This window comes from Carassius auratus, chromosome 3 (genome assembly GCF_003368295.1).
Source record: "Carassius auratus strain Wakin chromosome 3, ASM336829v1, whole genome shotgun sequence".
Lineage (NCBI taxonomy): Eukaryota > Metazoa > Chordata > Actinopteri > Cypriniformes > Cyprinidae > Carassius > Carassius auratus.
The window spans coordinates 15,575,217-15,642,888 of record NC_039245.1 but is presented as its reverse complement, the minus strand read 5'-3'; the positions used below and the strand labels follow the sequence as shown (position 1 = coordinate 15,642,888).

General features: G+C 39.6%; 3 protein-coding genes across 7 annotated transcripts in view; 1 reads left to right on the top strand and 2 right to left on the bottom strand.

Moving 5' to 3' along the window:
• Window positions 1-4,376: 4,376 nt before the first annotated feature.
• LOC113055347 (zinc finger protein Gfi-1b-like) lies at window positions 4,377-13,196 on the top strand. Of its 2 annotated transcripts, XM_026221596.1 has the most exons (7): window positions 4,377-4,532; window positions 5,355-5,480; window positions 6,155-6,417; window positions 8,321-8,463; window positions 9,995-10,132; window positions 10,386-10,551; window positions 11,807-13,196. In XM_026221596.1, exons 3-7 carry the CDS (start codon window positions 6,198-6,200, stop codon window positions 12,007-12,009), a joined length of 870 nt encoding a protein of 289 aa, XP_026077381.1. In that variant the 5' UTR covers window positions 4,377-4,532; window positions 5,355-5,480; window positions 6,155-6,197; the 3' UTR covers window positions 12,010-13,196. The 2 variants fall into 2 exon arrangements, with proteins under 2 accessions (XP_026077381.1, XP_026077391.1); XM_026221606.1 differs by lacking the exon at window positions 5,355-5,480 and having other exon boundaries at window positions 4,383-4,532.
• Window positions 13,197-16,206: 3,010 nt separating this feature from the next.
• LOC113054812 (serine/threonine-protein kinase N1-like) lies at window positions 16,207-51,238 on the bottom strand. Of its 2 annotated transcripts, none has more exons than XM_026220619.1 (22): window positions 50,601-51,238; window positions 36,439-36,736; window positions 36,186-36,331; window positions 35,904-36,024; window positions 27,529-27,674; window positions 27,217-27,430; window positions 26,949-27,134; window positions 26,241-26,350; window positions 26,026-26,169; window positions 24,665-24,740; window positions 24,258-24,381; window positions 22,843-22,924; window positions 22,467-22,561; window positions 22,261-22,333; window positions 21,365-21,456; window positions 21,096-21,272; window positions 20,671-20,733; window positions 20,489-20,565; window positions 18,355-18,497; window positions 18,036-18,143; window positions 17,879-17,959; window positions 16,207-17,316 (listed from the first exon to the last, which is right to left on the bottom strand). In XM_026220619.1, exons 1-22 carry the CDS (start codon window positions 50,628-50,630, stop codon window positions 17,113-17,115), a joined length of 2,790 nt encoding a protein of 929 aa, XP_026076404.1. In that variant the 5' UTR covers window positions 50,631-51,238; the 3' UTR covers window positions 16,207-17,112. The 2 variants fall into 2 exon arrangements, with proteins under 2 accessions (XP_026076404.1, XP_026076408.1); XM_026220623.1 differs by lacking the exon at window positions 50,601-51,238 and adding an exon at window positions 40,421-40,453.
• Window positions 51,239-63,308: 12,070 nt separating this feature from the next.
• Window positions 63,309-67,672, bottom strand: part of LOC113055077 (mucin-5AC-like) — a 16,738-nt gene continuing 12,374 nt past the window's right edge. For all 3 annotated transcript variants that reach the window (XM_026221057.1, XM_026221043.1, XM_026221051.1), the window contains 2 exons: window positions 64,328-64,524; window positions 63,309-64,138 (listed from right to left, as the gene is read on the bottom strand). In XM_026221057.1, coding sequence (XP_026076842.1) covers window positions 63,549-64,138; window positions 64,328-64,524 — 787 coding nt within the window. In that variant the 3' untranslated portion in view covers window positions 63,309-63,548. The remainder of the gene's footprint in view (window positions 64,139-64,327; window positions 64,525-67,672) is intronic.

The window sequence follows — 67,672 nt, the reverse complement described above, 5'->3', positions numbered from 1 at the left end:
ACAGCATGTTGTTAGCTTTCTCGTTATTTCTTTACAGCGGCTAATGAACCGAGAAGTCTGAATGGCTTACCACCACATTGAAAAAATAAGGTGGATACGGTGCTCCTAACATGTATTTGGACAATGAAATCCTACATGAACTGTCTTGCATCAGATCAAATGTATGTATTTGAACGTCTTAAATGATCCAGGTCTTTTCCTAATCATGTCTGAAGTCCCAATGTGTTTGAATCAGGTGATTTTAGTGGATGTGTGAATTCAGTACTCTTTGCGTGTCCTATCAGAGGACCCACAGGTGGAGAATCGACATCAACCATTAACCACAAACACACACAATACCCATTTTCTTCATCTTCAATATCTATTGTTTTAGCATTTCAAACCAACAAACGTCTGTCTTTGAAATGTTTAACTTTTTTTGTAAAGTGTGCTTGTGCTTACTTTTTCACAGTCAATGATACTTGCGATAAAACGTGCTGTTTTAAAGTGTGACTTTTTCAGGCTGCTATCATCTGTTCATCTGTTTTTAAAAGATGGACATCATAAAATAAATAAGATTTGCGAGAGAAAAACAAAAAAACAAGGTGGGTCGTGAGAAATTGACATGTTTATTTGTCACTCTTCCTCTTTGTTTTCTCACTTCAACCACAAACAAGTGGTAACGTAGAGCAAATATTCAGAGGGAAAATGACGGAATAATATAATACAGGCCAAAAGGGTGACGTTTTTTGAATGACTCTTATCTGCAACTCATATTTTTTTGAGGCCAAACAAGATTAGATTTTGTGCTGATAAAAACTGCGGTTACCTCAGATCAATCTTGTTTTTGGCCTATACACAATTTTCATCAGAAGTGCCTATTCATACCAAGAACCATAGGCCATAATGTTTTTTACTATTTAATTCACATTACTTAGTTATTAATAGTTCTGGATGTTCGTTTTTTTTCTGGAGTATACGCAGTCTGATGGTGCATTTGATAGATTTACTACACAAAATGTATTTTGTCAAGTGAAATGCACAGACTGCAAATACTTTATTTCCTAAACAACGATATTTAATGTATCTGCAGTAATGTAAGGGTAGGTTTAGGTTTGTGGTAGGTGTAGATGTTAATAAACCATAACTTTACAGTAGCATTTTTCGTTGTCGAATTGTACTACCACTGTTTTAGTGGGAGGTAGGAAAATCTGACAGCGTAGGACAAATCAACAGAACACCGGATTCACGAAAATCTTCTTAAGAAATAAATTAAGAGATTTCTTAAGATAAATTCCACGAAGTTCTTTTGAAAGTGCAATTCTTGAAAAATTCTTAATAAGTTCTCAAATATATGAACATCTTAATGTTTTTCTTATCTGAATGAATACATGACGCACTGCTAAACTCACATACATCCAAAAGGGACCAATATAATATGGGAGGGCAAGCCAAGAGATTCATGCTGGCACCCTTACAATAATGCACTTTAGTTTTCCATTAAAATAACACCAAAACTGCCTCAAATGGACTATGAAAATAAGAATAAATTCACACAAGTTGCAATCCATTTCTTATTGGTTAAAATAAATGTGAACTATCTGTGTTTTTCTGCTTGAGCACTCACAGGATCGGCGCCTATGCCAAGAAGGACAACGAGAATGAAAACTTTAATAGCGTACACACTAATTGACAATAACTTGTGATAACTAGGTTATAATGAAAGCTACATTACAATCTATGACTACTGATAATAACTATAATAATTTTAACGTCCACACAGGATAAATAAACCGTTCTGTTTATTCTAAGCTTGCCTGTCTTGCCGCTTTAAATCCTTGAGCTCTTTAAGCCTCAAATGGGTAAATTAGATGTTTTTGACACCTTTTTACCCTGTCAAAAACAGCTCTTTTCAGAGCAAGCCATTTTGTAGCATGTTCCTTTAAATGTTAATGAGCTCTACTGACCCCGCCCCTCTCTGAGGAACTGTTTACTTTAGTGAACTTTAAATTCATTGTGAAACTTGCTAATTAGCACATTATTAGGAAAGCAGATTTGTATAGGTTCATTAAAAAAAACATTATACTTGCTTCTTCTGTTGGTGAAGCTGGATCATGAATGGTTCACGTGCACATAAACACATTTATTCCCTTCAGAAACAAATGTAATCCACCGCATCTTAAGCGGCTCAGAGATCGGCAGTAAATGACGACTGCTATGTTTATTATAACATCCAACAACAGAACACCTCAGTCACTTAGGAGTCATTCTTGTCTACATCTTCTCCGGTGGTGAAACAATGGCAGACTCATGACAGACTCAAGGGGGGGGGTCTAAGGTAAGACTCCAGTCCAGTCGGTGCTGAAACGGTACTGTCAACCAATCTATCATGAGAGGGGCTTGTCTGTGTGACGTCACAAAGTGAGGCATCTGAAATTGGCTCGATTTGAGAAAAGAGAAATTATTTAACGACATTAAAAAAACCCTGGGTGGATCTTTATCATTATAGGGTGGTTGTGTACACACACTGCCAACACACATTTCAGCTTAAACTACTTGTAAAAGTGCCTGTACTGTAGCATCCTATGACCCCTTTAAGGTCACTACTGTTAATTCTAGAAATTTCACAGGCAAATTCCAGTCATTCAGTTGGAAATCCATGCGATGGGGAGATTTTTCAAAGGGTCTAAATTGTCACACAGACTTGCTGTGCTTCACACATTTACACACACACACACACACACACACACAGACACACACTTTATTTACATATCTCAGTATACAAACAAAATACAGCATACAATGGCAAAATATACACAACCTCCATGGTATGTCTCTAGTTAATAAATGTTTCCTTATGACAAGTAGTAGCCTAAGTACAAAGTAAATACTGAAGATATAGAGTTTAGAAATGAATAAAAAGTTAGGCTACAACTAAACCTAAAACCATAAATCAAAACTCAATAACCACGCATACAAATAAATGAAAAATAAAAAACTACTAGCTACTACTAATAATTCTTCAGATATTTCTGACATAATAATAATAATGATAAACAGTTAACTGTTTTTCCCGCCTAAATAACGCGACCGCGCTTTTGGTGTGAACGGGTCTTAATCCAAGTTTAAGTAGGACATTGTTATTTGGACTGTTTTACAGGTGTTTTAAAATCATTCAATATCATATAAGATTTTCTTTTCTTCTTTTTTTGTCCTGACCCGCACAGCTGGTGAATCTCTCTCAGATGAAGCTGAACTCGATGAATTTCCAGTGTTCAAGCCACAAACCCTCAGAGCCGCGATCTTATCGCGAGCCCCTTCCCTCCGTGAGTCAGGAGCGTCGCTCCGCGGTGAGCGCGGCGGAGGAGCTGAAGCGGGGGGCCTGTGGGGGGAACGAGCAGGAGCCGGTGGGCTTCTTTGTTCGCCTTCATCTCTTCATTGTTCAGCACTGTCTTTTCTGCATCTTTCTAGGAACTCGAAACAATGCGCTGTGTGCGCTTTTTTGAAACTGGCTTTGGTAGGAAAGTGTCTGTAAGGGAAAACGATTATAAATGTGAAATGAAGAAACATCTTTCTCTCTTTCCAAAGTAATGAACAGTTAAATATATTCTATAAAGTAGCCTCCGTTTTAAACTCTTTAAAAATGTCTTATCTACATACAACTTTACTTAGGATCTAAAAAATAATAATTATTATGAGAGATACAATATTTTGTTTATGTATATAAAACTGCCTGTTCAACACAAAGGTATGACATCACTCACTCTCAAAGTTTTGGTGATGAACGATTTAAAAAAAAAAAATTGACAGTCAGTCAGAATCTACTATTCTGACAAAACTGCATGGTGGCTAAACAATATGTTTACGTCTGTTGGTGTGGACGCTAATAAAGTTACCATTATAGTGAACAGGACTTAAGAAAATACTACATAAATGAGATTATAATGTAGCATAATTATTTGTTAAAATACAACCTGAACATTGTTTCTGCAGTTCATTTAATGATTCCTCGAACCAGGAGTTCTCAGACTTTTTGGGGCCAGGTCCCCTTACAGCAGAGAAAAATTTCCAAGGACCCACTCATAATTATAATTGTGATTAATATGCGTACTGCAGTTCAACATATAACTTTGTGTGTTAACTTATAGAATGTAACAACAATTATTTATTTAGTTATACAATAATAGGGCCATATGAAATGCTATTTATTTATTTTAAATTTTCCAAATCTAATAGACATAAAATGAAGTCGCGGACCCTGCTTTGAGAATACCATCCCAGTATACTAAACTGGAGAAAATTTGCAGCTGCGCAACTATGCAAAAAGAAAAACTATAATGACTTTGTCCCTGTGCATGCTGGGTAATCTCCCTCATACCAAAATCACAAACCAAAACAGATGAGATATCACAGTGGGTCAGTGTGGGTGCAGCGTTCACGTCTCTGTGGTCTCGTGAACTCCTACAGCCTCTGTTTAACCCAGCATCTCTCACAGCTGCTGAACTGATATTCAGAAGCTCGCATCTCCCAGAAGAACACTGCGGTGATCAGAGGTTAGTTTTTCATCTTGATGAAGTTTCATCAACTTTCTGTTTCTGGGCCAGTAATTACAGTAAGAGTTTAGAGCTATAAAAAACAGCGGAAGCGTTTGCATTTATATTCAATGCAAAAAGTGATTTTCTTGATATTTTAGTCTAGTTTTGCAAATATCTAAATGTTTTTAAATTAAAATACATTTACTTGGCGTATGTTAAGAAGTCTTGTTGTCTGGGAATCTTACTAGGGATAAGGAGTTGGTTTTCTGCTGCTCTTATTTGAAGGATAAAAATCACTTAATTTTGATGAATAAAATTTAATATTGCATCTCAAGTAAATGTATCTGAGGAAGAAGATCATGCACTTTTTGCACTCTTGAGATCGCTGACTTTGGATTACGCATGTCTCCTCTAGACTTTCAGATTTGTATTTCGTCCAATCTAAGCATTCAGAAGATCACAAAATGATCTCAAACATTGCTCTTCAAATGATCTAGAAGTTCCAGACAAACAAACTAAAATTCCGTGAATGATGTGTAAATGTTTTTGTGCTAATGTTTTAGAATGTTATTAAAGATCAGATACTGAAAGTTCTATTATAGCATTACTAGAAACACGTTTGTTGGCAGAACCTTGCCAGAACATTCATAACGATTCCTGTTAGCTGGGAGTGACTCATTTACTTCTCCGGAGGAACTGTAGGAGAAATATTTGATACTGTGAAACTTGATTCAGACAGGTTACATTTCGTGCACTGTGAGACTTAATCAGGTGCTTGAGGTAAACGCAGAAGGAAAGTGACACTGATGGGCACCTTCTGCTCTTCTCTCATGATGGCAGTGCTGATGAATGAGCAGATTTACCAGCCGTCCTGATTTGATGTTTGAAACATCAGAAAACTCTCGCACTTCCTGTAGCAGCTTCAGAACCCGAATCACAACCAGACACATCGCCGGACACCCGAGGGTGAATCTGACACTAACAGACATACTGCTTTAAATAGAAATAAATATAAATACTCACATTTTTAAAAAGAGAGAAGCTATATTATGGTTCTGCATACATTACTTTTAATGTTTTAGGATTTATTAGTGCATTGATTAAAACAATACACACATAATATATGCCGAATAGTGCAGTTTTAGCATAAATCATGTATTTTATTTTTTGCACCTGTTCAGAGAAGCTTGGTCAAAAAGTAGTGTATTTTAGTTTTTGATGTCAAGAGCTTAATGAAAGATAAGAAACAAAGTCTCCGAACAATGGCTCTCTGATGGTCTGGATGATTCACGAGACGTCTGATAATTTCTACTAATCTACATTTACACAATAATTGAATATTTCATTGTTTTACTGGTTAATTTTTCTTCTGATGAGGAGAATTCATCAAAATGCATTAATGATACCAATTATTATATAATGAACAAGTATATTTGATATTATGATCATGTCTACATATTGTATGAATAATTGTATACACTTTTTGCAGTATTTATCTTCATTTTTCCATTTATCTTCTAATATTGAGAATCAAAAAAATATACTAGTTGTTATTAATAAATATGACACTGAACTTATTTACAGTGATTATTATGAATCAACTTTCAAATCATGTAGGATGTGTTGTTCTTTCCGTTCAGACTGTAACCTGACCCCGTCTGTGGCCTCACTGCCGCTGATGAAATGCCTCGATCGTTTCTAGTGAAAAGTAAGAGGGCGGGGCATCACTCCACACGCTCCGCCCACTCTCAGCATGGGCATCATGACGGATGGACGTCCAGCAGTCGCTCATCGGCTCTGGAGCTGCTTCCCTGCACATCCACCGACAGCAGCCAGACCCAAAACAGCACCGATGTAGCTGGAGCTGGAGCTGGAGCTGGAGCCTGGCCTTCATCCACTGCAGGTACATGAAGAACAGCTCAGCACAGCGTAACACCAGCAGTGACTCGAAGAGTGCGGCAGACTGAGCATGATGTCAAATAAATACACTCAAAATGTGAAGACACTCATATAGAAAACAGGGTTTGAATTACAAACTTTAATCATCAGAATATGACACCTCACAGCTCATGAGAACTTAACTTCAACAAAGCTCCCGCAAATGACTTCCATGAGGTGATACAATCAATTTGACTGACTCATTATGAACCAAATACCTCACCACAAACTATTCTATTCTGATCATTTAAAAACATTATTTCATCCAGTTTTTAAATACTTTCTCTTGAAATTAACGTCCTGAAACAACTAGTGATATTCAAATGTTATACGAATGTCCAACTAAAAGTTTTTGGTTGTGTCTTACATTTTCAGAACATTATTAAAGACTGAAAAAATGTTTTAGTAAACAACATTTGTTCAGAACATCCAGAACGTTCTTAGAATGTTCAGTGTTTGCTTGGAATATTCATTAATGTTTAACCCTTGTGCTCTCCTCATTTGGGAGTCTCACTCAACTTCATGGTCAAAAGAAATATAACTTTTTTTATATAGTAAAAAAAATTATATTTTTGACAACTCTTTTTCAATTATTGCAGTATTTCAGATTAAAATAGAGACTAGGCCAGTTTCTGCCAACTTCTGAAGGCAGGTTAGATGCTTCTGCCCTCTATCTCAATGTGCTTACTTATACTACACCTTTAAAGTATGGACTCTTTTAATGAAGGAACAGAACACACTTTTGTAGTAGAGGATTAGGCAAGCTTTGGGACTTACTATCATGTCACACAACTGTGTCTTTAACAGACCGCCCTGTCGAATAATTACACGCATCCTGTCACTGTAAGCTGGGCTGTCAATCATCTTGTCACAGTTAACATCCTCCACATTTCATTTAACTTCCTACCGTACTGGAGAGAACAGAGTATCTCGTTGAGCTGCCATCTATTCTCATATTTTGTGCATGATGGATTTAAAAGTTAACGACCAATTGGATGTTTACCTCTCTAAAGTTAACTAACCATCGATCGTGCGCATCCGCCACATTTGTAGTTTTTCTAACGCGTTTTATTCATGTTTGTAGTTCTGGACCGAATCCTTCGCCGAAGCGCAATGGATTGTGGGCAGTTTTAGCTATAAGAGTGTGCATTGATCAACACTTCTAAAAATTGACCTGAAATAGTAGACCCTCATTTGGCATACTCTTTTCAACATAGTATGCTTTGGGACACACTTATTCTAATTTCACATACTATTTAGGATGGATAGTGTGAACATTGAGACGCAGTGATAGTGCAACTATCCTGCAACTGCAGCTGTTTGTGGAGTTATCTTCCTTGAGTGGGTTGTGCTCCAGCACGGATGAATCTAATGTTTTGAGGAGTATGTGTGTGACAGTCAGTCACTGCAGCGGTGTGGATATTCACTGTACTTCACAATCACAGATTCTAACATATGTCTTGAAATACATGACCCAAATAAGATTTTTCACCTAATATTGTCATCTGAACAATTTAGTAACAAGTCTGCCATGTTGAGATTTCAGTTTTTGCACAATCTAATCTCTTATTGTCATACCATTCGAATTTCATATTAAGACATTCTTTTATTTTTTGTAGTGTTTGTTATAAATGATTTATCTGTGCACTTAAGGTCAAATAAGTTACCCTTCCCCTGGAAATGACTACTCTTCTCTTCCTGTTATGTGCTGTGGTGTGAGGGTGGGGCTATCAGGGTCTGTTTCGTTTCTGTCTCTGTTTTGTTAGCAACGCACAACTTCCAATCATCCAATCAGTTCCAGATGGACAAAGTCAAGCTCCGCCCTGTATTTTTTCTAATTTTAGATGTTGTCTTGTGTGTGATGATAGCAGGGAAGCAGTCTGGAGTTTGTCCCTCATCTGACCTGTCGTCCTCTGGATCTGATCTGGAGCGTCTGATTCAGGCTTTACTCAGGCACCATCAGCTGAACAACGTCCAGACGCCGCTGTGTGAGTGTCCGCTCTGTGAGAAGGTGAGGAACTGTCGTATGTGTCCTTATTGTAGGGCTTTTCAAACTTTTCGGAGCCAGGGACCACATAGGACTTCCAAGGGCTCATAATTATAACATTGTTTACTGATTAAAGGGGTCATAGGATGCTACAGTACAGGCACTTTTAAAAGTTTTTTGAGCTGAAATGTGTGTTGGCACAACACCCTATAATGATAAAGATCCACCCAGGGTTTTTTTTTTGTTGTTGTTGTTTTTTCTACTTAAATCTTATTTATTATCTACTAAAATCTTTACCCCTTTCTGAAATTGAGCCGATCTCAGATTCCCGTCTGTGTGACATCACATAAGCAGGCCACTCCCCCTCCCATTGATTGACAGTATCTTTTTAGCACAGACTGGACTGGTGACCCACATTAGACCCGCGCTGAGTGATCTGTCTTGTTGTTTGATGTAATGAACATAGCAGTCGTCATTTACTCCCAACATCTGAGCCACTGAATCCCCGATCTGCATAAGTGTGTTTATGTTCAAGCGAATCATTCATGATCCAGCTTCACATACAGAAGAAATGAGTATAAGGTTTTTTTTTATGAGTCTTTGCAAATCTCCTTTCCTTATTATGTGCTAATTAGCAAGTTTCAGATTAATGCAGCTAAAGTAAACAGTTCCTCAGAGAGCTGCTCAGAAGAGAGGGGCGGAGTCATTAGAGCTCATTAACATTTAAAGGAACATGCTACAAAACGGCTTGCTCTGAAAAGAGCTGTTTTTGACAGGGTAAAAATGTGTTTTTTACACTACCACTGAGAAATTTTAACCAAAATATGTTACAGACTTTTCATTAAGACCCTAAAGAATCATATCAACTTGTGGAAAATAGGCATCCGATGACCCCTTTAAGGATAAAGGTCATTTGGGAGTAATGAACATATGGTTGTTTGACTGGTTACTGTAAAAAGAAAAAATGGAGATTTTGCCATTTCAACTTATTTTTCATTCATTTTTTCAGAAAACAAGAAAGTTTAAGTTTATTGGCCCTCAGCTAAGCTGAAATTTGAACTAGATTAAACAAGATTAAATAAAAAGTTAACGGGGTAACAAGGTTGACTCAACAGACTGTCTTTGTATTTACTGTGAATTTAATAAATATTGTTGTATGTTACTAACTATAATGACTTCATTGTGACAAAAAAAGAGGCCTGATTTAAAAGAATACCTAATTTAAACAGATATTTTATGAAGTAAAAAATAAACAGGGTTAAATATATGAAGATATAGAAACTGATTTGATAATGATTTATCAATTCAAATGGGACATGCTTTAGTATAGATCTGCTATCACCTGACAGGATTTTCACACATTCACAACTCACTCGTGGGTTTTTGTGTGGGTTTCATGCTGAAACTATTCATACATGATATGCACATGCACATCTTAAACCCCAAGCTCGATTCACATAAGATCACATGTGGTTGATCGGGAACAGATCAGAAAACTCAGTGCTATCTCCACTGATGATATGATGTGATATTAATATTGCTATGACTTCTGTAGTTCCTGTCCTCTGCTGTGGGTTTGGCATCGCACTTGTGCAAGTCACATGACAACAGGGCTGCTCTCCCATTGGCCGGCTCCACAGGCTGTACCCAGGAGCATTATGGGTACAGACCTACGGGAATACTAAGGATGAGAGTAAGTACTGAACACTTGCTGTATACATAGCATCCATATTATTATCATATTATAGTCAGCTAAACTATACTTTTTTTTTTTTTTTACTTTTGGTAGTTTGGTCAAATAATGAGTAAAGAGATGTAGTAAGTCATCCAGATCTGATGCATACAAAAAGTTGACATGCTGCATGAAGAGTCTACACACTATATACAGCATAACTAGTGTGTTAATGTTCTATTCTAAACACAGACTGTATGAATGTGTGTTTCAGGAGCGGAGTTTCACCTGTAAGGTTTGTGGGAAGGTGTTTAAGAGGTCGTCGACTCTCTCCACACACCTGCTCATTCACTCGGACACGCGGCCGTTCCCGTGCCCCTACTGCGGAAAGAGATTCCACCAGAAATCTGACATGAAGAAACATACGTTTATACACACAGGTAAAAAAAATTTCCATTGACTTAAAATTCCATTAAAGCCTAATTAATTCCGATTCCGGAACAAAACATTCTAAAGTCAGAATCTCTGGACCCTTATATTTCTGGACCCCATTATTTCTGTGGTTCATCTGATATCACTTTTGTGTTCCAGATTTGTTCCAGTTACCAAAAAATGTATACAAATAAAATAATCCTCAAGTGGGAAAAAAATATTGGGCCATTATGTTGGTCCGAAGAAAGAAAGATGTTAAATTTGACATTCGTCACACAACAGCGTTAAAGTAGTTTTTGTGTAATTTAATGCTAATAACACAAACGTGGAAGTGCATCATCATATCCTGTGAGTAGAGTTCATTAGTCTGTTATTCATGTAGCTGCCATAAAGAAGTCAACTTAACTCATTTTAACTATATTTGTAAAATAGAAAATAGTGCTCAAATTTCGCCATAGTTTATGCCTTATTTTAAAAACCGAAGTCATTCGCTTCCTAATATTTTAGCTGTGTACCATTAATCCAGAACATGTTTTTTCTTCCCACTGCAATACTTTTCCATTATTTTTCTGTGTAAACACGCTAGACTAACATCTTCGACCAATGCAGTGTCATTATAAAAACACGGCGACTGTGTGTTTTTCAGGACATTCTAAGATACTTAACATTAACTAATGTAATGCACTAACACAGTGATACTGAGGGCCAAAGTAAATACACGCTTTATTAAAAACAAGAGCCGTGAACACGACGCTTCGTTTCACACTAAGTGTTTTAGAATAATGTCCCTTTCGTTCTTCATTATTTTGGAAAAGTGTCATCATATTATTATAAAACGTTCCGGTCCTTGATTCTGATTGGTTGAGCCAAGATCAAAGCGGTTGTAAATGACTCTATGGTTTACTTCTGTGTGTTGCTCGGCAACCACTTTATTGGAACTACAACTGTTTGTGTGGAACTACATTGTTTGGTGGAAGAATAATGTTTTCGTTAATATCTTTACAATTTATTTGCTCTGTTTTATTTTGTGAATTTTTTTTCTTTTAAGTCACTTATAGCTAATAAATTAGAAGTCTTGTGCACACACATGCATGAAATCACTTTTGCGTTGCAAAATCAGGTGGGAAGTGTTGTGAAACTGAAAAAATGAAGGCACTTGATTTGTGTTTCTGTGCAGTTGTGTACTAGCTGCAGATTAGCTGCCTGTGTAGTGAGTAGTAGACATCAAGGCAGTTCTGTAGCTAATGCGCTGTCCTCTCTCAGGTGAGAAGCCTCATGTGTGTGTGGTGTGTGGTAAAGCGTTCAGCCAGAGCTCCAATCTGATCACACACAGCAGGAAACACAGCAGCTACCAGCCCTTCAGATGCTCACACTGCCCGCTCGGCTTCCAGAGGAGACTGGATCTACAGCGCCACCTACAGACACACTCGGAGAACCACAGCGACAGACTGTACCACGGGACCTGAGAGAGACCAGCTGCACACAACACAACACATTGCTTTTTTACCCTAAAGTACTTCTTTATAATGTTTGTCAGTTTAAGATGTTTGCACCAAAAACATTTTTCTTCCGTCCCTCTAACTTTAATATACATTGCATTGTGAAAAATATCAGAACATACTGGTAAAAAAAAAATTTATAGCCCGAATACACTGTAAGTCGCTTTGTATGAAAGCGTCTGCTAAATGCATAAATGTAAATGTAGAACGTCCTATACTGTACATTTATGGCTTAAAGACCTTTTATTGTTGCATATCAATTGGTGTCATAATCACAAGGTTTCACAATTTTTTTGAGTCAGAATATATTTTTCAGATAAGCAGGAATAAACTCGATGCTCATATGACCATATGAAAAAAAATTTTTACATGTAAAACTGGTCAAAAAAACAGATGAGATGGACCGGTCAGAAGTAGTTATGTGTGTTAATCCAATGCAAAATCCAATCCAATGCTACTTTGAAAAACTAGCACAAAAATAAAAGAGGTTACCTGATCCTGGCGAGAAAAACATGGGATTTCCAAATCCAGATCATTCTGATCCAGATGAATCTCTAAACAACTGGCCCCAGAAGATTGTACCTTCTTTTAAATACAAAAAATGGATAAAAGATCTTTCCCAACCCTCACTGTCATGTATCCGGGCTTTATTTCTTTAATACTGACACTTTAGACATATTTGTCTAGGACTACAACACACTGAATTAAAAACAATTAAAGGAGGGAAAACTAAATAAATTAAAGATCATTAGAGGAGCACAAATCTGTGATCGGTTAACCTTTAGCAGCACAATAAATCAGTTACAAGCACCTCAGCACAGTGGTACACACATCCAGCTTTAAAGAAGGCAGAAATCACACGAGACATGATAGTTCAGTGTGAAGCGCTGGTCATCTCCATCAGGTTTCTGAGGCTGCTCTCCTCTATAACACAGCCCCTTTGGACTCATTTCAGGCCTTCCTGACAACCAACAAGCAGATTTAATGTTAATACACAGCAGATGCTTTCCAGATGAAGAGATCTTTAACAGACCTCTTACAGACGTATCTGTGATATCTGGGTAAGCTCATAATAGAAATAAAATACTGCTTTTTTTTCCAGTTTAGCAGCACAGATTGTGGTTATATTTGTGTCAACATGTTCTGCAGACTAATTACAGAACCTCTATTTATTTAATGTACTAATATAATTAAAAACTATTTTAAGCACAATTTATTAAACGAATAGAACGAATATCTAAAATGATAATTACTTGAGAAGACATAAGAAATTAAGTCTTGTTGTCTGAAATAAATAATAAAAGACCATAATTTGAAAAATATTTTGCTTCTTTTTAAAAAAGTCACTTAAATATGTGTTGTTGCTGTTTTTTTATATATTATATATATATGTATGTATGTATGTTATGTAGTATGTGTATGTATGTATGTAGTATGTATGTATGTATGTATGTATGTTGTGTATGTAGTATGTATGTGTATGTATGTATGTATGTATGTATCGTATGTATGTATGGTATGGTATGTATGTATGTATGTATGTTATGTATGTTGTTGTATGGTATGTATGTATGTATGTCATGTATTATGTATGTATGTGTGTGTGATGTATGTATGTATGTATGTAATGTATGTATGTATGTGTATGTATGTATGTAATGTATGTATGTATGTGTGTGTATGTATTGTATGTATGTATGGTGATGTAATGTAGGTATTGTATGTTATTGAATGTTATGGTCATGTATGTATCGTATTGTTATGTTTGGTATGTATTTATGTATGTTATGGTATGTGTATGTATGTATGTTGTATGATATGTGTATGTATGTATGTATGTGTATGTATGTATGTATGTGTAATGTCATGTATGTATGTATGTATGTTGTATGTAGTGTATGGTATGTATGTATGTATTGTATGTATGTATGTATGTATGTATGTGTATGTATGTATGTATGTTATGTATGTATTGTATGTATGTGTATGTATGTATGTATGTAATGTATGTATGTATGTATGTATGTATGTGTATGTATGTATGTGTATGTAGTATGTATGTATGTATGTGTATGTATGTATGTATGTATGTGTATGTATGTATGTATTGTATGTATGTATGTATGTATGTGTATGTATGTATGTAATGTGTATGTATGTAGTATGTATGTATGTTGTATGTATGTATGTATGTATTGTATGTATGTAGTATGTATGTATGTATGTGTATGTATGTATGTATGTGTATGTATGTATGTATGTAATGTATGTATGTGTGTGTATGTATGTTATGTATGTATGTATGTATGTATGTATGTATGTGTATGTATGTATGTATGTATGTATGTTGTTATGTATGTATGTATGTATGTTGTATGTATGTATGTATGTGTATGGTATGTATGTTTTGTATGTATGTTGTATGTATGTATGTATGGTATGTATGTTTGTATGTATGTATGTATGTATGTGTATTGTATGTTGTATGTTTGTATGTATGTGTATGTATGTATGTATGTGTATGTATGTATGTATGTATGTATGTATGTATGTATGTATGTGTATGTATGTATGTATGTATGTATGTATGTATGTATGTATGTATGTATGTATGTATGTATGTATGTATGTGTATGTATGTATGTATGTATGTATGTATGTGTATGTATGTATGTATGTATGTATGTATGTATGTATGTGTATGTATGTATGTATGTATGTATGTATGTGTATGTATGTATGTATGTGTGTGTATGTATGTATGTATGTATGTATGTATGTATGTGTATGTATGTATGTATGTATGTATGTATGTATGTATGTATGTATGTATGTGTATGTATGTATGTATGTATGTGTATGTATGTATGTATGTATGTATGTGTATGTATGTATGTATGTGTATGTATGTATGTATGTATGTATGTGTATGTATGTATGTATGTATGTATGTATGTATGTATGTGTATGTATGTATGTATGTATGTATGTGTATGTATGTATGTATGTATGTATGTATGTATATATATATATATATATATATATATATATATATATATATATATATATATATATATTATTTTTTTTTCAGAAAACAATACTTTATATTTTAAGTTATTTCGATGCTGAAATGTATTTATATATTTTTATTGGAAACTGTTGGAAGAGACTGGAATAATTCCATGACATATGTTTTTCTTTTGGATAATCTGATCAATTTGGATATACGTCACAATACAGGAGAAATTATCTATGATTTTGTTTTTCTTACCAGATTAATAGGGAAGAAATTGCATTAGTATAATTGTATAAAGCAATCACAAATTAGTACTTGCTGCACACTTTTGACTGGATTTCATGGAGACATAGGGATTGAGAATGAAAAAAGCTCTGATAATATCATGCTCTAGACCACTTTAAAATGCATGTCATGTTTCTGGAGTTTAGTGTAATGTCATTTGGAAAAAGACCAATGTATGGAGCAGAAAAACAATACAATAGTTTGACATGATCTCATATTTTACAACTCCATCTCTTGTACTCCATGGATACTTTTCTCCTCTGGGGAAAAATCATCTCAAAGTGCTTCAAACCATCCCTACATCAAGTTCCTCACAGCGCCTTAGTAGTATTCGTTTATTTGCTTATGTAACGGATGGTCCTGCCACCTTCACTGCCATTTTGTTAATAAACAGAGTTGATGGAATAAAGTATTTAATATAAATGTGTGGTTCACATCTAACCTTTCTGTAACACTCATAATCTTGATTTTTTTTTTTTTTTTTTTCTCATTTAATTTAGGTAAAGTTTGCACAATTGACTCTGGTCCAAAAAAATAAAAAAGTTATAAAAGAGACTATGAGAGAAATGATATTGCCCAAAAAAAGAGTCAAGTTGTTTAATATAATAATATTCAGGCATAGCATTTCCAGAATTAGTCAGGATTCAGTGAGAAAGAAAAACCAGATATCTAAAAATAAAAACCTGCTGTGTTTGGTTATGGGACATGCTCATAACACAGTGGAGGTGTTGTGTGTCAAACTCTCTGCCACCCCCTGTGGTTAAATGAGTGCATTACACAAGTCAACAGTCTCTGGATTGTGTGTGATGTGGCTACATTGGTCAAAACAGAAAATGGAGACAGAAAGACAGGAGAAGGGAGAATTCGTTGAGCCATTTTACTCGGGTCAGTACCATGAAACTGGACTCTGCTAGTCAACAAGCTCCCATTGAGCGCTGCAGGGATGAATTTTTGTTGGCCAACCCATAAGTTAGCATCATGTTTATTCCCTCCAAATAATAAAAAAAAAACAATAGTATAGTAAACAATAGTTTACCCCAGTAAACTTTATTTTATAACATCATTTAAAAACATCTTCCCTGAAAGTTTTGATAAGAATAGTTAGCAAGAGAGCAATCTTCTTATCACATCTGAAGTCCCATTTAGCCATTTGTTAGCAACAGACTTTTTCAACACGGGGGAGTATTATTGATGCATTTCATGTCGTTGAATAAAATGTTAAAATATCTTGAGCTTGTGTTAAACATAGACCTTATTTCAAACAATTAACCCAAAAACCCATTTAAAGAATCAGGATGTGCTGAAAGGCGAACTCGTTGACTTACAGAAACACGTCATCCCTGCAGCACTCTATACACAAGATTCATGACTTCATTAGCTTCTGGTGCTAAAGGTAATGTTATGTAAGAACCTGACTGACTACATAAAAATCCTGCGAGTTTGCAAACAGGACAAAAAACATCTTGCCTTCCGGCTTTCAGAGCTTCACATTATGTGGATTCTTGAATCTCTTCATCTTAGATGCACCTTCTTCAGTCAGATGGAGTAATTTCCTCAAGCTCCAATCTCTCTTATAGGCAGTCAGGAGATGTCAAACCCTTTATTGTGGTTTTCATGTTGAACAAACCCATGTTTCATTGACAGGAAGCCTCTGAGGAAGCGTCAGTCCTAACGCCAAGCAGTCTAGATGTGGACTAGGAACGACTGATGTGTCGTCTCAATGGTCCACATCTCCCACACCTAGCAGCGTCAGTGTGCACACTTGTGCCCTAGCAGAAGTCAGACACATAGTCAAAGTCCCTGAAGTAGTCCTGGTCTTTGCGTGAAAGGGTCCGGCGCTCACGAGGAGGCGTCAGCGTCGGGGCTTCATTCGTAAACTCAGCGTCAAAGTTACTGACGTCTTCTTTTCCCTTCACTGCAGGAACGAAAGGAGGAGGAACCTGCCGCTGCAAAAGTGCCTCCCAGTCCATAGTCTAGAGTGAGAGAAGATCAGTCAGTTACGCCATCATTGCAACTTTGGCATTATTATATGGAAACTCCCAAAAATATGAGATTTCAATGCTTTTGCATTCACTCGCGAATCTTTTGCATTCCCCCAAGAAAATTGCGAAACATTTGCATGCTCTCACAAAAATATTGCATTTCGCCAAGAAACTTACATTCTTTCAAAAAAGTACTGCGTTCCTCCAAGCAACTTTGGGTTCACTTGCAAACCATTGCATTCTCTCACAAAAGTACTGCGTTTCCCTCTAAGAAACTTCAATTTCATACAAATATATTGCGTTCACCCTAAGCAACTTTACATACTCTCACAAAAGTATTACGCTCCCCGAAGAAACGTTGGTTTCTCTCACAAAACATCTGTATAATTCTGCATAGGTGTTAGGGACAAATGTTTTGCAAGCAAATACAACGTTTCTTGGGGGAATGCAAACATTTTACAAAAGCAAAATATCACGCAAAGTATAGTATTTCCTCCCATCTCATATTTTTTGAATAATCACTTTGCCCCATTAAGAGACGAAGTCTTCATACTCTAAAGAAGGGTTGTTTCTTGATGTCCTCTGCGTCTTTTTCACTGGAGCCCAGTCGTCTCTCGGGATTACGCCTCAGCAGCTACACATGAAAAACAAGGAAAGTTGACAAACCTGGCCAATCACAGAACAGCTTTGGGGGAGAAACACAGTCTTACCCGTCTCATGATGCCGATGGCCTCGCTGGAGAGGAATCTTGGGTAACGTACTTCATCATTCACAATGCTGTCGAACACCTCCTCCTCATCATCACCTGGGAACGGCGACTGGACACACACACACACAGATTACATATCAGAAAACAAGACTTCTTATCGTACTGTTTTACATCTCCAGTAAAAGTATGTTGATTTAACACATTTGTACTGAAAACCACAAAAAATGACTTCAGTAGATGTTGTTAGATTTATGCTTAAAGAAACTATTTTGGGGGAAACAATCGAATAATAAGCACAACTTGCAGAGACGCATGCATACCTCTCCGACCAGCATCTCGTAGATGAGCACGCCGAGACCCCACCAGTCCACGGCTCTGGTGTAGGACGTGTCTGTCAGAACCTCAGGAGCCAGAAACTCTGGAGTCCCACAAAATGTGCTGGTTCTGTCCTCATGACCCATTCCTACAGGACAGGAGACAGAAACCAGACATTCAACAGACAGAAAGGGCATCTCTTTTTGCAGTATTTACTATTTTAAGGGGTCATATGATGTTGCTAAAAATTTAATTATTTAGTGTAATGAAATGTGTTTATGTGGTTTAAGGGTCAAAAAACACATTATTTTCCTCAAGCTATACATTATTGTTTCTTCTCTATGTCCCGCCTTTCTGAAACATGTCGATTTTTACAAAGCTCATTGGTCTGAAAAGCGAGGTGTGCTCTGATTGGTCAGCTATCCAGTGCGTTGTGATTGGCCGAATACCTCAAGCGTGTGACAGAAATGTTACGCCTCTTACTGTGATGCTGTGTCCCAGTTTAACAAGACAAAAACAATGAAACTAGTGGTGGACGATACTGCAAAATTTGGTATCGATCCAATAGCAAATATTGCCTATATCGATACCAATACGATACTTTTTACTTAAAAATATATATATTTTGTCTAGAGGAGAGCAGAATGTCATTATTTCTGAGGTGAATGAATGATCAATTTGGCAATATTTTTTATTAATTTATTGAAGTCCACAAAATTATTAGTTATTAGGCACTGCAGAATGAATTCTTTACAGGTTTGTATAGGTTTGTGGTGTTGCCACAGAATCGAATGCTCTTTTTACCCATATCACAAGTTGCAATATTTTCATTTAGTGCCATAAAATAGCTCCACACAACGATTCTCTTCCTCTCTGCAATCCTGATCTCTCATTCAATGTGCTATCAGCTTCGCTCACTCTGTTCAATGTGCCTCGGCGCGTTGTGTTACAATTGTATCGATCCGATACCAATACCAGTGTTGGCATCGATACTATCGATATTTCGATCGATCCGCCCACCCCTAAATGAAACTCATTATAAATTAGGCATTTGTTTCATCCAGTGGGGACATAATTAATGATTATAATGTCTTAGACTTTCATTTTACGTGTTACGTATCCGTATCACGCCTTTTAAGCATAAAACCATATCTGCATTTGTGATCGGAGAAACAACAAACGTTCTCGAAACTGCTCAAAACTCACGTTTGAATTATCGGTGGCAAATCCCTTTAAATATGTAAATGTATTTACAGGCTGTGAGTCAGGAGCACCAGACTGTCCTTGCAAAGTTGGTATTGCCCCACTTTATAGAAACAGACACTCATAGCGTCCTCCATTAAATGTGCTGCACACATCTGAATATTTGGGTTGAACTGTTCTGGAACAGAGTTGAAATTCAACTCAACTGATTTCTAGCTTCGCTTTCACAACGAAACCCACAGCGACTCAACAACATGGTGCAGATGAATGCAGATGAATGTTCTTCATGAACATTTGGTGGTGTAATGCAAATTTTCCCACGTAGACATGTTGGGGGCGTGTCTAACTGAGCAATTTTAGGAGGGTGAAGTTGACTCAACTTTTATAAAGAACATCTCTTTGGATTTGCAACTTCACAGATCCTCTTTATCAACCAAGAGCTTGTAACACTCCAAAGAGAAAGGAAAAATTGAAAGTGCATCATATGACCCCTTAAAAATGAACCAACTGTGATTTATAGCTTTTTTGGCTGACAAAAACTTGAATAAAAATGTGAAAGAACCGGTTTCATATTTTACAGCAATTACTTGAGTAATTATAATGCAACTTCATCTTTGATCACAGGAATAAAAATACATTTTTACAACATATTCAAATAGAAAATAGTTAATTATATACATATATATATATATATATATATATATATATATATATATATATATATATATATATGTATGTATGTATATATATATAAACCCTTGGTGCGCAGAAGAGACTTCTTACCGACCCAAACCCTCTGAACGGTAGAGTTATTAAAAATAATAGACACATCTTGTCATTTCCAGATCACTCAGACCCAGCAGTGAACAAATCTCATGCTCTTCCTCCATTATCTCATCAATATCTTTACAGTAGGTGCAGTGTGTGACTCTTTACCCTCTTTACAGAGACCGAAGTCTGCGATCTTCACATAACCTTCAGTGTCCAGCAGCAGGTTATCCAGCTTCAGATCTCTGACACACACACACACACACACACACACAGAGAGAGAGACAAGAATTAACTCTTAACTCTTAACTCAAGTTTATGAAAGCAGCTGTATTTGAGTGTTTACTCACCGATACACAATCTTATTATCATGAAGAAACTGAAGGCCCAAAACCACACATGCAGAATAAAACCTGAATCACACACACACACACACACACATATGAAGAATACAGTAAAACACTCATGAAAAACACACAAATCCAGGAACAACACATTCAGATTGCACAATGATTATTAAAGCAAGACACGACACACAACAACATTGTTTTTTCTTCATGCACTGGTCAGTTTTGAGATTTTGGGCTATTAGTCATTTCATAATATTTTGTTCTTTAAGCTGTTCGTTTCTCCACTTCAGCAGCACTTACACCAAATTTCACAGATTTATTCTTATATATAATCTGAAGTTTATTATAGAAGAGTCTGTTCATATATCATTTGCCTGATTTTATAATGTTTATTGAACCGCTAGTGTTGCATATTGCACACGTACACAGAGCGTGTTTCAGAGAAGACGTCAGCGTGGATGTGCATCATCAGGTCTCCGCCAGCCGTGTACTCCATGACGAAACACACGTGTTCTGGCGTCTGGAAACATGCAAACAGATTGACCAGGAACGGATGCTGTGCGCTGTTCACCGTCTCGAAGATCCGCTTCTCGCACAACAAACTGGAAGAGAGAGGATACGTGAGTCTGAAGACTGAAGGGATGAACCGTCATGTGTACAAAGAGCACAAACAGGAAATGTATCTTTCTCTCACCTCTCCACCTCGTCTCGAGCCACAATGTCCCCTTTCTTCAGTGCTTTGATGGCATACACCTTTCCTGAGCGTTTGTATTCGGACAGAAGCACCTGGAAACACAAAGATCATGATTAACAGACACCTGCTAATCCAGCTGCTCAGCGTCTCAAACTGAGAGGAAAAACATTTCTTACTGCATTTGATATAATGCAATGCAAAATCTGAGAAGCAAAACCACTGATTTAGTTTTGTGTGGGACTTGCAAGAAGTTTTGCAACTGTTAAGTAAAATAAAAAAAATAATAAAATCTAAATTAAAATTAGAAAGGAAACTGATTATTTAAAATAATAAAATTAATAATAAATATAAAAAACAATAAATATACGATATTAGTAATATATTAATAATACTAAAAAACATTTCTTGCAAGACTTATTTTTACTAAACATTTACAAAAAAATTTTTGTTGCAAACAATAACATAACTTAAAAAGCTTACAAAAAATATTAATAAAAAATACTGAATTTATTTATTTTTTTATTCTAAAACTGAAATAACATAGTAATACAAAAAAAAAAACATACTTAAAATGAAAAAAAGAAAGCTGAAAATTCTTGAAATAAAAACAAAACCAGATATATTCTCAAAGAGAGTACCATAGTATATAAATAAAACTGCTTGCAGAGAAGTTGTCAACTAGACATTGCCTGGATTTGAATATGGTTAAATATGGTAAATGCAGAAAGGTGCACTCTTAGCTGAATGCATAATCAAACTAGCCACTGTTTCTAAAGCAAACACAGTATAAAAGATGTTGGTGGATGTGTAAGACTTCTGTAGAAGTGTGTGTGCTGAGTCTGACTAGCTGCTATAGATGCTATAATAATGATGTGACTGAAACATGTTCTAGTTACCTTGCCAAAATGTCCCCGGCCCAACACTGCAATCATTCGGAAATCCTGCAGACACAGAGTGCTTTTGGAAGACCTGTAAACACACACACATACACACACACAGGGGCCGGATGTAATCAAACTGTAGAGGAGAGCTGGTGTGAGAATGTGTGTGTGTGTGTCGTGGCCAGCTCTGGAAACACACTGTGTGCTGGTGGGATGTGTACCTGCGCTTGGAATTATGGGAACTGGTCCTGACAGCCTTCTCCGGAGGAGCGGGATCAGGAGGAGAGACCGGCTCAGACACTGGAACAATGTCCACCTGAGAAAATCACCAGGTTATTACTGTTTAATCACTTCCTTTCTGTTATATTGCTATTAGCTTAGCTTACACTATTACATTTCCTTTATTCTGCACTTATTATTTCACCTTAATTGCTAATATAACTTGTGTTACTTTTACTTTTCTCTCATTATACACAGCTTTGGCAACACAAAATCTGCAACTGACGCCAATAAAGCACACTGCAGATCCACTGCAGACAGCGTCTTGATTGATTGTAAAGAGTGAATCAGGTTCAGTCAGTGCAGTCTCAGGTTTACCGTGTTTGACGTCTGTGTGTCTTTCCTCGTCACGGATGGAGGAGAGTCGCCGTCCAGCTGGATCTTCTGGATGGAGATCTCACTGCGGAGGAGAGTGTGAAGCTCATGATGTGGGTCGGGATGAATGTCAGGTGATCAGATGTGTGTGTGGTGTGTGTGTGTGTGACAGTACCTGCTGTGATGTGTGTGTGTGTGTGTGTTACAGTACCTGCTGTGGTGTGTGTGTGTGTGTGTGTGTGTTACAGTACCTGCTGTGGTGTGTGTGGTGTGTGTGTGTGTGTGTGTGTGTGTGTGTTACAGTACCAGCTGTGGTGTGTGTGTGTGTGTGTGTGTTACAGTACCTGCTGTGGTGTGTGTGTGTGTGTGTTACAGTACCTGCTGTGGTGTCTGTGTGTGGTGTGTGTGTGTTACAGTACCTGCTGTGGTGTGTGTGTGTGTGTGTGGTGTGTGTGTGTTACAGTACCTGCTGTGATGTGTGTGTGTGTGTGTGTGTGTTACAGTACCTGCTGTGGTGTGTGTGTGTGTTACAGTACCTGCTGTGGTGTGTGTGGTGTGTGACAGTACCTGCTGTGATGTGTGTGTGTGTGTGTGTTACAGTACCTGCTGTGGTGTGTGTGTGTGTTACAGTACCTGCTGTGGTGTGTGTGTGTGTGTGTGTTACAGTACCTGCTGTGGTGTGTGTGTGTGTGTGTGTGTTACAGTACCTGCTGTGGTGTGTGTGTGTGTTACAGTACCTGCTGTGGTGTGTGTGTGTGTGACAGTACCTGCTGTGGTGTGTGTGTGTGTTACAGTACCTGCTGTGGTGTGTGTGTGTGTGGGGTGTGTGTGTGTTACAGTACCTGCTGTGGTGTGTGTGTGTGTGTGTGTTACAGTACCTGCTGTGGTGTGTGTGTGTTACAGTACCTGCTGTGGTGTGTGTGTGTTACAGTACCTGCTGTGGTGTGTGTGTGTGTTACAGTACCTGCTGTGGTGTGTGTGTGTGTGGGGTGTGTGTGTGTTACAGTACCTGCTGTGGTGTGTGTGTGTGTGTGTGTTACAGTACCTGCTGTGGTGTGTGTGTGTTACAGTACCTGCTGTGGTGTGTGTGTGGTGTGTGTGTGTGACAGTACCTGCTGTGGTGTGTGTGTGTGTGTGTGTGTTACAGTACCTGCTGTGGTGTGTGTGTGTGTGTGTGTTACAGTACCTGCTGTGGTGTGTGTGGTGTGTGTGTTACAGTACCTGCTGTGGTGTGTGTGTGTTACAGTACCTGCTGTGGTGTGTGTGTGTTACAGTACCTGCTGTGGTGTGTGTGTGTGACAGTACCTGCTGTGGTGTGTGTGTGTTACAGTACCTGCTGTGGTTAGTGTGTGTGTGTGTGTGTGTGTGTGTGTGTGTGTGTGTGTGTGTGTGTGTGTGGTGTGTGTGTGTGACAGTACCTGCTGTGGTGTGTGTGGTGTGTGTCGCTGTGTGTGGAGGAGCTCATGGGAATGGCGTTCTTCAGCAGACGGACCCAGGTCGCCATGTCCACGTTCATCTGTTTAGCGCGCAGGAAGGCTTTACCTGAGCACACGAACATGCAATAACTAACTCCACAATATTATACCTATGCTATATTGAGACTAAAATAGATAGATTCAGGCTTATTATTAAAAAAGGCAGTTTTTATAAATATAAGTACATTTTACATAATGTATGTACAGTGTATCTAGTTTAGCATATGCATCCATATCAAACCTCATAGTACATTTCTAAGCGCATCAGTGCATTCAGCATGGGATTCAGCCCTTGTGCACAGTACATTTCCCAGCATGCATTGCTCATAGGCATCGCATCAGTGATTTACCCTGCTGCTTGGAAAACACCTTCCTCTGCCGCTGTAGCCGTGGACCTCGCTCTATCACGGGGTTGAAGAACATCACCTGTAACACACAAGCGTGAACACAAACCGTGTTTTAGTAGGTACAGACCATCTACCAAAGCATGAGGTCAACATGAGCTTAAAGGGATAGTTCACCCAAAAATGTGAACTAAACATTACCCCATGATTTACTTTCTTATTTCAGAAGAGTCCAATCAGAGTTGTATTAAAAAATGTCCCGGCTCTTCCGAGCTTTATAATTGCAGTGAATGGGTGTTATTGTTCAGTAGCCCAAAAACCGTCAAATAAAGCACATCCATCCATAATAAAAAGTATCCACATGGCTCTGGGAGTGAAAAAAAAGCCTGTAGTGCATCAATGTGTTTTTGTAAGAAAAATATCCATATTTCAAACTTTATAAACTGTCATCTTTAGTTTTTCGGAGAGAGCGAGAGCGTAGTTTAGAGAACAAAATGAAACACCGGTCATGAATTAGAAGAACAAAACATAGATGATAAATGATGGAGGATTTCGATACACTGTAGGCCAAGAGGAGACTGATTCTGATGCTAAAGAAAGGAAACTCTGCTGCTGTAAAAAATATTGCTACTGAAAGATAACACCCATTCACTGCCATTATAAAGTTTGGGAGAGCCAGGACAAGTCTACAAGAAGAAAGTCATGTACACATTGGACTAAATCATGGGGTAATTTTCATTTTTGGGTGAACTATCCCTTTAAAGGGCTCCCTGCGGATTTCTGTTAATATAAAATTGATTGTACAACATTTGAAAGTGAAATAATGAATATAATAAAATAATAAATAATGGTATTATAATTGTAATGTACTAACGTAAAATTACATTATTTCTCAGTTTTTTTTTTCTATTTTCATTTGAAATATTACAATAGTAAGATTTTGTTTTTATTTTATTAATTTGTATAGATTTTTCATTGTATTTGATCATAATAATAATAATAATAATTCCTATAGCAATAATAATAATAATTCCTAGTATTTTTTATAGTTTTATTGGTATATAAGCACACAATTTTGGCCAAACTGTGCAGCCCTACACAGAAAACGTTTTAAAGCATTTTAAATTACAATCACAATTTTTATCAGAAAATATCTGATTTCTTTCCCCCCAAAATTGTGCATCCCTACTAAAATTTTAGGAATTGTGATGTAATATGGTTTACTGATATCTGACATGAGTGACTTCTTGGTGATTTGGTAAAAAAGAAAACAGCATTTTAGTGTACCACGACACAGCCTAAAACAGACAGTTTTTCTGTGCATGTTTGACCCATTAGTGTGTGTGTGTGTGTGTGTGTGTTGGTACCTCGGCGAGCAGCTGTCCCTGAGGTTCCAGCTCCAGCTGTATTCGGTGTCTCTGATTGTCCAGAAAGTCCTCCAGCTTCAGGTACTTGAGCGCACAGAGCGAGCGATAGTCCCTCCAGTACACCGCGATCTCCATCTCTCTGGACTGAACCAGCACATTAGCTGAGTACGCTGTGTGTGTGTGTGTGTGTGTGTGTGTGTGTGTGTGATACTCACTCTCTCCAGCTCCAGTGTGAAGGTCTGATCCCAGGTCTGTTCACCAACACTCTTCCAGCACGTCTGTCCCACCACACAGTTCTCCAGCTTCAACACGGCGCTCACCTCCGCTAAACACACACATCACACACTCATTCACTGTCAATAAATACTGCACATCCATCAACAACAACATTTACAACACTATGACATGAGATTGACAACCCACATCTCTTTGAAAAAAGTATCTTCTGCTCTCCAATGCACCATTTTTGATCAAGAGAGTCCAGTAAAAACATTAATATTGTGAAATATTATTTTAATATAAGATAGTAGTTTTCTATGTGGATATGTTTTAAGCTGTAATTTATTTCTGTGATGCGCAGCTGTATTTTCAGCATCATTACTCCAGTCTTCAGTGTCACATGATCTTTAGAAACCATTTTTATATGTTGATTTGCTGCTCAAGAAACATTTCTGATTATTATCAATGTTGAAAACAGTTCCTATTTTTGTGTAAACTGATACATTGAATTTCCCAGGATTCTTTGATAAATATAGAATGTTCAGAAGAACAGCATTTATTTGAAATCGGAATCTTTTGTAACGTGTCTATCCTGTCAGTTTTGAGCTATTTAATGCATTCTTGATGAATGTACTGTAAGTATTTCGAACTACCCCCAAACTCTGAGCGGCATGGTATGAGAACAGAAGCACAGAGACACTCACAGGACAGCTCTTCGCTCTTGCTGGGAGCCTTCAAGCTGAAGCTGCTGTTTCTGCTGCTCAGAGTGAGTTTGAAGGGCCGTCCGTCTCCAGCAGTGAAGTGAGGCAAAACCAGCGGAGAGGAGCGACTGCGTCCCGGTACGATCTCCAACAAGCCCACACACCCCAGCAGACGCACCTGCAGCGTCCCTGAGCAGGACACACACAACAGATTTGTGATGTGAAATGTGAGGCGTGTGTTTGTGGACAGGTTGGTGTGTCGTTGTCGTACCGGTGAGCGGCGAGGGTTTGCTGAGGGTGCTGTATTGATTATGAACATAGGGGGCGCTGTGACGGGAGCTGAAGGACGAAGACGATGCCAGCACTAACTCCTCCTTGATCAGACACACTTTCGGATGATCTTCTGGTAGATTGACCAAACGCTGCTCTAAAGACATTCGCAGAAGATCCAAGCGCTGGGACGCTTCGCTGATACTAGACTGAGCCTAGAACGACAAACAAACCTCATTCCTCTGATTTCAGCTTCTGTGTTAGCTCTCGTTTCTCCGAGGTATTGGAGGACATGCATGTGTGTTTCTCACACCTCGGCCATGGCCTTCTTGTCATGTGCTTTTCCAGCTCCCAGAAGCCTCAGCATGTTTTTGGCGCCCTCAGCCATGGCATGTTCAACACGGTAATGATGCCAGAGTTCCTCGATACGGAGCTCCTCCCCACACAGATCCGGCTTACCTGCACACACACACACACACACACACACACACGTTAGATCCTGCTGAGATACTGTTAATGAGACCAGCGCTGTTATGGCTAACTAAAACTAAAACTTTAAAACATTTATGTTAATTGAAATAAAATACACATTAACTGAAATACAATAAATAAACCCTTAATACTATTGTATTTTAATTAGGTGTCAATAATAATAGAAACAACAAAAACACAGAACAAAATGACTAAATCTTGCATTAAATTTGAAATAAACATGAATACAAATGAAAATCAAAAAAGTAGGTTTAGTTTTTATTTAGTTTTAGCTTACAGTATTTTCGATTGCTAAACAACAGTGGGCACAACTGGAGTCACATGTGCAAAACTCTAACTACAGTCTGCACAGCAGCAGTTCATGTGGACCAAACTCTAGTTAGTTTTTCATTGCTTGAACACAGTTTTCAAAACTCTACACACTTATCCCACCACTTTAACCACAACCTGCACAACACTGTGGATTTACAGCACTTTGTTCAAATGCTAACACACTGCTGTCAAAACTAGTGTTTTTCCTCTGTGTGTTCCGAGTGACGGTGTGTGTTATCTCACTGAGGGTTGTGTGTGGTGTTTCTCCTCTCGGTGTGTTCTGAGTGACGGTGTGTGTTATCTCAGCGAGGGTTGTGTGTGGTGTTTTCCCTCTCTGTGTGTTTCGAGTGACGGTGTGTGTTATCTCACTGAGGGTCCTGTGTGGTGTTTCTCCTCTCGTGTGTTCCGAGTGACGGTGTGTGTTATCTCAGTGAGGGTTGTGTGTGGTGTTTCTCCTCTCGGTGTGTTTCGAGTGACGGTGTGTGTTATCTCGGCGAGGGTCGTGTGTGGTGTTTCCCCTCTCGGTGTGTTCTGAGTGAAGGTGTGTGTTATCTCGGCGAGGGTTGTGTGTGGTGTTTCTCCTCTCGGTGTGTTTCGAGTGACGGTGTGTGTTATCTCAGTGAGGGTCGTGTGTGGTGTTTCTCCTCTCGGTGTGTTTCGAGTGACGGTGTGTGTTATCTCAGTGAGGGTTGTGTGTGGTGTTTCTCCTCTCTGTGTGTTTCGAGTGACGGTGTGTGTTATCTCAGTGAGGGTCGTGTGTGGTGTTTCTCCTCTCGGTGTGTTTCAAGTGACGGTGTGTGTTATCTTGGCGAGGGTCGTGTGTGGTGTTTCTCCTCTCGGTCTGTTCTGAGTGACGGTGTGTGTTATCTCGGCGAGGGTTGTGTGTGGTGTTTCTCCTCTCTGTGTGTTTCGAGTGACGGTGTGTGTTATCTCAGTGAGGGTCGTGTGTGGTGTTTCTCCTCTCGGTGTGTTTCGAGTGACGGTGTGTGTGTTATCTCACAGAGGGTTGTGTGTGGTGTTTTCCCTCTCTGTGTGTTCTGAGTGACGGTGTGTGTTATCTCAGTGAGGGTCGTGTGTGGTGTTTCTCCTCTCGGTGTGTTTCGAGTGACGGTGTGTGTGTTATCTCAGCGAGGGTTGTGTGTGGTGTTTCTCCTCTCGGTGTGTTCTGAGTGACGGTGTGTGTGTTATCTCACAGAGGGTTGTGTGTGGTGTTTTCCCTCTCTGTGTGTTCTGAGTGGACGGTGTGTGTGTTATCTCAGCGAGGGTTGTGTGTGGTGTTTCTCCTCTCGGTGTGTTCTGAGTGACGGTGTGTGTGTTATCTCACAGAGGGTTGTGTGTGGTGTTTTCCCTCTCTGTGTGTTCTGAGTGACGGTGTGTGTTATCTCACAGAGGGTTGTGTGTGGTGTTTTCCCTCTCTGTGTGTTCTGAGTGACGGTGTGTGTGTTATCTCACAGAGGGTTGTGTGTGGTGTTTTCCCTCTCTGTGTGTTCTGAGTGACGGTGTGTGTTATCTTGGTGAGGGTTGTGTGTGGTGTTTCTCCTCTCGGTGTGTTCCGAGTGACGGTGTGTGTTATCTTGGTGAGGGTTGTGTGTGGTGTTTCTCCTCTCGGTGTGTTCTGAGTGACGGTGTGTGTTATCTCGGCGAGGGTTGTGTGTGGTGTTTCTCCTCTCGGTGTGTTCTGAGTGACGGTGTGTGTGTTATCTCACAGAGGGTTGTGTGTGGTGTTTTCCCTCTCTGTGTGTTCTGAGTGACGGTGTGTGTTATCTTGGTGAGGGTTGTGTGTGGTGTTTCTCCTCTCTGTGTGTTCTGAGTGACGGTGTGTGTTATCTCGGTGAGGGTTGTGTGTGGTGTTTCTCCTCTCGGTGTGTTCTGAGTGACGGTGTGTGTTATCTCAGCGAGGGTTGTGTGTGGTGTTTTCCCTCTCTGTGTGTTCTGAGTGACGGTGTGTGTGTTTTCACGAGTTCACCCTTACATCTAATCTGAAGGCAAATAGTAGGCATATTTTGGCGTGCTGTCCTGGGGGAGGGGTCTGGACCCGGAGCATAGCCCGAACCCAAATAACTCCCCCTATCCCTAATTTGGGATAAATAGATTAGAAGTGAGGAGTTGGGGTGGAGGAGGGTTGCCGAAAACTGTCGTGGGACAGGAGGTAGGAAGACTGGATATATATACGCTTGCGTGCTATTTAAGATTATTAGCTAAACGAGATGCACCTGTGCCAAATTGGATGATTATCTGATCGTGCTTCTCCCGAACTTTGTTAATAAAACCACATATCTCACAGAGGGTTGTGTGTGGTGTTTTCCCTCTCTGTGTGTTCTGAGTGACGGTGTGTGTTATCTTGGTGAGGGTTGTGTGTGGTGTTTCTCCTCTCGGTGTGTTCCGAGTGACGGTGTGTGTTATCTTGGTGAGGGTTGTGTGTGGTGTTTCTCCTCTCGGTGTGTTCTGAGTGACGGTGTGTGTTATCTCAGTGAGGGTTGTGTGTGGTGTTTCTCCTCTCGGTGTGTTCTGAGTGACGGTGTGTGTTATCTTGGTGAGGGTTGTGTGTGGTGTTTCTCCTCTCGGTGTGTTCCGAGTGACGGTGTGTGTTATCTCGGCGAGGGTCGTGTGTGGTGTTTCTCCTCTCGGTGTGTTTCGAGTGACGGTGTGTGTTATCTCGGCGAGGGTCGTGTGTGGTGTTTCTCCTCTCGGTGTGTTCTGAGTGACGGTGTGTGTTATCTCGGCGAGGGTTGTGTGTGGTGTTTCTCCTCTCTGTGTGTTTCGAGTGACGGTGTGTGTTATCTCGGTGAGGGTCGTGTGTGGTGTTTCTCCTCTCGGTGTGTTTCGAGTGACGGTGTGTGTTATCTCGGCGAGGGTCGTGTGTGGTGTTTCTCCTCTCGGTGTGTTCCGAGTGACGGTGTGTGTTATCTCAGCGAGGGTTGTGTGTGGTGTTTTCCCTCTCTGTGTGTTCTGAGTGACGGTGTGTGTTATCTTGGGTGAGGGTTGTGTGTGGTGTTTCTCCTCTCGGTGTGTTCCGAGTGACGGTGTGTGTTATCTCGGTGAGGGTTGTGTGTGGTGTTTCTCCTCTCTGTGTGTTCTGAGTGACGGTGTGTGTTATCTCGGTGAGGGTTGTGTGTGGTGTTTCTCCTCTCGGTGTGTTCTGAGTGACGGTGTGTGTTATCTCGGTGAGGGTTGTGTGTGGTGTTTCTCCTCTCGGTGTGTTCTGAGTGACGGTGTGTGTTATCTCAGCGAGGGTTGTGTGTGGTGTTTTCCCTCTCTGTGTGTTCTGAGTGACGGTGTGTGTTATCTTGGTGAGGGTTGTGTGTGGTGTTTCTCCTCTCGGTGTGTTCCGAGTGACGGTGTGTGTTATCTTGGTGAGGGTTGTGTGTGGTGTTTCTCCTCTCTGTGTGTTCTGAGTGATGGTGTGTGTTATCTCGGTGAGGGTTGTGTGTGGTGTTTCTCCTCTCGGTGTGTTCTGAGTGACGGTGTGTGTTATCTCGGTGAGGGTTGTGTGTGGTGTTTCTCCTCTCTATGTGTTCCGAGTGACGGTGTGTGTTATCTTGGTGAGGGTTGTGTGTGTTGTTTCTCCTCTCTGTGTGTTCTGAGTGACGGTGTGTGTTATCTCGGCGAGGTTGTGTGTGGTGTTTCTCCTCTCGGTGTGTTCTGAGTGACGGTGTGTGTGTTATCTCACAGAGGGTTGTGTGTGGTGTTTTCCCTCTCTGTGTGTTCTGAGTGACGGTGTGTGTTATCTTGGTGAGGGTTGTGTGTGGTGTTTCTCCTCTCTGTGTGTTCTGAGTGACGGTGTGTGTTATCTCGGTGAGGGTTGTGTGTGGTGTTTCTCCTCTCGGTGTGTTCTGAGTGACGGTGTGTGTTATCTCAGCGAGGGTTGTGTGTGGTGTTTTCCCTCTCTGTGTGTTCTGAGTGACGGTGTGTGTGTTATCTCACAGAGGGTTGTGTGTGGTGTTTTCCCTCTCTGTGTGTTCTGAGTGACTGTGTGTGTTACCTTGGTGAGGGTTGTGTGTGGTGTTTCTCCTCTCGGTGTGTTCCGAGTGACGGTGTGTGTTATCTTGGTGAGGGTTGTGTGTGGTGTTTCTCCTCTCGGTGTGTTCTGAGTGACGGTGTGTGTAATCTCAGTGAGGGTCATGTGTGGTGTTTCTCCTCTCGGTGTGTTCCGAGTGACGGTGTGTGTTATCTTGGTGAGGGTTGTGTGTGGTGTTTCTCCTCTCTGTGTGTTCTGAGTGACGGTGTGTATTATCTCGGCGAGGGTTGTGTGTGGTGTTTCTCCTCTCGGTGTGTTCTGAATGACGGTGTGTGTGTTATCTCACAGAGGGTTGTGTGTGGTGTTTTCCCTCTCTGTGTGTTCTGAGTGACGGTGTGTGTTATCTTGGTGAGGGTTGTGTGTGGTGTTTCTCCTCTCTGTGTGTTCTGAGTGACGGTGTGTGTTATCTCGGTGAGGGTTGTGTGTGGTGTTTCTCCTCTCGGTGTGTTCTGAGTGACGGTGTGTGTTATCTCAGCGAGGGTTGTGTGTGGTGTTTTCCCTCTCTGTGTGTTCTGAGTGACGGTGTGTGTTATCTTGGTGAGGGTTGTGTGTGGTGTTTCTCCTCTCGGTGTGTTCCGAGTGACGGTGTGTGTTATCTTGGTGAGGGTTGTGTGTGGTGTTTCTCCTCTCGGTGTGTTCTGAGTGACGGTGTGTGTTATCTCGGTGAGGGTTGTGTGTGGTGTTTCTACTCTCTGTGTGTTCTGAGTGACGGTGTGTGTTATCTCGGTGAGGGTTGTGTGTGGTGTTTCTCCTCTCGGGTGTGTTCCGAGTGACGGTGTGTGTTATCTTGGTGAGGGTTGTGTGTGGTGTTTCTCCTCTCGGTGTGTTCTGAGTGACGGTGTGTGTTATCTCGGTGAGGGTTGTGTGTGGTGTTTCTCCTCTCTGTGTGTTCTGAGTGACGGTGTGTGTTATCTCGGTGAGGGTTGTGTGTGGTGTTTCTCCTCTCGGTGTGTTCTGAGTGACGGTGTGTGTTATCTCGGTGAGGGTTGTGTGTGGTGTTTCTCCTCTCTGTGTGTTCTGAGTGACGGTGTGTGTTATCTCGGTGAGGGTTGTGTGTGGTGTTTCTCCTCTCGGTGTGTTCTGAGTGACGGTGTGTGTTATCTCGGTGAGGGTTGTGTGTGGTGTTTCTCCTCTCGGTGTGTTCCGAGTGACGGTGTGTGTTATCTTGGTGAGGGTTGTGTGTGGTGTTTCTCCTCTCTGTGTGTTCTGAGTGACGGTGTGTGTTATCTCGGCGAGGGTTGTGTGTGGTGTTTCTCCTCTCGGTGTGTTCTGAGTGACGGTGTGTGTTATCTCAGTGAGGGTCATGTGTGGTGTTTCTCCTCTCGGTGTGTTCTGAGTGACGGTGTGTGTTATCTCGGTGAGGGTCGTGTGTGGTGTTTCTCCTCTCGGTGTGTTCTGAGTGACGGTGTGTGTTATCTTGGTGAGGGTTGTGTGTGGTGTTTCTCCTCTCGGTGTGTTCTGAGTGACGGTGTGTGTTATCTCGGTGAGGGTTGTGTGTGGTGTTTCTCCTCTCGGTGTGTTCTGAGTGACGGTGTGTGTTATCTTGGTGAGGGTTGTGTGTGGTGTTTCTCCTCTCGGTGTGTTCCGAGTGACGGTGTGTGTTATCTTGGTGAGGGTTGTGTGTGGTGTTTCTCCTCTCTGTGTGTTTCGAGTGACGGTGTGTGTTATCTCACTGAGGGTTGTGTGTGGTGTTTCTCCTCTCGGTGTGTTCTGAGTGACAGTGTGTGTTATCTCAGTGAGGATTGTGTGTGGTGTTTCTCCTCTCGGTGTGTTCCGAGTGACGGTGTGTGTTATCTTGGTGAGTGTTGTGTGTGGTGTTTTCCCTCTCTGTGTTTTCTTTGTGTGTTTTGAGTGACGGTGTGTGTTTTCTCAGTGAGTGTTGTGTGTGGTGTTTCTCCTCTCGGTGTGTTCTGAGTGACGGTGTGTGTTATCTCACTGAGGGTCGTGTGTAGTGTTTTGGTGTGTTTGGTCTTGGTGTGTTTTGAGCGACGGTGTGTGTTATCTCACTGAGGGTCGTGTGTAGTGTTTTGGTGTGTTTGGTCTTGGTGTGCTTTGAGTGACGATGTGTGTTCTCTCGGTGAGGGTTGTGTGTGGTGTTTCTCCTCTTGGTGTGTTCTGAGTGACGGTGTGTGTTATCTCAGTTAGGGTTGTGTGTAGTGTTTGGCTGCACTGAGCCTGTTTTGAGCCGTGTGTTAAGAGTTGTGTTGCTTGTAATGAGTTTTGCAGGTGATGTGAACTGTTTAGCTCAGGTGACTGTTGGTAGTGCAGACTGTAGTTAGAGTTTTGCACATGTAGCTCCAGTTGTGCTCACTGTCGTTTAGCAATCGAAAAAAACTGTAAATACTGTATGTATGGAGCACCCACATAAAAGTCTACTGCTGGCTAAAATTGCAGCGTACAACCAGAGAGCACAGCAAGAATTCCAGAGCGCATGACTTGACTCCACTTCTAAAACAATGAACCAGAAGTGACATGAACCATAATTTCTAGCACTTTAGCTCTTAGGATCAACATTCAGATGAATCAAACTGACAGGACTAGATCTCTTGGACATTAGATTGCTCCAACCACCTTACAACAAGAATAAACACCAAATTAACAGATCTATAACAACTATAATGTTTTAAACTAAAACAGTTTCTGCTGATGGAGAGCCCCATCCTCAGATCCCCATAAGACGTCATTCCCCGAGCGGCTGAAGGGTGGAGCGGCATTAATAAATCTATTCTTAACCGTCTGGCCCCGGGACACATGAGACATCAGCGCCCAAACACGCCATTAGAGTCCATTAGAGCCGCACGCTTCAGCAGCATCCAGTGCTCATCTTTCTCTTTACATCTCCTCACATCTCTTTAATTCTGACCCTTTCACCCTTTCACAGTGAGAAATAGACTTATTAAAACATAATGCATCCAGAAATTCATTATTTATCTAATTTTCTGTTATTTGTTGGAACACAAAAGGAGATTTTTCACACATCTCTTTTCAATATAACAGCCAAAAAAATCAAGCTCTAAGAAGCACAGGAAGCCAAGGGCGCAAAATTAGGAACGGATTACCAATATCCAGCGACTACAAACTGTGCCTTGCAATAATTGATCCAACTATTGAACATATCTATATGTTTTTGTCATTTTGTAGTTTGGCTTTCATGTCCCCACTAATGTCAAAAGCAAATCTTGCAGGAAACAATTTTAAAAGTGCCAGTTCATATGATTTATGCACTACATTATAAGTCATTATAAATGCCATTAGTTTGGAAAAATGATCAGTGAATAGCAAATTGAATATGGGTCTGTTCCTCTCACAAAGATCTCAAATCTTTAAAAGACTTTGATTGTAGTGCTTTATGATGCTTTTCATCAATTTTTATTGGCGTAATCACTTTGAACAGTCACTGTAAAGTTTTCCTTTTGTGGAATAAACTGACAGAATCAAATTTTTTGGTGAACTGCTCCTTTAATAATCTTGAGAAACCGAAAGATGTTCTGACGTCTGAACAGACGAGCAGCAGGGAAGACAGTCATTATTTGACTAGATGACAGCAGACAGACTGGTTTGCGAAACACATGGATTCATGTCCTCGCCATATATGAGATATCACACCGGATGGAGATCATTACAGTTGCCTTAAATCCCAGTTTCACTATGAAGTGAGCCTGAGATGCAGTTTGCACAAGACTAAGTCTGACTACGAGAGATGAGACTCCCTCCAATGAAGCAAACTGAGAAAAGTGATGCTAAAAGACCTTTACACTGCATGTGTTTAACCATCAAGGAGCTCTATGATCATGTCAAGCTCATAAACAATCCCTTGCTGGAGGGAGTGAGACAGACTGAACTTCGTCTGACGCGGTGAGACGTACCCTGAATGTCGTCTGTCTGTTCGGTGGCCTGCATAGCTTTCCGGATCTGCATCCGGATGATGTCGATCTTCGTCTTACTGTCCTGCAGCATCTGCTGAGCCGACTGAAGCAGCTTCTTATCCTGAAGAACAGAGCGGTGGATAGATGGAGACGTTCAGATAGATAGATGTAATCGATTATGGTCTATTACTGCATCGATGCAGTCCAACACCTCTATCAGACAGACAGACAGAAACAGCATCAGAGAGACGGACAGAAGATAGAGACACAGACGTTCATCACCTTTGTGACCCCGTTGGCGTAGATGGGGATCATGTTCTCTGCTCCCTGTTTGACCTTCAGTTCGATGTTGAGCTGTCGCTCCAGAGCCTTAATCCTGTCCTGATTGGCTGAGGAGCGTCCCGGCGTCCTGACAGGCTGAAGGTCATCTGGGGTCAAAGACAGGGTCAAACATTCATCTGGGGTCATGTATACATCTGCCAATAATGCAGGATTTTAGATGTGGCCTACTAAGATGATGATTCTGAGCCCTGACCTTTGCTGTCGTCGTGACCCTTGACCACGATGTGGGCGTCCAGCTCCTGCAGCTGAGTGTGGAGCGAGTCCAGCTTGCGGCTGGAGCTGCGTAACTGGCTCTCCACCTGCTGGGCGTTGCGTTTGTCCGTGGTGGCCCGCCGCAGGTTCTCCGCCCCGGCCTTGATCTTCAGCTCCTTCCGGATCTCCCTCCGGATCCTCTCTCGCTGCTCGTCCAGACGCTGCTGCACGCTGGAGTCGGAGAAATCTGAGTTCTGGTCCAGTCCCAGCTGCTCCAGGACCGACAGGCCCTCCGAATCCTGGGAGAAACCAGAGGGGTCAAGGGTCAGTGCTGCCAGACTGACTGATAGATGGACAGAATGACACAGAGATAGAATGAGAAAGAAAGAAAGAACGAGAGAGCTAAAACAACAGAACGATTGACAGACAGACAGTGAGAATGAGATATCTCAGACAGAAACATCAGAGATTATGGACATACAGAATTACAGAACCGACAGAGACAGACTGAAAGAGAGAGATAGAAGAGTAGGCAAATAGATTGAGAGACAGATACAATTATAGATAGAACGATAGATAGATGGATGGAGAGAAAGAGTGAGAGTGAGAGAAACAGAATGATAGATATTTAGAATGATAGCTAGATAGAACAACAGATTGAACGATAGAATTATGGATAGAATGAAAGAACGATAGACAGACAGATAGATAGATAGATAGATAGATAGATAGATAGATAGATAGAACAGATGGAATTACAGTAAATATTTGTGTAGTTTCTGTAATTTGATTCTCAATGCAGTTATAATAATGATGGTTTCGCAGAAATGACTTTTAAAGAAAAGTGCAATAATCAGTTCTGCTCGGTGAGTATCTAGTTTACTTGCTGCTAAGTTCCTCAAAAGAAGAAAGAAAGAAAACCCCTCTGAAAATCCAAGTGTTAATGACACAGATGTGGCACTGCAGCAGTAAACACTAGACTGTTTCCTGGACTGATAGAGACCAGAGTACACTGGATTCACAAGAGTGTGATGAGACTCCTGACAGACCCGGGGTCAGAGCATAAACAACTCGCTCACAGCTGGACATAAACACACCGCCTAATGGTTAGAGAGTCAGACTCGCAATCCAAGGGTTGTGAGTTCGAGTCTCGGGCCGGCAGGAAGTGTTGGTGGTTCTCTCCACCTTCAATGCCACGACTGAGGTGCCCTTGAGCAAGGCACTGAACCCCCACCTGCTCCCGGGCGCCGCAGCATACAGGGCTGTTCACAGTGTGTGTGTGTGTTCACTGTGTGTGTGTGTGCACTTTGGATAAGTTAAAAGCAGAGCATGAATTCTGAGTATGGGTCACCACACTTGGCTGTATGTCACATCACGTAAAACCACTGCCGTCTCAAACCTTGTACAGTGTCTGACAGACATGAAGAGAAATCAGATATTAGACCTGTGCATGTCATTCCTCAGATCAAGTGTGTTTGGTGCTTTTTACTGCATGTATGAAGTCTGAATGGAAATATATGGCATCAGTAAACATCTTGGTGGACCTGAGGGAGTGAGGAAACTAAAGAGTGCAAAACCTTTTTTAAAATATATATATATTTGTATTTATACACATTTTTATGTTTCCAAAGGGCCAGTCTCTGCTGCTCACCAAGGCTGCATTTATTTTATCAAAAATCCATTAAAACAATGTACACTCTTAAAAAATCAAGATGGTGCTTCAAAAGTTTCTTCAAGCGATGCCATAGAAGAACCATTTCTGGTTCCATAAAGAACCATTCAGTCAAAGGTTCTTTAAAGAACCATCTCTCTTACCTTTTTATAATCTGAAGAACCTTCTTTCACCACGAAGCACCTTTGGTGAAACAGAAAGGTTCTTCAGATGTTAAAGGTTCTTTATGAAACTATTTAGACAAAAAGGTTCTTCTGTGGCATCGTGAAGCACCTTTAGTTTTAAGAGTGTAATATTATGAAAAAATTGCAGCATCATTACTCCAGTCTTCAGTCTCTCTCTGATTTGCTGCTCTAAACATTTCTAATTAATATTGTTATTGTTGGAGATAGTTCTCCTTATTCATATTTTTGTGGAAACTTTGGGGAAAGAAAGAATTTTAATTAAAAGTAAATAAATGAATAGTAACAATAATACTTTTATTAATAATGATAATGCGTTTTAGCTGAATACATTTTTTTATTAATATAGGTTTCAACAAAATATTTTTATATATTAAAAATGTTAAACCAGTTATTTTAATTTGTGATAATATTTCACAGTATTAGTTTTATTGATCAAATGTCTTTTGTGCATTTCCAAAAAAAAATAAAAAATTATCCAGTAGTGTATTTATTTTATATGGTTTTAATTTCATCTTAATGCCTTTTTTATTTTACATTCATTTAGTATATAATAGCATACAATACAAATGACTGAAAAACAGATTTTCAATACAGTTAATCTCAAGAGAGTCCACAATGCAAGCAATACTTTCTTAAATAGAATGAGTAATGAGTCAGCAGCGGTGTGAGGAGCAAAGGGCAGCTCTGCGGTTCATACTGAGGAAGTCAACAACATCAAGAGAAACCTTATAATCATGGATCATGTAACTAACCGTCGACCCACAAACAGGACTTCTCTTCTGTGTTTTGTTTTCATTGGCCGATCCCGACACAAGAGACACAGAGGATCACACAGACTGAGAACTGTAATCAAACATCGCCCGGCTCAAATATAATACACTTCACACAGCCATTTCAAGACTAAACACACGTCTGTTAGTGTGAAGAGAGCAGGTAGAAGACTCAAGACACCGCAGAGACATTCAACCGCGTTATATTTCAGCTGACAGAGAGTGAACGACACTCATGAACGCTGTGACTCAAAAAGGAAGTTCAGCCGTGAGCAGCTCACTTACAAAACACACACAGAAAACATGTAGGAAAGAAAAACCCCAATCAAATCTCTTCAAAATCTCAATAGTTCAGTGGAGTTTTGCTGAACTTTCCTGCTCCTCAGACGTTCCTCCTTTCAAAAGGAGCCAGTTTATTGCACATTTATCTCCTCTAAAGTTTCAGAAAATATCTCAATGTCGAAAATTAGCCAAGATCTCAATGTGAACACATGAAGGAATAAACATTTCTCCTCAAATTAATCAGAGCTGTTCTCCATGTTACTTTTAAAGCTCTACTCAGTCAAAATTGTAAATAAAACGAAGATTATTAGGACTATGTTTAACAAAACATACTCTTAAATCAAATTATTATGAGTATATATTCCTATTTGATGACTCATTTGGGTGTGAATCTTGTGTATTTGAATCCACATTACTGGTGTATTGTGAACCCTTTATCTCTGATGTCATGAATTCATCTTTTTCATCAGCCACCTCCACACAAAGACACGTTCACCATCCAATCATCATGTCCTAATTTTATCTCTTTATATCCTGTTTCACCCAGAAACACGTCTCATTACGGAAGTCGAATGTCTTGAGTTAAGTTCTGAGAAACGTTTGTTTCACTACAAACACAGTTCAGAAACATCATAAATGTAAAAACACAACAGTTATAAACTATTATCATCACGATCACGATTTGTTGTGTAGTTCAGACCTTGAAACAATTAATTAAAAATAAGTGTATAAGTAAATGTTGAAATCTACTATGATTCCAAATCACCTGATCTTAAAAGATCAATAAATGCTTTTAAAGTATGCTTCATTGTTAGTGACTTAATATAGATCACTAATGCTAACAAATGTTCAAAACACACATTCAAAATATTAAGTTATTAAAACTTTAACTAAAATATATGTAAAAAAATGAATAAAACTAACTAAAAATATTAATACATGAACAATAAAGATACTAAAATATCTCCATTCTATGTTCTAAAATAAACAATAAAGTCATACAGGTTTGGAACGACTTAATGGTGAGTAGTTTTAGGTGAATATCAAAATGAAGAGCAGAGTTTGAGCTCCTACCACATGTTCGGCCTCGGCTGGGGCTGAGCTGGAGGAAAAACTCCTCCAGCGAACAATCTCCCGCATCTCCTTCACTGTCCATCACCTCCTCTCCTCTCCCGTTCTCTTCAGACCATACCCTGTTCTGTCTGTTATTAGAGCCACTGACACCACATGAAGCCATGGCTTCCGCTCAGAGAGAACGACTGCAACAGCTTCCTGTTCATCTCTTCACGACACACAAGAGACGTTTGCACACACACACACACACACACACACACTTGGGCACGTGGATAGCTCGCTTTTGAAATCTCTCGACCAACTTCCTGCTCAGAGACAAGCTCTGCAGATTGGCACCATTACAACCCCTGTGTTTTTATCTGCAGGATGATATTTTTGAGAACCCTTGTGACTGTTCTGCAACAAAGGGGAAACGAAACCATCCAAACAAACATACACACACAAAAGTGCATCATCCAAACACTCTCTTAAATTCACTGCAACTGAAATACGGTTTCTAGAATAAAGAACTTAATGAATAATGTCCCCAAAGCCCATACAAGATGTAGATGAGTTTGTTTCTTCATCAGAACAGGTTTGGAGAAATGTAGCATTCCTTAGCATGCTCTGCAGTGAATGGGTGCCGTCAGAAAGAGAGTCCAAACAGCTGATAAACACATCTCAGTAATCCACAAGTAATCCACACCACTCCAGTCCATCAGTTAATGTCTGGAGAAGACAAAAGCTGCATGTTTGTAAGAAACAAATCCATCATCAAAATGCTTTTAACTTCATAAGATATGTCAAAAAAGTCAAAATATTTTAGTTACAGTATATGTTAGCTATAAAATAGGAGCTAGTTGGGACCAGCACATAACCATCTTAAAGTAGCTCATAACCAGTTCAGGACCCACTTAAACCAGATCATGATCAGTTCAGGACCAGCTTAAACCAGATCATGATCAGTTCAGGACCATCTTAAACCAGATCATGATCAGTTCAGGACCATCTTAAACCGGATCATGACCAGGTCAGGACCATCTTAAATCAGATCATGACCAGCTCAGGACCATCTTAAACCAGATCATGATCAGTTCAGGACCAGTTTAAACCAGATCATGATCAGTTCAGGACCATCTTAAACCAGATCATGATCAGTTCAGGACCATCTTAAACCAGATCATGATCAGTTCAGGACCATCTTAAACCAGATCATGATCAGTTCAGGACCAGTTTAAACCAGATCATGATCAGTTCAGGACCATCTTAAACCAGATCATAGCCAGTTCAGGACCATCTTAAACCAGATCATGATCTGTTCAGGACCAGCTTAAACCAGATCATGAACAGTTCAGGACCAGCATAAACCAGATCATGATCAGTTCAGGACCAGTTTAAACCAAATCATGATCAGTTCAGGACCATCTTAAACCAGATCATGAACAGTTCAGGACCATTTTAAACCAGATCATGATCAGTTCAGGACCAGCATAAACCAGATCATGATCAGTTCAGGACCATTTTAAACCAGATTATGATCAGTTCAGGACCCACTTAAACCAGATCATGATCAGTTCAGGACCAGCATAAACCAGATCATGATCAGTTCATGATCAGTTCAGGACCATTTTAAACCAGATCATGATCAGTTCAGGACCATCTTAAACCAGATCATGATCAGTTCAGGACCATCTTAAACCAGATCATGATCAGTTCAGGACCATCTTAAACCAGATCATGATCAGTTCAGGACCAGCATAAACCAGATCATGATCAGTTCAGGACCATTTTAAACCAGATTATGATCAGTTCAGGACCCACTTAAACCAGATCATGATCAGTTCAGGACCAGCATAAACCAGTTCATGATCAGTTCAGGACCATTTTAAACCAGATCATGATCAGTTCAGGACCATCTTAAACCAGATCATGAACAGTTCAGGACCATTTTAAACCAGATCATGATCTGTTCAGGACCAGCTTAAACCATATCATGAACAGTTCAGGACCAGCATAAACCAGATCATGATCAGTTCAGGACCATTTTAAACCAGATCATGATCAGTTCAGGACCATCTTAAACCAGATCATGATCAGTTCAGGACCATTTTAAACCAGATCATGATCTGTTCAGGACCAGCATAAACCAGATCATGATCAGTTCAGGACCATTGTAAACCAGATCATGATCAGTTCAGGACCAGCATAAACCAGATCATGATCAGTTCAGGACCATCTTAAACCAGATCATGATCAGTTCAGGACTAGCTTAAACCAGATCATGACCAGTTCAGGACCAGTTTAAACTAGCTCAAACCAGCTGCCATGCTTTAAAGCATACCTAACCAGCGTATGCTGTTTTTTCAACAGGGTTTTCACTGGAGAAAGAATTATTATGGATTATGGATAATTTAGCCATAAGCAATGGTTGGAAGTTAAAGGGTTACTCCACCCAAAAAAATGTATCATTAATCACTTACCCCCATGTCGTTCCACACCTGTAAAACTTTCATTCCCATTTGAAACACGAAGATATTTTGGATGAAATACAGGAGGTTTGTGACTGTCCCATTGACTGCCAAGTAAGTAAAACTGTCAAGGTCCAGTAAAGTATGAAAAGCATTGTCAGAGTAGTCCATCTCCCATCAGTGGTTCAAATGTAACGTTATGAAGCGAGAAGAAAACTATTTGTATGCAAATAAAATAAAAATAACCAATTTATTCTACAATTTGTCTCCTCTGTGATTCGCTGTAGCACCATTTTGGCGAATCTGAGCTTCTGAGTCAGCTGCGCCACAAGGATATGTTTTCTATGTGTATTTACGCTTTGATTTGAAAGAAAGCATCTGTGTAGTGCAGCTGACACAGAAGAGCATACGCTGCTTACGTTCGGATATTCTCCAAAATTTACTACACTGATGTGAAGAGACACGGAGGAAACTAATTGTTGAATAAAGTCATTCTTTTTGTTTTATTTGGATACAGAAAGTATTGCCATCACTTCATAACATTACAGTTGAACCACTGATGTCAGATGGAATATTGTTACGATGCTTTTCATACTTTTCTGGACCTTGACAGTGTATTTTACTTGGTGGGACAGTTACAAGCCTCCCGGATTAAATTTTGGGGTGCCCCTAAGGAGTATCCCTTTATAAACATCTTAATGATGGATTTGTTTCTTACAAGCACACAGCTTTTCATTTGACAAGTCATTTACTTATGGACGAGAGTGCTGTGGATTACTAGTGGATTTATCAGCTGTATGGACTCTCATTCTGACGGCACCCATTCACTGCAGAGGATCCATTGATAATGCAATGCTACATTTCTCCAAATCTGATGAAGAACAAACTTATCTATATCTCGGATGGTCTGAAAGGAGAACTTTTTCAGCAAATATTCATTTAGGGACTTCTGGCTGTAACATCTAGTGATGCAAAGCAGAGAAATGCGTTATACTGTATCAAGCTGTTCTAAAGGAATATAACATCTATGTTCTGAATATAAACACGATTAGCACTTTAAAGTCATGCATTTTTCACCTCATGTCCAAATTTGACCAGGTTAAACTGAGCGTCTACAATCCGAAATGACAGTGGGAACCATCCGGTACACACAGGGTCTGTAAGGCTCCGCCCACAGATCCGACTGACAGCGTAACGTTCAGGTATTCAGACTGGGACCGTTTCCCAGAAGCCATCTGACTGCTGTGTTTACAGACAACATTACACAGGAACCTAATTAAATGAGTTCACTTTTCTGAAAAACAGATGGAGCAAAGCAAAGTTAAATCTGTATGTAGGATTTAACACTTTAACAAAAAAGGACTGTTGTTTAAACAACTGTCATCAACTGTTTCTGCAACTAAAAAAAAAATGATGAGGTTAACATTAAAAAATATATATATTACAGAACTACAGTTAACCCAAAAATCAACTTTTTATATCTGAGTGAAGGACTGGAGTACACTTGCAACGCCCAAGCAAGCATCTAAAACACCCAGTAACTGCCTACCTTCCACCCAAAACTCCCTAGCAGACATATAGCAATGACTTCCCAGTCACCAAGAATTAGGAACCACCCAAAACACTCTAGCAACAAATTAGCAAACGCCTGAAACACCCAGCAAATTCCTAGCATCCATCTATAACAGCTATAGGGCCCTATGATTTCCACGATGCATAAAACAAGCCCAGAACAAACAGAAACACAGAATTTCTGAAAAACCTAAAACATTTATTTGTGTTGTTGTTATTAGTATTATAATTTTTTTACTGAACTAAAATTATTATTACAATTCTGTTGAAACACCATTTAAGAAAAAGGAAAAAATCATTTAAGAAGAAAAAAGGATTTCATAGGATCATAGGTCTAGCAACTGCATCTTAGAACATCGACAATGTCGTCACAATAAAAATCCATATTTCAGAGTTTCAACAATGTGCAGCATCTGGTTGCAAAAAAACGTCTAAATTATAATTCCTGAAGAAATTGGAGGTAAGAATATGTATGTTTTTAATATCTATTAACTCAATATTACAGGTTTTTAAACTAAAGTATCTTGTTAGCTAACAGCTTTGACTTTAGTTAGTTTAGCAAAAGCATCTTCTGAAGTCTACTGAAGATATACAGTATATTATTCATACATGTGTATAATTACAGTTGCAGTGCAGATGCACGGTCTTGACATTCCATTACGCTGGACGGCTTAAGCATAGCGGCTCATAGAAACATGAGGAATCCACCTATACACATCTATGTTTGCAACTGCCTAACTACCACCAAGAACATCCCATCAACTGCCTAGCAAACATACTGTAATGCTCAGAATGTAATATTCAGAACATACAGTCAACCACCTAGCGTACCACCTAAACACACACTCATAGCACTTGTATTTCAGTGCAAACAATCAAATGAAACCCCAGCAACAAGCATCAAATATCAGGGTTTGTTTTACTGTTCATTATTTTGTGTATCATGGGTCAGATTTCAAGAGATCTGAATGATTGCTAGTCCCCACGTCTCACTGAGTGAAAACAACACCTGATCAATAAAAGGTGCGTGTGGACGAGAGACACTAAACACACACAGAGAGAGAGAGAGACGGGAAGTCATTAGTGAGCTTTGAGTGGACTGATCAATTTCTCTTAGTGCTTTTGGCAGCTACAACTAACAACTTAAATGTAATAAAAACTGAATTAGCAGAAGGACTCTTGCTGCTGAGAAAGATAAAAATCCCATTAACGGATCTCAGAAAACCACTTAAATCATGCTAAGTCTAACTCAACACTATTCAGTGCATCTGTTTTAACATACTATATATATATATATATATATATATATATATATATATATATATATATATATATATATATATATACATATATATATATATACAGGTGCATCTCCAAAAATTTTAATATCAGGGAAAAGGTCATTTTTTTTGTAATTTCATTAAAAACACAAACATTTTTATATTCTAGATTTATTGCAAACAAATTGAAATATTTCAAGAGTTTTTTTATTTGTTTTAATTCTGATGGTTACGACTTACAACTTATGAAAATAAAAAATTCTGTATTTTAAAAAATATTTAATATTACATTTTGAGCTTGATTCGTTTGATTAATCTTGAGTATATATACTGGGTACCTCTTGAGCAAGTTTAAAACATGCAACTACAATGTGATCTACAATCATCAACACCCTCCACAAGATTGCTGATAGCGCTAGCTGTTCTTTCTTTCTTTCTTTCTTTCTTTCTTTCTTTCTTTCTTTCTTTCTTTCTTTCTTTATGTCCCCTAAGGGCAATTGATTGCCTGCCTGTTCACAGAGTGCTGTATCGACATATATTTATAGAAAGTTGACTGGAAGTAAAAAGTGAGGTAGGAAAAGGTGAACAAGTAACAGGGATGACCACAGCCTTGGGAAGATTGTCAGGAAAAGGTGATTCAAGAATTTGGCAGAGCTTCACAAGCAGTGGACTGAAGCCGGAGACTTCTGAGCACTTTATGCTTCCATTTGCTTTATGGAGATGCTGATTTAATTTTGCAGCAGGACTTTTGCATCTGCCCACAGTTTCAAAACCACTTCCAAGTGGTTTGATGACCATGATACTACTGTGCTTTTTACTGTGATTGGCCATCCAACTCACCAGACCTGAACCTCACAGAGAAACTATGTAAAATCTCACAAACAATACAGAGGAGCTGAAGAGCTATCAGAGCAACCTGGGCTTCAATAACACCTCAGCAGTGACACAGACTGATCGACTCCACGCCACGACACACTATATACATACTGTATATAAGTGTGAGTGCATTTATATATGTGTGTATGTATATATAAAACCCAGATGTTCTGAATAGCAGATGTTATGTGAATTTAAGTTTAGCATGAAGCTTCGAACCTTTTAATTCTTCTAATGCCGATGTGAAATGCAAATGCATTTTACTTCAATAATGTGACACATTTCAGTACAAAACCATATTTATTTACCGAAGAAAAAAGAGACAGGACTACATTTGTATCGATTGAATGGTGAAACATCTCTATATGAGAGCTGTTTGAAAAAATTATATAGCCTTCATAAAATAAAAAATTCTGATGACTCAATAACAATAAAACTACTCTCTCAATACAATTTTATTAAGATTTGAGATGTAAAAGCTTCAGTTATATCTCGTTTCAGACACAGACCATCAGCGTTCAGAAAGCAATCAGACACAATCATGACTAAATCTGCTGCAGACAGATGTAGTATTCAGAGCCACATTAAGAGTCCGCCGTCAACATCTGCATTCACACACAAACTTCTGGAAAGCTTCAGCTATTCGGTATTTTTGCAGATTTATTAGTGACTCAACTAATGATGCCAGAGAGACTGCAGGTCAAAGTAAACAAGCCAAAACAATTAGCATTAGCAGGTGCAGAACTGAATGTGAGTTATGAAAAACCAAGCACAGCAATGTGAAAAACAAACAGTAAGATACAAATAATTTAAAAAGGGTCTATTAAAAGAAGCACAACATCTCAAATATGTTAAAAACTGAAAGTATTTTCAGATTAATTGCTAATATTTTCGCTCTGTGCATCTCGTTTGCCGAATTCCTTCCTGATATCACTCTTGAGGATGTCATGCAAAGTGCTGTTAACATTAAACAAGTGCACCAAAGACTCACAAATACCCAGAGACTAAACCCTTCCTAATTTATTTAGCTTCTTAGAAAGCCAAGGAATCTGTGGATAAAAGGGCAGACAGAAGCTAGATTGTGAAATAAACTTGTGCAAAATACAATGTGCATACAATTTTGATCTGCACTTTAAGATTTTATTTGCATCTTGGCATTTCCATCCAGTATTTTAACCAAAATCACACATAAAAACACATGGATAGAAATGTAAAAACATGGGTTTATCCTGAATCTGTCAAACAAGCTGAAGTGTGCAGCATCTGACATCACTTCCTGTGTGTTATTAAGACTCTATGGGTTAGATTCATAACATTAATAACATTAATAACCCATCACTCACTGAAGGACAGCCTGTGTGCTTCTGGACTCTTCAGGATTTACCGCAGAACAGAAAGGGATAATAATTCACCAAATTGTATTAAAAGAAAAGCTGATTACATTTACATCATCTCTGACCCAGATCATGATGAATATTTGCTTTACACGATGCTCTTACTTTGTTATCACTGCTGTGACATGCACCAAACCTGTATGACTATTCATTTTATGTTATCCAAAATTAACACGTCTTCATAACGACTACTGTTATGATACTTTTAAGGAGCTTGTTTGTCATTTTAGGAGCTTGACCGTTGCCAACCACCATCTACAACAATGTGAACATTATTTTAAATTCTCCGAAAAACAGAAAGTCCTACAGGTTTGGAGCAACATGAAAGTGAACAATAATAACATTTTTATTAAACTATCTCTTTAAGGCAAGACAGTACATTTTGAAACATTCTGATTACTGTTTTTCTAAATGTGTAGCAAGTTAAAAATAGAAAACTAAAATAAATTAACTATAATATGTCATCAAAAATCAAACAAGAAATTTTAACCTGGCTCGATCCTATATTCAGATTTATTCAAATTATTGAATTTTTTTCTTTGCATAATTACATAGCATTTCAGAGAATTGTTGTCTTATACTGCAATTAATCAGTTGGGGATGTATGACGATATATATTAGTTCACTTCTTTAAAGTCTACTTTGGCATCAACACAAAAACAAGGGTGAGGAAATTTGCATCATGTGCAAATATACAACATTGGTTCCAAATGAGGTGGTCAGAAGTGTTGTCAAAACATCTCTGTCTCTCATTACGTTTGGATGGCGCTCATGTTTCTCTTGTAATGTAAACAGAAGGTGGGGGATTTGACTTCAAGTCACCTGAAGGCATTTCTCTCCAATCACGAGCCCGAGGGCATTAGGGCTGATTCCTGCTCTGCTCACAGAAGAAATCATTTGGGCAACTGTTTTAGCAAACGACCCACAGCAGGTTATTGATTTTGTGCAATGAGCTTTAATGCATCTAAAGAGCTGCAAAAGCAGGGGGTGAAGAAGGACAAGTCCAGGCTAAAAGGATCAAGGGATGGTTACACAAACATCTCTCGGATAAATCTCACAGGCAGAAACGTACCATACACGTACACGAAAACAGACGTGATTGCGAGCAATGTGCCATTTAACACACTTAACCTTCCTGTTGTGTTGGTCAGTTTGACCCATTGCTTTTAAATGCTTGAAAACTGTGTAGCGCCTCTTGTGGCAACACTTAAAAGCCTCATGCTGATGCATTTCAGACTGCACTCAGAATGCAAACATGACAACAGCAGGGCACTAGTAAAGCTAAATGCATTTGCAGTAATCTTGAATGGACCATCAGGTCAGTTTGACGTTTGTGCTGAAACATTAGAAACGAGTCTAAAGCCTTAGACGTAGCGTATAGACAGAGAACAGCTAAACCAGCCAGACCAGCTGATTCAGTTCCTCATCTGCGCTGTTTAATTTTTAATTCTTCCGTGGATGAAGCTGAAACATCAATGCTACAGAGAGCCCTGATTTTCTGTTGCATACAGCAGTAAGAGTCCTACACGACTTTGGTTCCTTTGGAGAACTATTTAGGGTTTTTATAATCCAGCCTGTATTATTCCTATGATGACCACAATAAAGAAAGACCGTCCAACATCAGACATGTTAAATCCAAAGCTTTCTGCACAACAGATGACCACCAGAGAGAAACCAGTTCAGTTATTCCTGAGATATTCTCCTGAAACTCTAGACAAGCCATCGTTACAGTTATATTTACAGCAATCACAACAGCTGCTGAACGCTTATTGCCTCGTGCCTTACTCTTATTTACAGTCTAAAATCCAGCACGAGAACACTTAAAGACCGGTTACAGTTACAAAAAATAAAAACATGAAGTAAAAGGGGGTTACATCTGAATATTTTCACGAATCCAGATTTGATTGACTTCTTTCCCAAATTGCATTAACTGCTCTTAAACATGAAACAGCAGTTTAGGAGTTCTGTACACATGCTTGTTTGATAACTGTTTTATTTACTATTTAGGTTTCTGCACGTTAGATGCACATTGTTAGATGCCAGTGTTTCCTGTCAGTTATTAAACTATATCTTGTTATGATTTTAAATCTGTATTTGAGTATAGAAGTATAGAAAGAGCTGCTAAAGTCTGATGGTGGATGTGCTTTTTAAATTAAATTATTACAATTTTAATTCGAGCAATGAAGGACTGTGAAAGTCTGACAGTAGTCAGTGTTAACCCCAGTTGAAAACACTCATTAGACATTCAGAAAAGTAATCAGATATAACAAGTTACATTGGTTTAATAAATTAATAGAAAACGTTACATTACTTATTGCATTTTAAACAGTGTAACTTTAATCTGTATTCTATTGCATTTCCAAAGTCTCCTTCCCAACACTGCCTAATATTTCCTGATGTTTAAAGCATGATAATGAACACATTTTTCACTTCCTGTACTAAGTAAGCAAGAAAGAGACAGCGGAACACGTTCATTCTGTCTTCAGTGTCATTTTCCTGAAGCACTCGAGCAGCTTTTAAGACAGCAGGCGCGCGCACACATTAATAAACAATAGATTATGTGCAGTGCATTAAAGCATCTCATGCACAGCGACAGATGGTCTAAACTTACACGCATGGAGCCGGTGATGCTGAGGGCCATCTCAGGTGTCAGGGAGCGGAGATGACGATGCTTCTCACCTGAACAGCTTCAGTTTCACCAACAGCGCGTCATACCCAACATAGTGATGAAGCAGAGGCGGTGAACTGCGTCCTGTTGCGCGGTCATACAGATCAAATCCACCGGGCCATGTCTGCAAAACTCCCCGCGTGAACAGATGATGAAACAGATGAATTAGTTTTATTAGTCGCCTGGTCTAGATTGGATCGCGTTCATGAGTGTGCAGCATTATGAACAATGGAAAGTTGTTTCTCTTGCGTCTGGGACAGGTATTAATATATCCTACTGGATAAATGATGGAGTCCAAAATTAAACTCTTTAAAGTAGGCTACATCTTCGGAATCTACAGAGCAAATCGAAACCTGAAAGAAAGCATAACGATCCCGGTAAGCTTCACTGCTGAAGAGAGAGAGGTTCATCAGGAGCGTCCTGCCCCCGTTATTCTGTGATGAGACTTCAGCACGCGCAGGAACCGTCACCCGGAGATCTCGAGCTTCGGTGGCGCGCTCGACCAGCCGCCCGCGCGCACCGGAGCGCGGTCATGTGATGGACGTCTGTGTCCGGCGTACAAACAGAACGCTTTCGTTTTCACTTTAATCGTCTAATCACACTTGTTAAGCTTCCTGTTAAGTCAAATTCAGCAATCACCTGGCATAACATAACTGCTTTCATAATAAGATCGTCGTCCTATAATAAAAATCTGGTTGAAATGCACGTCATCTTGGTCGAGCAGAACTTTGGGTGAGTTGTAGACTTGAAACGTCCCTTTCGAATCAGTGAGCTGTAATGTTGTTTATTACGCATTCTGCAAAATGCAAATCATCCAAGATTCCACCGGCGATTGTGTAATGAATTGCTTTCCTTACACACACTGAATAACAAGCGTTTAGGCCTATTTGAGGGTTCAACTTGTCTACTGTCTTGGTCAAGTTTGAAAGTGCGCCCCCCTGTGGACCACACTGACGCCGTCGTTGTAAGAGTTTTTAAAAGAAACTTTAAAATACCCACACCAGCAAAGGTGCCGTTATTATTTTTCACATAGCTATAGGAATGTTAAATAATTTATTATTATTTGTGTATGTGAATTATAGGCTATTTAATAGTACACAATCCAGTCAAAATTAAGCATAATTTGACAGTTTAAAACAGTTTAACTGATTTAAAAATAAATAAAATATATTTTCTGTACTTCAAACGGAAACGTAAATATCCAGATATTAAAATATAGCTATAATAAACCTAAACATGCATGTTAAATTAATACACCTGTTTAAATTAATAAATATGATTAAAAAAAAACATTAAACCTGAGTGTTTGAATAATTAAGCACTGTGATTGGTTAACCGTTCTTGTCAAGTGGTGCTCGCGCGCGCGGACTTCACAAGCTAAAGCCAAAACCGTCTGACTTACTGGAAAAATACTTTCCTGCTTTCCTCAAATGGGATATTTATTGTCCACAGTAAGGTTTGTTCATATAGCATTGTTATTTATACCACATCCAGCCAGTCAAGACGATCGAGAAAGTTAATCTAGCTTAGCTTTGGCTGATAGCAAAATAACCTACTGCAAGCACAAACTACAGGCTAGAGTTAGCGTAAACCTCTTATGATTGTTAGAAATAGCCTACATGTTTTATTCACTGTAGCTACTTTTGAGAAGTGTATGATTGATGATTGACTACTGCACTTGCAATCAGGACACAGAGGAGCTGGAGGACAAAAAAGGTGAGTGAAATATTAGAATAAATGTTGGTTATAAATCCAAACGTGCAACCTTCACCAATAATGGCAACTATTTCAAACGTGAAATCTCATTATAAATTCCTTAAATATAAAAATGTCTCTAGAAATATATATTTCATTGAATAATTAAGTTTAATAAGTTTGTCTTTCTTCCAACGTAATCAACTCTGCAGCTAATTACTTGTTATCTTTAATAAACCGAAAATAGATTCATAAGTCAAATGATACTACATGCTTCCAGTCCTCCATTTTTAAATCCTCAATTAAATGGTTCAGATATTACTGTTTTTCTAAAAAAAAAACGAGGAAAAGGAAATACATCGTATATATGTGGTTGTATCTAATTCATGTATCATCACTGCACTTATGATTTTAATATAGAGAAAAAAACTACAACCATTTTCTATAATATACAATTACAATATATCTTTCAGTAATAATAATTACTTATATCAACTTAACTCAGAAAGTACATTTAACTGTTGCATATGATGATTGTTTCCTTAAATATACAAATAAATAAATTGGTTTGTCCTAAGAAACCAGCACAGCATCAATTTATTTTTATGATTCATCTTCTGTAGGTGGCGCTAGTGCAACAGGTCTAGTCTTCAGCCAAAAAATGTAACCTTTCTAAACGTGGAAGACAAGACACAAACAAAAATGAACAAAAATACAGAAATTGGATTACTAAAGTGCTGTAGAGAATATAACAGAAATACTAATTATTTTATTACTATTAGTAGATTTTGCCAACAGGCACACACTCAACGACGAATCCTCCATCAGATATTGTACATCTAACTCTATATAAAAAAATACACCCTCCACAGCATCTAAAAAAGTCACATTGATGGCATTGACAACAAACAGCTCAGTTTCGATAGCTTTGTGTTTTTCGTAGAGTAGAGAACATTCTCTCTCTCTCAGTATATACACTTCCTTCACTCCTTCTCTCCCTCATGTGTCTTTTAGACACCTCCTTTTTTGTAGTTGCCACAACATCATCAGTAACCCAGGAAACCCATTGACTCAACAAGGACCCAGGAAATGAGGTAATGGTTCAGGAATGTTGGGAGACAAGAGTTTCCCCCACAGCTGAAATCCCCCTCTCCAGAGGAGAATGGCAAGCAGAGTAGCTCTGTCTGAAGCCATGTGAGGTCAAGAGTTCTTAGACAACAACAAAACATTACCCATAACACAATATTTTTAGGCAATATAGAAATCCTGGCCAGGTCATGTCTGGGAAAAGGGTATTGTCACACTATTTAATCAAACACAGCTAAATCAGTACATTAGCGGAAACAGCAAACCTTTACATGGATGGGTCATATAATGGAGACGTCCAAACTATTGGGGAACAGGGTTGGGAAACAGCTTAAACAATATCTAATTAACTATTTGGCTGTTGTTTAGCATCTCGTAATCCAATGTTCATTAACTCGTAATCCACATGGCCTAATACATCAGCTAAAAAGAAAAGTCATTTCAAATGTGGAGTTGGTTCTTACATTTTGATGGAAGATTAAAGCAACATTTTTCTCCTTCACAATCATTTACAATATGGACAAAAAAAAACAGGAAAGTAGTAGTAGTTGAAATCCTACAGGCATGTAATTAATAAAATACCATTGATAAAGGTTTAAATATTTTTAAATGTATGATTGTTCAAGCAAAATGATGAATGGATGAATGGTTTCAAACTACAAAGAAACCCAGATTTTCAGGAATGTGCTTGCATACTGAAGACTCAAAATGACTGCATTCAGAATGGATAAACTAGAACACAAGAGACCCGATTAGAAGGCTTGTAGGATACATTTGTGCTTAGAGCTTAGTGTTTTCTATAATAGTTTTGGATAGGTGATTGATAATTAGTGATTGTTTAATTAGTGCACATGCTGGGTTGAATGGTGTTCAGACTGTCAGTGATGTGTGTCCAGTTCCACCACAGTCCAGTCACCCTGTAGGGAACCGGCCTGACTGCTGGGGGAGTAACAACTGATAGAGGCCACTGTTGCGGTGGAGCAGTCGAAGTGGGACATGATTTTTGGCCACATGCTGCTCTCTAGAGGGCTGAGGATGCCCCCTCGCTGCCCAGGTAGGTACAGGAGTGGAAGACAGCCATCCTCCCCGGCCAGAAGCATAGTCTCGTTAATAAGCTGCTGGACCATGTCCAGTTTTGTGTTCCAGTCCAGTTCCTGTGGAGGTGGTCGGCGAAGGTTTCCATTGTCCACTCTAAGGGGTAGGTCTGTCGGGATGGAATAGCCTGTCTGGTTGGGTGAACCATGGTTGGCGGTAGATCCAGCATCCCCTTCTTCCTCCTCACTGGTCTCCATGGCCTCATAGATGGTGCAGAGTCCATATGAAGATGACTGGAGACATGGTTGCCCCTTCAGCTGCCTTTTCACCTGTGACTGATGTTTGAGTCTCTGTTGCTGCTCCATCTCAAGCTGCCGTTGCAGGAGCTGTCGGCGGAGTCTGTGTTCCTGCTGCTGCTGTTGTAGTTGTAACTGAAGCAGTTCTCGACGTTGCCTATCCAATGACCTTTGCTGCTCCTGCCGCTGCCTTTCTTCCTCCAGATACAGCCATTGCAGCCGTTCCTGTTCCTGGCGTCGCCGAATGTGCCGCAACTGTAGCTGGTGCTGCTCTAGCCTTCGCAGGTGCACATCAGGCACCAATGGAGTCTGTGGGATCCTCGGAGGAGGATCAACATGTTGAACATTGATACGAGGCTGTGGCTGCTGCAGTTGCCTGTGGTTGTTTGGCAGAGGAGCAAGGTGGTTATTGTCATTCAGCTCTTGGGTTAGCCTTGGATAGTTACCATTCTCCTGTTGGATCAGTGAAATCTGGTGCTCACCAGTCTGTAGAGCGTTCCTGGGTTTCCCTGTGGACAGTCAAGAGCACTTGCAACATGTGTTTACAGACAGAGGCATTTGCTATAAAGAAAGGGTGTGACCAAACAGGAACAGAGGAAAAGCACAGACAGAAAGAGGAACATGCAGACAATAAAAGAAAACATAAACCAAATAACAAATTAGACAGAACTCTTAATGAAGGAATCAAGTTTTCCCACACACCTTTCCTGTAAACACAACAGGGTATTTTTAAAAACTAGTAAACCATCATGTAAAGAATATTTTGAATTTACTTCTGTATCTGTGGCATGCCATTGATTATAAAAAAAATAAAATACTGCAATTTAAAAACAAAAATTTATATGGGACAAGTGGTCAACTGCTGCAAGAGAAGCTGTGGAAAGAGCTTGTATTTAACTTAAAATATTAGGGATGCACGATAATATCGGCACAACATAAAGATCGGACGATAAAAGCTTAAAATGACCATCATCGGTATCGGCCGATATGAATATTTCTGCCGATGAGCCAAACCGATATTCTCCAAGTGAAATAATTGATCTGTTTTTCAGATGTGAATGTCTGTCTACATTTGTAAAATAATACCTTTATGGTAGAATCAGTACAGAAGAGATACATGGATTTCTCTTCAGTAAAATTAAAATGTAAATATATCAAGCGAAAAATTTGTATATATATCGGTATCGGCCAAAATTATTTTGAAAATATCGGCATATCGAATATCGGCCAAAATCCAACATCGTGCATCCCTATAAAATATTCCTTTCGAGAAATATTCAGTCTACAGTGTTAAAACAGAAAATCACCTGTTTTAACCAATAAGAGCCCACCAGTGAGATTTACCAGAATAGCTCAGTACTTCTGATTACAATTATTTTAACGGTGCAAAAAACCTTTCATTAATTTGCACATATTTTTTCATTGTGAATGTTGATCTGCCTTCAAAACACTGGGTAAAAGTGCGTCATCACTATGGACACACCTTTTACGCCATTGGTCCTGGCTTTTGTTCACACGGGGCTCATTCCCGGACTGATCCTGCAATGTTAGGTCCGCATTCCGGGACCGTTCACGGGAACAATCCTGGGACATGTTAGTGTTCACACAGAAGGCAATGCAGCAATTTTCCAGATTCAATGCGCATTGTGATTTGGGCTTTAGTGAGATGCCATATTTGAACCAATCCAAGAATTTCACTGGGTTGCAGAGGGCCTGATTCTTTTGAACATTAACTTGGCTAAAAATGTAAGAAAAGTATATAAGTGACTGTTTTATACTGCACAAATGTTTAACAAAATGTAAATTGGTAATATGCAAAAGTTCATTTCAGTGATTCAACTCAAATTGTAAAACTTGTGTATTAAATTCAGTGAACACAGACTGAAGTAGTTTAAGTCTTTGCTTCTTTTAATTGTGATGATTTTGGCTCACATTTAACAAAAACCAACCAATTCTCAACAAATCTCAACAAATTAGAACACTTCATAAGACCAATACAACTTTTTTTGTGAATTATTGGCCTTCTGGAAAGTATGTTAATTTACTGTACATGTACTCAGTACCTGATAGGGGCTCCTTTTGCTTAATTACTGGCTCAATTCGGCGTGGCATGGAGGTGATAAGTTAGTTGTACTGCTGAGGTGGTCTGGAAGCCCAGGTTTCTTTGACAGTGGCCTTCAGCTCATCTGCATTGCTTGGTCTTTTGTTTCTCAGATTTTCCTCTTGACAATAGTCCATAGATTCTCTCTGGGGTTCAGGTCTGGTGAGTTTGCTGGCCAGTCAAGGACACCAACATCATGGTCATTTAACCAACTTTTGGGAGTTTTTGGCAGTGTGGGCAGGTGCCAAATTCTGCTGGAAAATGAAATCAGCATCTTCAAAAAGCTGGTCAGCAGAAGGAAGCATGTAGTACTCCAAAATTGCTCAACACAATGGACCAACACCATCAGATGAAATTGCACCCCAAATCATCACAGACAGTGGAAACTTAACACTGGACTTCAAGCAACTTGGGCTATGAGCTTCTCCACCCTTCCTCCAGACTCAAGGACCTTGGTTTCGAAATGAAATACAAAACTTGCTCTCATCTGAAAAGAGGACTTTGGACCACTGGGCAACTGTCCAGTTCTTCTTCTCCTTAGCCCAGGTAAGACGCCTCTGAAATTGTCTGTGGTTGAGCAAATTCCTTGACACGTCTGTTGATGCCTTGACCCCAGCCTCAGTGCATTCCTTGTGAAGTTCACTCAAATTTTTGAATACATTTTGCTTGACAATCCTCATAAGGCTGTGGTTCTCTCGTTGGTTGTGCATCTTTTTCTTCCACACTTTTTCCTTCCACTCAACTTTCTGTTAACATGTTTGGATACAACACTCTGCTTCTTTAGCAATGAATGTTTGTGGCTTACCCTCCGGTGTCAATGTCTTCTGAGCACCTGTCAGATCAGCACTCTTCTCCATGATTGTGTAACCTAGTGAACCAAACTGAGAGTCCATTTTTAAATGCTCAGGAAACATTTGCAGGTGTTTTGACTTGATTAGCTGATTGACATGTCACCATATTCAAATTTTTTTAGATAGTGAATTTGTGGGTTTTTGTTAAATGTGAGCCAAAAGAACCAAATACTTAAACTGCATCAGTCTGTGTGCACTGAATTGATTTAATACACGTTTCACATTTTGAGTTGAATTACTGAAACAAATGAACTTTTCCATGACATTTTAATTTATTGAGATGCACCTGTATATATAAAAAGACAAATATAGTAATACATTAAAGAATCTAAACAAAATAAAATGTAAATTAAATAATTATTAAATTCCATTAATATAGGACATTTTTAAAGCATAGATTATACATAAATACATACATCAACAAAAAAGTGTGGATGACCTAAACTTGAAAAAAAGTTATTTATTTTCTCAACATACCCCATCTGCCACATATGATTTTAAAACAGCATAAATTAAAGTTCAGACAAATGACCTGAAACAGATATATTTCAAAACAGAGACAAGGAGATAAACTGATTCTAAATCAAGAATAAGTTGTCCTTTGGCTAATTCTCCTCCAGATGTTTTTGATGTAAAATGACTATTTTTGAGGGCAGGTGGGTGAAACAAAAAAGGAAGTAGAGATGAGATGAGATGAGATTCCATACTAAGAGGAGGGGAAAAAAGATTCCCTGGCACACCCAAAAACAAATTAATATTCAGGGAGGATTTTGAATTTTTGTGTTGAGTTTGTGTTTATGCTTTAATGCATGATGATGACAACAGGCATTTCTTGAAACCAGTTAACCAACTCCTTGAGATACCATGCAACCTTGTTGTGCTGGGCTTTCAGGGTGGGGTCCTGATGTTGAGTTTAGGGGGCATGAAATGCTTTAGTAAAAAGGGATCATAGACAATGAGCACTGACTGTCATTTAATCAAAAATACATCTGGAATAAACACCATTTCAGTAGATATCTGTTCAAAATCAAAAACCAAAGGAGCACTCAGATGAGAACAGACCATCAAGCCACTCAAAATAAAAAAAACCAAACAGGAACAGACAGCTTTGCAATAATGTTTAATGGAATTCGGGGAAAAACGATTGATTGTGAATCATTAATTTCAACAACCCTGGATCATGTCTGGATTATTAGCAAAATTAAATTCTTAATTGGTTACATATGTACTTCCAATTCTTGTAGAAATGTCCCAGTACTCACAGTACACTGACCTGTGAGCATCATCTTAAGATTTACAATTGCAGGAAAACACTTCAATTTTCATTAACAGAAATGTTTAGTCTGTTCCGAAGTCCAAAGTTTACAACTGTAAATGAAAGAATCCAGATAAATCTGAGCCTAGTACTTTAAAACACTTAAGATACGTGCCAATGAGAATCAATGTTATCCTTCACCAAAATAGGCAGCAGTAGCTCAAATCTAACAAAAGACAACCAAAAATTAAGTATGACTTGCCATCTAACAATCATTCACCTCCCTATGTCAAACACTGTGAGAGTGAAAAGATTCTGGAGAATATTTAACCTGTATTTAATGCTAAAACAGTTAGTGCTGGAGCAATTTTTAAAAGAGAAAGCTGGAGTACATTTTAAAAGCCAGTAAAGCTACTTTTACAGTGCAGGAAAACTGATGTGTGTACAAACATTAAGGTAAGACAGGGATCTTAACAAATCAAATAAAAAAAGAAGAAAAAAGTATAAAACAAATTACATTTGATTGGTAAAAACAGTAGGATAAATACAAAGGTAGTTAGAGTCCACTAAGTGTGTTTATTTTTTTGCATTTTTGTCCTTTCATTAAAGGACATCAACTTAACTTAGTCTAACATTGCAGGTTCAGGGGTTCCATGAAACACAGTGTTATTTAAAAAGTACATTCTAATAGAAAATGAGAATAGCTACTGTACATACAGAAATTTAAGCCATACAATCATAACCATCACCGTGGTAATAGAAGAAAAGAGAGCAGTTCAGACAAAGCTATTATCCCTCACCTGATGGCTCTTCTTTTCTTTCCACCTTCTATTACGTGTTTCTATTCATTTCTTTGCTTATTAATCCCACATTTGGAAGAAACGAAGGACACAGGGTGGAAGCGTGGAGTTTGGGGTAGACAAGGTAGATTCCAAAAGAGGGACTTTATACATTACCTGCCAGAAAGTTATCAGTCTTATCACATATAGCAGAGTAGTATGGTGGCTGACTGTCAGAATCGTCCCCGTGTTGGGGTGATAGGTGCATAGGGGACTCAGGATCCATTTCCTCCATCGCACCTGGGTCTGTCTTACTGCACAGCATGTAGTGCTCGTTAAACCCAGCATCCCTCTCTGTGGGCTCGCTGATAGGCAATAAATCCACTGGGCAGCCCAAGAAGTCATCACTGTAGGCGGTAGCTGCTGGCAGGGTGAGTTCCTTGATGAAAGAAGGATCCTTGGCCTCTTCTGGAAGCTGCTCTTCATTTTCCAGGCTAAATATGCCTGGACTCTTTCCACAGCTTTCAGCCATAGAGTGGGCATTGGAGATGGATGCGGAGCAGTCATAACCATAGGAGGCCACAGAGTTGGCTGACTGAGGAGTATCACCATCTTCCTCTCCAATCTGTTCAGGAGCCTCCTCATCTTCCTCCAGGGCAGTGAGGTTGTGGGGGACTTTGGCATTGTCATCAACCGCAACTTCGGGGTCATTGATTTGCATCTCACCCTCTGTATCACTGGCTTCATCACAGGAGGTTGATGGTGATGATGGTACAGAGGCTGGTGCTGTTGCGGCATCACCCAGTACTTCATCAGCTGGCAGTGTTTCTGCCTCTTCCTCTTCCCCATCACCTCTCTCAAGGTGAATACCTAGGTCCTGCTCCATGTCTGTATGCATGGCAGGGACTGGCGTCTGCTGCTTGTCTGATCGGGATTCTACACCTGAGCTGCTGTCATAATCTACAAGCTCTTCAGGTGTGCTGGTCTCACTGCTGCTATGGGCAGCCACTGTTCCACTGAGGGTGCTGGACTGTAACATTCCAGTGGCAGGAGGAGCCAAGATACCCGACTCCAATAAGACAGAGATACAGGTCTCCTCTTGGATGTCAGGTTGAGGTTCAAAGGTCTGAATCAGGGGTGGACTTGTGTCCAGAAAAGCCTCAGATGGGGATTTGGGTGGTGTATCTGGTTCAGATGAGAATGTGGGTATTGTGTCAAGGTCGGCTGGGAATTTGGCTAGTGTGTCTGGATCTTGAACTCTTGAATCTGACAGGGGGAAAGAAGGCTGGGCACAGGGATCAGAGAATTGATTGGAATTACTCCATGCTGCTGTCAAAGGCATAGATGTTGCTTGAGCAGTGTGACCCATACTGTTGAGAATTAGATCACTCTCATCTCTGTAATCATCATCATCTTCGTCTTCATTACCATCATCTCTATGAACCCCAAGTCCACTCTCAGCCATGACTCTTCGTACCATCTCCACATCTTCATCTGCTTCCTCTAAGTCTTTCTGTTGTTTGAGATGTTCATCATCATGCTCTAATGCCAGATCCATGTTTTCCTTCAAATGCTCTTCTTCCTCATCCTCTTCCTCATCTTCACTACCAAATGACTGGATTCCAGGAGGCCCTGTGAATGGCTGTTCCCTATATGCCTCAGTTATGATGAAGTCATCTGTATCTTTAGCACTGCAGCTGTCTTCAGCATTAAAAGGAGATGTCGCTTTTGAGTCATGTTTATTACTGTTGTACATTTCATCTGATTGCATCGTACCCCAGTCAGAGCTGGCAAAATCTTCCACCCCCTTTTTAGAGTAAACTTCTTTCTCTGTTTGGGGCACAGGTTCCTTTATGCCAATCTCTTTTAATGCTTCTACTTCCTCCTCTTTCTCTTCCTCCTCCTCCTCCTCATCATTGTCTTCATTAATTTCTTCTTCAGCTTTCTCCACTGCCTCTTCTTGTTCTTTCAAGGGGGAGACAGGAGCTGCATTTCTGATGTGATCCCCACTAGTGGAGCCCATCAGATTAAAGTCTTCTATCACATTCTCTGCAGCAGAGGGCATCTGTATATCATCCTGATCTTTTTCATCATCCTGTTCACTTTCTTCATTAGGCTCTCTTTCCATATCCTGCTCCTGGTTCTCTATGGTTACAGAGCTGGAGTACAGTGAAGAGCTCTGTGCCCATGGCTCAGATAGACCCTCCATGCTCCGGAAGGGAACTGAACTTGGGAGCTCAACTGGCATGGATGGTGAGCTAGTGGGAGAGGATGGTGGGGACAGTACTGTTGTGCCCAGGGGAGACACAGCAGGCACTGGCACCTCCAGACTGACCAAGTCTACTTCAGCATCCAGCTGAGACATTACATTGTCATCTTTATAAGTGTCCATGCTCTGCGGGACATCCTGGGGATAGACAAGCTCTGCCTCATCAGAAGTAGGAGAAATAACAGGTGTAAATGTGTCTTCGGGTTCGTCTTCAAAGGCTGGAGGAATGACAGGTGAAGTTGTTTCTACAGGTGCCTCATAAGAGGTAGGGGGAATGATGGATGTAGTTACATCCTCAGGTGTTTCTTCAGAAGGAATGCGAGGTGAAGCAGTTTCTTCTCGTGCCTCATAAGAGGTATGAGGAATGACAGATGTAGTTACATCCTCAGGTGTTTCTTCAGAAGGAATGGCAGGTGAAACAGTTTCTTCTCGTGCCTCATAAGAGGTAGGGGGAATGATGGATGTAGTTACATCCTCAGGTGTTTTCTTCAGAAGGAATGACAGGTGAAACAGTTTCTTCTCGTGCCTCATAAGAGTTAGGAAACATAACAGATGTAGTTACATCCTCAGGTGTTTCTTCAGAAGGAATGGGAGATGAAGCAGTTTTCTTCTCGTGCCTCACAAGAGGTAGGAGGAATGACAGATGTAGTTACATCCTCAGGTGTTTCTTCAGAAGGAATGGAAGGTGAAACCGTTTCTTCTCGTGCCTCATAAGAGGTAGGAGGAATGATGGATGTAGTTACATCCTCAGGTGTTTCTTCAGAAGGAATGACAGGTGAAACAGTTTCTTCTCGGGCCTCATAAGAGTTAGGAAACATAACAGATGTAGTTACATCCTCAGGTGTTTCTTCAGAAGGAATGGGAGGTGAAGCAGTTTCTTCTCGTGCCTCACAAGAGGTAGGAGGAATGACAGATGTAGTTACATCCTCAGGTGTTTCTTCAGAAAGGAATGGAAGGTGAAACTGTTTCTTCTCGTGCCTCACAAGAGGTAGGAGGAATGACAGATGTAGTTACATCCTCATGTGTTTCTTCAGAAGGAATGGAAGGTGAAACCGTTTTTTCTCGTGCCTCATAAGAGGTAGGAGGAATGACAGATGTAGTTACATCCTCAGGTGTTTCTTCAGAAGGAATGGAGGTGAAACAGTTTCTTCTCGTGCCTCATAAGACGTAGGAGCAATGACAGATGTAGTTACATCCTCAGGTGTTTCTTCAGAAGGAATGGAAGGTGAAACCGTTTCTTCTCGTGCCTCATAAGAGATAGGAGCAATGACAGATGTAGTTACATCCTCAGGTATTTCTTCAGAAGGAGTGACAGGTGAAACAGTTTCCTCTCGTACCTCAACAGAGGTAGGTGGAATGGCAGACACAGTTCTGTCTTCAGATGTTTCTTCAGGATTGAAATGTGTAACAGAGTCTTCAGGTGATCCCTCAGAGACATGAAGCATGACAGGTGTAACTTTGTCTTCAGGTGCTTTCGTAGTGCTAGGGGCAATGACAGCTTTGGCCATTTCTTTTGAATCCTCTTTAGAGTTCCTCAGAGGAAGCAGGAATTGGAGTTGTAAATGAGTCTTCTAATTTCACCTCAGAGGCAGCAGGATTGACCTGGGTAAACAAGTCCTCAGGTGCCTCTTCAGTGGCAACAGGAACAAAAGATGTGTCTAAGTCTTCAGGTGCTGCCTCAGAGGTCACCATAGAAACAACAGCACCAGCTGCAGTAGTGGCTGAAACCATAGTGGGTACCATGTCCTTTTTCTCACCCTCCATGGCTGCTGTGTCTGCAGGAGGGGAGGCTTTTGGGCCACCCTTCAATGGCTTTGGAGTGCTACTGCCAACTGACTTCTTTGGGCTGCTTGTTTTAGTGCTTGGCTTGCTGCCTGTGGTCTTGGGGCTTGCGTTGACCTCCTTGGAAGACATTGCTTTGCTCTCCTTGGGTTTACTAGTCTTAACATCTGCCACCTTACTGGAGGTGGTGGGTTTTTTGGAGGCTGATTCTGCCTTGGCAGTGGAGGCTGACTTAGGGGTGTCAGGTTTGGTGGTCTTAGTTGGTGCTGGCCGGGTAAGCGGAGAAGAAGTGGTCTTCTTGGCTGCTGGAGCAGATGACTGCTTACTGACATCTAATGAAAAGAGAACATATAATTCCAACTCAGTATAACAGCTTCTTTTATGAAAATAAAATACAATTAAAAAATAAAAATATAAATATTTACCATATTTTAAATATCAGTATTCACGTACTACAACACAATATTAGTGTTAAAATTGTTACAAATAAACTGTACACATGTGTTTCATGAGATACCCACCTTTCTTGATAGGTGTTGTGGTCTTAGGAGGGGGAGTGCGGCCAGCAGGGGGAGCTGTGGTTTTAGCAGGTGAGGGTTTAGCAGTGGTAGATGGTGTCTTGGGTGTACCAGTAGTTGGCCTGGATACGGTTGTAGATGTCTTGCTGGCAGTTGTCGGTGTCCCAGACTTAGGGGCAGCAGGAGCTGAGCCAACAGACCTGCACATAGCAGATGTGACAAGAAATTGAAAAATCAATACAGAGGAAGACTGCGTCAAATCCTAATAACATGTATGTTGAGATTTTAAAAACATTTTCAGTTCTGGCTGCTCCTAGCTTGCACAACTCTCTGGTAGGAGACTTCCGTTGAGCTTTCATGTCTAGCTAGGACAAGGACCTCATGCATTTAAAAAGCAGCTGGAAAAAAGATCACATAGAAAAGTTCTAGTGTGTCTGAGTTAAAACTGCACTCTCCACTTCTTTTGACCTTTCAGTTTTTGGTGATAGGTCATGTATCCCATTTAAAGCAGTGACTTGTGAGTCAAAGCTTTGATTAGTCACAGCACAGACAGGTAGCTCAAGAAACAACATGGAGTTATGTTAAAACTAGCAAAAACATTATTTTAAAGAAATCACCCTCTCTCAGCTATATACCCATAATTCCTCTGTTCTGTCCTGGGGTGCCTGACTCGGTGGTTATACATGTTCTACCCTGACGGGGTCTAGTATCGGTCCACTCTGGTCTAGAATGAGCTCAGCTTAGCACACGGCAGTGACTCGGCAGTATATGTCCAGGTAAAGTCTGAGTAAGATAACCTAGATCCTCTTGGCTTGGCAGGAGCTTCTGAGTTCCTGCGCATGCTCCACCGCATGTGTCTCTCCTGTTCTAAATAAAGTGCTGACGAGCACGAGGCAGGGTGCGTATCAGTGTAGAAGACACAGTGAGCACCATTTAAATCTTTCATTGTGTTGAGTAAAAATAACCATGCAAATCCCACTGAGGCAAACCGCATGAATCTTGCTAAAACACATGCTCCATAAGCTCCACATTTTGTCTAGGCAAAGTCCACACGAGATGGGCAGGGGTGAAAATCTACAAAAATTGTGGTGTCCTATATATCAGGTGAGAGAGCAAGCAACTGCGCAAAAGAGAGAGAGATCCAGCAGTGGAGGTCCTGAAACAAAGAGGCCGAGTCTATAAACAAATAAACTCAACAGAGAATACTACACAAATAAATGCAGTGGTGTGTTGTAGCTTCACGACCTAGTTTCGCTTTATAAAAACACCTACTTAAGCACACAATTTGGATTAGAACATTAGTCTTTAAGCTAACTTGATAATCAAACTTGCTTATAGTTCATAAAGAAGCTGTCTGACTGAAGCCTTTGCAGTTCTTTTTTTAACCACATATCCAAATGTAACATTAAAAGTTGTCCAATATACATAATATATATTCCATATTATATTGTCAGCAATATAAAATATAAATCATTATCGTAAAATAGGATGAGCTATTGCCACAAAATATTTACCCGGGATCTTTATGCTTTTTCTCGTCAACACATCATCTATTGCCATGTTTAATGACATGATTTTACCATATTTTAATGTAAAAAAAAAAATCAGCACTATGAAGAAGCAAAGTAATGAATTGACAGATTATTGGAAAAAAATCTAGATTTTTTATTGTTTCTAGTATTTAGATTTGCATTATAATTAAACTTTAAATAAGGAAAGCATGCTATTAGATGATGAGAAGAGAATGATAGCAATAGAGAAAGAGAGAGCGGGTTCTATATTCATCTTAATCTCAAACAAAGAACCAACAGAAATAATATATCGTGACAGGATGACTCAGTATAGGTAGCGAGCACAGAGAGATTAGCACGCGGGGAGAGAGCATCTTTAGCATTCAGTGAAGGCGTATAATGCCATAAAAAATCCAAAAAGGCCAGGAGTTATAGAACTTGTGCACTATATTATTTGCTACATTATTATTATTTTTTATGGTACATTAGTAGAACAATGGTGGTACATTATAGGTCTTTTAAAGAATGTAACCGCCTTTGTCATGCTAATGACAAATCTGAATGTTTTGCAGAATAAAGAAAGTGATATGGTCAAAGTGATTCATTTTTTGAGTGAACTATTCCTCTAATAGAAAAAACAAACAAAGCATCAACCAAAAGCCATAGTTCAATAAGCCAAGCATTTTTCTGTTAGAGCTCTGCCAGGGTCGGGGAAAATATAATGCACATTAAAACCCTAAAATGCACTGTAGCTTAAAAAACAATCCAAACACATTTATACATGTGCATTTGCTTTAAGTGCTTCAAGCTAACGGCATGCCATTCAAACATTTTTTATAGAGCTCTTTAAAGTTTTGTGAGCAATGGAGAAGCCTGTTGCCTGATTGTCTAATAAACACATTTTAACTTGCCATTACATTTATGATTGGCAAAATTTCCCCTGAAGCCACAGCAACAGTGAGGAAGAAGACCTCCTCCTGAGCCAGTGACTGATGAGATATTAATAAAGCACTCTGGCCTGAAGGGACTCTTTAACCTCAATAACGAGGTTCATGTCCCTTCAAGATGAATCCTAATGCATTGGTAAAGCTGTGATTTAGGAGCATTTGATCAAACTGTATGTACCTGCTGGCACTCACCTGTGTGGAAATTTGCTGTGTTAGCTTCATATAGCCCAACAGTCATTCATCTGAATAATATTTGATTTACTTTACCTCAACATCAGAGATTAAACATGTTTAATGTGCAGTGATTTTTTTGGCTGGCAGTGTCAAATCAGTCAAATCAAAGATGCCTGTATACAAAAACTCTTGACTAATTGGACAATACATAGACCTGCACCCATTTTGTGTCTTTTATATTGTACTGTGAAAAATATCAAAAATAAATATCCAGAAAGGATTTATATATTATAAACAAATTTAAATAGACAATGCCATTTTATTGGAGATTCTACTTGAAAAACCTCCCATGAAATAAAGTCATAGAAAAAAAGTGCACACACGCTTTTAAGCTATTTAAAAGCTAAGGGAAGCAAGGAAAAAAAGGGGATTCCCCCATGGCAATACTGGTATTACCAGTGTTGTCACACGTCAATTGACCTCACCATCACAACCCTAGTCTGAAGTACAGCCATGTTAAACTTGAGCCTATAAAAATAAAAATGCAGAAATCTGACAAGCGAAAAACTCATGAAGCGCTGCAGCAAAATCAGAATCACTGAAGTGTTATAAAGCATCCATCGAGTTGGCTGTTGGGAAACACGCAAGCACCATTTGGAGATTAGATGCAACGTCTGCAATAAAACCTCTCTCTGGAGGACTGAACTCTACCATGA

Excerpts from the sequence above, each read along its gene's own strand:
- LOC113055347 (XM_026221596.1), top strand. The coding sequence starts at position 6,198 with ATGCCTCGATCGTTTCTAGTGAAAAGTAAGAGGGCGGGGCATCACTCC. Across the intron at positions 10,133-10,385 it reads CGGGAATACTAAGGATGAGA|GAGCGGAGTTTCACCTGTAA; the intron begins GTAAGTACTGAA and ends TGTGTGTTTCAG. Across the intron at positions 10,552-11,806 it reads ACATACGTTTATACACACAG|GTGAGAAGCCTCATGTGTGT; the intron begins GTAAAAAAAATT and ends GTCCTCTCTCAG.
- LOC113054812 (XM_026220619.1), bottom strand. The coding sequence starts at position 50,630 with ATGGCCCTCAGCATCACCGGCTCCATGCGT. Across the intron at positions 26,170-26,240 it reads TCACACTGGAGCTGGAGAGA|TCCAGAGAGATGGAGATCGC; the intron begins GTGAGTATCACA and ends GTGCTGGTTCAG. Across the intron at positions 17,960-18,035 it reads CCATCGGCATCATGAGACGG|CTGCTGAGGCGTAATCCCGA; the intron begins GTAAGACTGTGT and ends TTTCATGTGTAG.